The 72,089-nt window shown below is 37.5% G+C and overlaps 1 protein-coding gene across 1 annotated transcript; it reads right to left on the bottom strand.

The window, feature by feature from the left end:
• Positions 1 to 18,161: 18,161 nt before the first annotated feature.
• On the bottom strand, positions 18,162 to 70,533 carry DHX15 (DEAH-box helicase 15). The gene is made up of 14 exons (XM_082652732.1): positions 70,316 to 70,533; positions 64,080 to 64,515; positions 60,737 to 60,930; positions 45,648 to 45,807; positions 43,849 to 44,067; positions 39,571 to 39,738; positions 31,487 to 31,573; positions 30,332 to 30,481; positions 29,817 to 29,925; positions 29,113 to 29,304; positions 26,103 to 26,225; positions 21,656 to 21,846; positions 19,932 to 20,101; positions 18,162 to 18,728 (listed from the first exon to the last, which is right to left on the bottom strand). The coding sequence occupies exons 1-14, from the start codon at positions 70,384 to 70,386 to the stop codon at positions 18,611 to 18,613; spliced, it is 2,388 nt and encodes a 795-aa protein (XP_082508858.1). The 5' UTR covers positions 70,387 to 70,533; the 3' UTR covers positions 18,162 to 18,610.
• Between the last annotated feature and the right edge of the window lie 1,556 nt (positions 70,534 to 72,089).

Genomic DNA, 72,089 nt, shown 5'->3' with positions numbered 1-72,089 from the left:
TGTACAGCCAACGGTCATAATGCTGGGACCCCTGAAAAGGATGGCAAAATGTTAACTGTTGATGCAGGGAAATGGATACATGGGAGTTCATTACAAAACATCTATACTTTTGTACAAGTTTGAAAAATCCCATTAAAAAGTCTGAAATCTTTTGAGAAGGACCAGCTGAGGTTTAAGGGAAAACCTGGCTTTTGAATTAGAAAATTTAAGATCTATTTGCACATGAAGACATGTTCTAACTCATGAGTAATCAGAGAAACGCAACTTGAAATAATGAGATATGAAGATGGCGAAGATGAGAAAGTGGAATGCCACCAGCTGGCAGAGGTGTGGGGGGAGCGGAGCCTGTGCAGCCATGCTGAGAGCAGCACGGCCCTGCTCTGACCTGGCGCCCAGCACAGAGGTCCGCACACAGGTGCACAGGGCGAGTGCAAGGAAGTGCTCCGCGCAGCTTCGTTTACGGCAGTGCAGAGCTGGGGACAACTTGTGTGTCTGTCACTGGCAGCGTGGGTGGGTAAACCGTGGGGCTTGCAACCCACGGAGCACTATGGCGTAGTCAGAAGCAACAGGTTTGATGTACCCACGGCAATAATGGACCTTAAAGGCATCAAGTTGAAGGAGAAACAAAGTAAGAAACAAATTCTCTGTGAAAAGTCAATTCAAAATACTGTCCCACAAGACAAAAGTCCTCATTTGGAAAGACACATATAAACTAGGAAATGGGACTTCCCTGGTGGTGCAGTGGTTAAGAATCCGTCTGCCAGTGCAGGGGACATGGGTTCGAGCCCTGGTCTGAGAAGATCCCACTTGCCGCGGAGCAACTAAGCCCTTGCGCCACAACTACTGAGCCTGCGCTCTAGAGCCGGTGACCCACAACTACTGAGCCCGCGTGCCACAACTACGGAAGCCCACGTGCCTAGCGCCCGTGCTCCGCAACAAAAGAAGCCACCGCAATGAGAAGCCCGTGCACCGCAACAAATAGGAGCCCCCACTTGTCGCAACTAGAGAAAGCCCGCGCGCAGCAACGAAGACCCAGCGCAGACATAAATAAATCAGCAAACTATGGCTCTCAGGTCAAATCTGCCCTTTGTTTTTGTAAATAACGTTTTATTGGAACACAGTAACCCATTCGTTTAAGCATTGTCAGGGGAAGCTTATCTGTACAAATGACGGTAACATGCCATACACTAAGGGCCTGATTAACTTAACCCTCTGTGCCAGAGGTGAAAAAAACAAAGAAGGTGGTAAGAAGATCTAGGCTTGAGTCCTCACTAGCTAAGAGAGCCCTGGGAAGTCACTTTTCCTGTTTGCTCCTCAGTTTTGACTGTAAAAATGGGGCAATATTCATCTTAGAGACAATATACCTGCAAGTGCCTTGTGAATTATAAATGGCTCTTCAAATGTGAAGGCTTCTTAGTATCAGGGGTGGGAATGGTATCGCAAACATGTGTCCTCCTATAATCCAATGTTGCCTTCTTCCCAGACTTCCTACTAACAGTGTCTTATCCTTTCTCTTCCTTGCCCACTCTATGGAGACACTAACGATAAGGAAGTAGCCAGAAGGGAAGGCAAAGAGAAGGGAAACTGCAGATCAACAGGATCCACAAATGGGAAGCAAGCTGGGAAAAAAGTTAGAAAAGCTTATCAAGGGGAGATGGGTTGGACCTGACTGTGGCCACTGTCCAACAGGCCTCAGAAGAGAGCCGACTTAGGACGTAATATCGCCTCATGACATCCGACGTAGAGGGATGAGGGAAATTGGCAATTTCTGGTAACAAGGTCCAACAGCTACCATTGCTTAGATGCTGAGCACAGAGCAGGCGTATGCTGAACACCTCACGTACATAACCTTATTTATCCCAAGTACCTCGTACCATGATCCCATATGACAGATGAGAATATTGAGGGTATCAAAGGTTCAGTAATTATTCCAAGGCCACAGAACTAGGAAGTGGCAGAAGCAGTTCATTCAGCCCTCCCCACAACCCTACGAGGAATCATCACCGCCGCATAGATGTGAAGTAACACAGCTGAAAGTGTTTGCAGCAGGGCCTCAGAAGAGTGACGCCGAACGTCCCAACTTTCACCACCACTTCAAAACGTCTCCCTGAGACCCAGGGCCCAGACGACCATTTATTAGAAAAGCCCGTTCGCTTTCTCGTGCCCTGAGCCATGCCATCCAAGAGAACATTCTAAGAAGTAAAAGCAGACTTGAGCGCTGCTGGAGACCTACCTGCGAGGGGCTGAGCAGCCTGCTGTGCACATTCCCTTCCTAAAGGCGTCCAGCTCCTTGCTGTCAGTAATTGAAGGGAAGGCTACCTGGTGTAACTAAGAAGCTGAAATTTAAAGGGGAGATGGCATAAAGATAAGAAAATCAGCTTTGGAGGAGGGAACAGGACCCTAGGCCTAGTCGTGAGAACTTGGGCAAGTCGCTTCTCAAACTCTGTCAAGTTGGGTTTGCTTCTTTGCAAATGGAGACCTTCTTTCCTGCTTGAACCTGACCCACAGTTCCCAGTCATTTAAAAATTAATCACAGTAATAATCTACTGGGTACTTGATCCTGGGAAGGGACTATGCCCTTTTACATATACTATATAATTTTAGACTTAATACAAACGTGTGAAGTAAATACTAAACTATCCTCATTTTATAGATGGCAAAGCTTAAAGTAACTTCCTCTGTCAACTCAGGATCTGAATCCAAGACTGCCTGACCAAGAAGAGCCCATGATTTTAACCCAAGGTATCTAAACCCTAAATTCACATTAGAACCAAATGGGGAGTTTTGGGGAAAAAAAAAAAAACCTGATGTGTGAGCCCAATCTTAGAGATTTTGATTTCATTGGTCTAAGGTGGGGCTGGGTTGAGAACCACTGGCTTAACCGTATTACAAGGCAGCCCCCTATTAAAAACTGACCAGCTGCTCATGGTGCCCATTCCACGTCCATGCACAGAAATGCACCAAGGTGCCTTAATACAGCTATATAACAAACTAACATAAAAAAGCTTCATAATGTGTGGTACGTGGCAATATTCTCAAGCAATTAAACCTGGCTCTTAGTTATTCATACTACTTTATATAAATACAAATGAATATATTTGGCTTTGCAATTTTTTAAAAATCTGAATTTGAAAGGTATAGCATTCTGATAGCATCATTTTAGGTTGCTGGGTTTTGTTGTTGTTTTTCTTTTTTAAGGAAAGATATAGTAATATAAATGAGGAAAATGAATCAAGCAATAAGAGAGAGCTCTGGTAAAGAGAGTCCAGCCAACATTCCCACCCATACGGGAGTCCCAAATTGCAAGGGTGACCCTTAGGGTTCTGTTATGTAGAAGTTTACATCAGGGTGACTTTTTGCAAGGTCACAGTCAGTGAGGAAGGTCAAAGTGCAGTGAAGAGACTTACATTTTCCCTTTTAAATCCAGAATAAGAGTAATTAATCCTTAAGCTGTGCAACTAGACTTCAGCAAGTAGGTACTCCTCGCCAATTTCTAGGTTTAAGCTGAGATTGTCACTGTATATTAAAGTTGCATTCTGCGCTCTCAAAAACAATTTTCTCACCTGCTTATTAGCTAGCTGTGTGACCTGGGCCATTTAGTATCTCTCAGCCTTACTTTCTATATTGAGCAGTAGGAATAATACCCAGGGTTCTTCCCAGTGTTGCTGTTAGGACAGAATGTGTTCATCTGCGCAAATCAGTCTAGCACAGCGGCGGGAAGAGAGAGGGGCCTCACCAAATATCAGTTCTCCACCTTTCCCATGAATGCTCATGCTTGGTTACTGGACATAAGGCATGACTCAAACATATCCTTGGAGGATCTTGGAGCTAGCTTTTTCTGTTAAGAGTTCCGAAGTTTGTTTTAAATACAATCACAACTGTACCTTCACCATAAGCCTTGTTGATTGGATTAGGCTTATGCATCAAATAGCACAATCTCACATAAGACCTGTAAGTGTTGTATGTTACCTGAGTCAGGATGAGCTAAATATATTGTAGCAACAAAGAGTCCCCATACCCCAGTGGCTTCTACAAACGTGGGTTTATTTCTTGCTCATTTCCATCTGGGGTCAGCTGGGAACTTTGCTTTGTGTGGCCTCACTCTGGAACAGGGCCAGAGGGAGATCGGTCAATGGGAATCACACACTGACTGTGCTCTTAAAGCTTACAGTCTCACTTCTACACTGGCCTAAAGTGAGCGAGTCACGTGGCCATACCTAACTTCAAGGGAGATGAAAAAAACGACCACCTGCCTGGAACCAGAAATATTTGGAGAATCACACTGATGACCACCACAGGGATCTTACAGTTTACAAAGCATTTGTCACAATGATTGCCCAATTCTCAAAATATCCAAAGTAGCAATTAATTAATTATATGTGATAATTCAATTATGAGGAGTCAGCAAACACGAACAAAAACAGAGAAAACCCAATGTAAACAGTTTGGGCAACTCTGCCCACTATTCTGAGTGAAAGTGCCTCCGGCTTACGAAGCGTTGAACTTGCTCTTTCCTCAAGACGTGTCTGCCTCTTGAAGTATGTCTTCGGTAATGAGTGGGATTCTCATTTTGATTGATATTCTCTAGTAAATGGCCTCTGAATGAAGGCCAACTATATCAATTCTCAGCTTAAAAACTGTGATCTTTCAATACTGAAGGAAAAACTGGCCATTTTTTTTTTTTTCTTGAAATAGCTCAGCATGCATCTCTAATACAGCACCTTCTTGGGGAGATTTAATTTGGACTATATAATGATTTTTGCCTTAAGGTCTGACTTCAGTGTCTGGCCCCTGGGTGAAAGATGAGACTTCACTTTATCCCACTCCAAAAGAGGAGGGAATGAACAAAGGCTCAGCAGTCAAATAACAAGGACACTGAGGAAGGAAGCGGCTTAAATCCCCATCTCCTCAAGGCAAGTCCCCTGTGAAGGGATAGCTTAAATGCATCTCAAGCATTGTGTGGCCCTCTGGGTCTGGCCCCTGGCTCAGTATTTCACCCACCTCTTGCACCCTCAAGATCAAAGTGTGAGGCAGGAGGCTAAGAATAGCCTCCTCTTTTCTTAGTTAATCCTGGCAAGGAAGTGTTCTGGTTTCAAAGCCTGACCACTGGGTGTCAGGCTTCAGGGGGAAAGAAAATAGAGATGGTTTATCAACCCCACTTAATTATGCCAATAGAACCCAAGTGAGATTTGCTAAAGGATAGAAAATCAGCTGGCCCAAGTATGTCAATATGTCAGGGAATGCTCACTAAACTTTCACTCATCTGATTAAATCAATAAATATTTATCTTTTCTACATCTGTAGGAATAATTCATTAGATAGCACAGTGCTGTGCCCCTAATCCTCTCTTGATTTAAAGATTAAAGGGGGGTACTTCCCTGGTGGTCCAGTGGTAAAGAATCTGCCTTACCATGCAGGCGACGCAGGTTCAACCCCTGGTCAGGGAAGTAAAGTCCCACATGTCACAGGGCAACTAAGCCCGCCCACCACAACTAAGAGAGAGAAAACCTGCACGCCACAACTAGAGAGAAGCCAGTGCGCCGCAAAGAAAGATCCCACATGCCGCAACTAAGACCTGACACAGCCAGAAAGAAATTAAATAAATAATAAATCTTTAAAAAAAGATTAAAAGGGAGTGGCCAATTTCTATATCAAGCAATTCTAGAGACAGATCACCTGAAATCTTCCTGCAACAAAACACCTGAGAATGCAGAAGAAATATAACAAGATCTTTTAAAATGCGTAACTGAGCACAGCAGGAAATAGGGGAAATCCCCAAGATGGGGATGGAGGAAGCAACCGACAATTCAAGGAAGGATTAGGTGAGTGGGTACGCTTTGACATTTGCCAAACTTGGCAAGACAAGGACGGGAGGAATGGGACTAAGGGGTGGAGCACAACTGTGATTTCTTCATAAAGCCTTGGCCTTCAAAAAAGCAAGTCTCTAGTGGCACAGATATGACAAGGAAGTTCAGTTTTGCACTGGCTGGGGGTAGGGTAAGGTGTTAAGGGAAATAACAATGCTGTGGAGATAACTGAGCTCTCCCTGCTCAGTTATCTGCTCTCCCCACCCTTTACCTCCACCTTCAAGGTTTGAAACCCATCTCTCACTTAGGCTTGAAATCTTGGGCAGGTTACATAACCTCACAGCACCTCATAAATTTAGTTTATGTTAAGTGCTTAACACAGTACTTGGTACATAAAAGTACTGTTCAAAAATCATAGGGCAAATCAAAATGTGTTTGATATGTGTTTTTCTTCCAGAGTTCAAAATTTTTCCTTAAGAAAAAGTCCAAAAATGATTTATCTCCTTAAGTTAAAAAATAAAGAAGTCAAAATTTTCATTATTTGAAAACTGAATGAAAAAGAAGTACACTCCATCTTTAGTTGTAAAGGACCAAGATTTCACATGCTTATATGATGCTAATCAAATGATTAGAAAAAAACAGCCTGACATCAGCAAAGGTTCGAAACTCCCTCCACAATGAAATTACTAAAATAACACATACACAAAATGTTTTAGTAACTATTATCCAAGTTCCCTTAATGCCACTGGCATAGTTTAACAACAGTTTTTATTTGGGAAAAGAAAGAAATCAAAAGGGATTATAGGGCTTCCCTGGTGGCGCAGTGGTTGAGAGTCCGCCTGCCGATGCAGGGGACACAGGTTCGTGCCCTGGTCTGGGAAGATCCCACATGCCGCGGAGCGGCTGGGCCCGTGAGCCATGGCCGCTGAGCCTGCGCTCCACAACGGGAGAGGCCACAGCAGTGAGAGGCCCACATACCGCAAAAAAAAAAAAGGGGGATTATAAATATAAAAGCCACCATGTATGTAATTGCACAGGGGGGAAAGCCCTCACTTGGAATGAGGAAACAAAGTAACAAAATGAATGACCTTGAAGCAAACTTGGTTATTTCAGGGCTTTGATTTTCTTTGAAAATGAGAATCTGAAATCAATGGCTTGAGGTCCCTTCCAGCATTTCCTTTGATTTTGACGGCTGCTGCAATGGCACAGAAGTTATCCATTTGGCCCTCCCATTCCACAAAAACAAAGCACATTATCATTTTAAGAGTCAAAGAGTCAAATTGTTGTTTTGAATTTTAAAGCACTACATAACTGCTAAGGTTAAAACTCCCCTCTTTCAAAAATCCGAAAAGGTTGAATCATCAGAGGATAGAACCCATCACCACTGAAAACCAAAGTGGATTTTCAACCTAGTAGAAAATCTGAATTGACAAAGCATGCAAAAATTAGCTCATATAGCTGCAGCCTTCCTCCATGAGTATCCTGGTAAATGCTTAGTGGTTTAAGTGTTTATTGTTTATGCTGCAGAAAGCAATGAGGCTGGAAGCATGAATGTAATATGCCCAGAAACTAGAATCTTCATTCAACAGGGAAAGAGTTTTCTTCAAATAAAAATAACACAACTAAAAAATTCCAAACTCTTAAAAGGTTTAATTTTTTTCACAGGATTCTTTTTTTGGGGGGGAGGGGTAACACATGGGAGCAAACCACCAACTGTCAATCATGTATTTGCAAAATTCCTGATATTTTACAGTCACTGGATTTACATACATTTGTAAGTGATGTTTCTCCACATACACATACAGTGAAAGACACTGTCCAAATAACTTCTGATGTAAAGTAGAACTTCGAAAGAGAAATCACTTAAAAAATCAAATCTTATATAATAAAAATACTTTAAGCACAGCATTCACACATTTGACGGTAGATCCCAAATGCTTATCTAAACAGAGGGAATGCAATTAAGCTGCCTTCACTCAAAATGGTGCCAGAGGGCAACTACCCCATTTACTAGCCACTGATAAGTCATGACAACACTATTTCACAGCCCATCACCATACTTCTGAAGCCCCACACCCCACCCCAGGATTCAGGATTTCCTCAACACTAGGGACTTATCTCAAAAGCCTCAGTTCAGAACAGTAAAATAAATAAAGATCGCAATGCCACATTCAGAAACTAGGTAATGGCTTGGAAGTAAAAAGGGGGCAGGGGAGAAATGAACTGTCACTTATCTGTTTTTCTAAGTTTTCTATTTTTTAATAAATAGCAAAACTAAACTTAAAACACTAACTTAAAAAATAAATCTAGCAGACTTAGAAATTCTGTGGGAAACCCAATGGCCATGGAAAACTTTTAGACCACTTATTAGTAGGTCTTTGTTCAGATACATGGTTCAGACATAATTTAATAATACATATGAACATGGTTATAGTATTTATATTTACTAACGAGAAGAACTTGGCAAAAGACACAATATTCCTTTTCACAATAAAAGTTTTGAAAAGATTCTTTAGATATCATATGTATACAAAAGCTATTAGTATTCATTTTTAATACAAAATAAGCTAATTTCCTTACTTATACCATTTAAATATTATTTTTCTCTCTTCCCTTATGGAACTGGGGGGGGGGGAAATGCTACAGAAGAAAAACAACTGATGTTTCTGCTAAATAGTTCAAAAAGTCTTCCGTAAGTCTAAACACCTGCTCCTGCTTGCCTAGCTGTGTCTAAACCCTGTCAGGAGACTAAAAAAGGAAGGTCAAAACAAATAAGGCCTTTCCCTGGAACCTCTACTGGACCCTTTGAGAGTGCATGACATCCTGAGTTTCCCTTGTAGACAAATACTTCAGACGTTTATTTGTAATCAGATACTGACTTCAGTAGATTACAGCACAGGATCGATAAACAATCACAGTCACTACACTATCAATTCATAAATATAATGTGGATTATCCATGAAAAACTTGTGATTCCTTTCAATACATTCAATACATTCTTTTGGGGTACTTCCCGGCAAGCATCCCCTGGCATATAATAAGGAAAAGAAAGCACTCAGGTTACTTAAATCTTCTTGTCATATTCACAGCAGTATCAATTTTTATAACAGGGGAATCTCTTTCCAGGTGACTCTGGCTAAGAATCCTAAGAGTCAGGGACTAATAAACAAGATAGGCCTCTGGAAGGCGGTCACAATAAATATTTCAAAGTTCGTGTAAAGAATGGAGCTTTACTCAGGCCCCACGAAATACCCAATCATATTTGTAACAATGGAATAGGAAAAGTTGCTACTTACAGGCATCCACTGGACCAGGTGTTAGTTAATATACTATTTCATTTAGTCAACCCAACCCTTTGGCAAAGTATTATAACCAATTTCCCTTAACAAATGAGGACGCGGTTAGGTAAGTCACGTCCAGTATTTCAAACCCCATCAATCAGTTTCTAAAGCTCATTACACGATATTCCTACCCCATATTCCTCAGATAATCTGGTTTCTAGTCTGGTGGTTAAAAAAGGAGTAGGCAGTCTAAGAAGTACCCCCATCACCAGTGAGGAAGCAACAATGCAATAAGAAAAGCAAACGTAAGAAAGAAAGCCACGGTGGTGAGATTTTTTAAATATCTGCTGAAAAGTTACTGCATACCACACCTAATGTTAGGTACTAGGGACACAGTGACATGTGACACAGCCCCTGCCCTTAAGGAGCTCACAGCCTATCAGAGAAAAACAGCCTTAAATACTCAACACTCCAAGGACAGAAATGGGTAAGACAATCATCATAATGGCTCGAAATCACAGGGAAAAGCAGTTTAGCGTGAATTAAGTAGGAGGGAATATGATTCACTTCGGTTTGGAAATATTTCTCATCCCCAAACTAAACAAGTTAACTTTTGGATTATGTTCACTTCACGCTAGCATATTACTGATCCACTTTAAAAACAAGAAATAGTTGCAGTGAAAATCCATACTATAATAAAGCAAGTTACTGGTTAAAAAAACATCCCATGAGCCCCTGTAGTACCACTCGAGGAAGAGGAGCACCAGAATGCAGTAAAGTTCCTTCTCCTATTTCCTTGTGAACATTACACCAGAACGGAAAACTAGATCCACCTCGCTCACACATGTGCCTATGTGGATAATGTTCTAAACTTACGTGAGATCACAATCTGAGAACCATGCAATCAATCAGAGACTCCAACTAGGCTTTATATATCCAAGCTCCCTAGTACACAGCTCAGGGGAAATCCATCAAGCAGTGCAGGGAGCCCTTAGGCTGCGAGAGGAATGCCAGTTCCGCTGAGTGGCCACGTGACCTTGGACCTCAGTTCTTCTGGGGAGGAAAAAAAGGGGAGGGGGGGAATAATGCAGTCTACCCTAGAGGTAGGAGATTGAGTTCTGATCAAGGACTCTTCAGAGTTCCTATGAATTATTTTAAAAGTTGCTATTGATTGCTTTCTCTTTTCCTCCACCATGACCATCATTTCTACTGCCTTCAGTCTACCTGTTTCTTAGTGAGAACAGGACAATAACTGCCCAAGAGAGCTGTTCATGTGAAAGTCCTCTATACTAAAAGATATCCAATATTACCTTTCTCTATAGTAATTACACAAACTGTGGGAAATTTGGGCTTCAAAGACTTTTCTTAACCCGGATAAACAAAATACCTTGTACCAAAATTGACACGAGCGGATCTCGATCATCACATTACTTTGAGACATCTCTAAAGCAATCAGGACTTTCTGTACAAACTCCTGTTTCTCTGAGGTAATTAAGCGTCTCTAATAAAGGCAAGGAAAAAACAGAATCAGGCATTCAAAGTTTAAAAAACACCTTTACGTCATCGGTCCAGCCTCTCTTAAATGTAAAAAAGGTAAACAATGAGAAAATAAAATGTAAACTATATTTTAAATTACAAAAAATTTCATTAATATAATTAATCATGGGAAGTCATGATAGCACAAAGCAGCCAAATATAAAGCTTTTAAGAATTTCTAAGTAAATACTTTACAAAATAGTCTTCAGTACATGTTTTTGTACTAAGGAGAATTGAGGCTGTACAATAAAAAGCAAATATACTAAAGTAATACCATACGCTCACTATTGCAATTCAGAAATGAAATTCTAATCATTTTTTCTACAATTTACTGCACAAATTTATCTATCATTCCTTAAACATTAAAATGTTTCCCTTGTAAAGAAGAATGTTAGCACTGGTAAATTCTCCCTGCGAGTCAAATACTAGGTTCTTTGACAAGGTACTATAATATATAATAGAACTAGTGCCAAAGAGCTGAAGTATTCCCCAGCATCTGACCTTAACAATTCTACTTCTTTATGTGATCTAAAATAAACAACACTCACCTCTGTAAGCATTAAAATAAATTTCCACTAGCATGCCTCTAATTGTGCATCAGATTTGGCTAAGTCAAAATTTCTTTCAACTGCCAACAATTCTACATATGAATAACAAATTAAGCTGAAATTAAGACACCTCTCAGCAAAAACATGACATTTATTACCGAGTGTAGAATGTGTTCACCAATGCCATTAACCAAAAATCGCAAGAAAACAAGGCATAAGGAAAATTCACTGCTACTTGATGAGTTTACGGGTATAGTTGCCATCCAAATCTAAATACATGGAATGCATTAAACTTTAAGTATAAAGAACATCTGCTTTGCCTAAATTTTTTTTTTTTAATGGCAAGATCTTAAAAGACTTTACCACTTTTCTCCATGCCTACTATAACCATCCTCAACCTGGGGCAGCCTTCTCCCTGTTTTCAGTTCCCAGGCTACAACCACAGAAGAGGAACCTGAGCAGAGTGAATTTACTATCAGATTCCTAAGATCTAAACCCGCCCATGAGGAAGGCATCCCTTTGATGATCCTTTGCTTACTCACAATCAAACCACTTAACCAACTGTCACGCATTACTCCCTTCCCTCAAGCCTAAACTTGATTTCCAGTGCACACTAAGATCAATACATTCCCCCACCCCCATCAAAACAGAGGCATTTAGGGCTTCCCTGGTGGCGCAGTGGTTGAGAGTCTGCCTGCCGATGTAGGGGACCCAGATGTAGGGGACCCAGGTTCGTGCCCCAGTCCGGGAAGATCACGTGCCAAGGAGCGGCTGGGCCCGTGAGCCATGGCCGCTGAGCCTGCGCGTCCGGAGCACAGCGCAACGGGAGAGGCCACAACAGTCAGAGGCCCACGTACCGCCAAAACAAACAAACAAACAAACAAACAAAACAGAAGCACTTGAGTTAGGGTCCCTTAACCCTCCCTTCTATCTTCACCTTAGTCTTTCTAAGGAAGTTTTCTCATTTCCTAGGCTACCACCACCAAGCTTGGCCTCAACCCGTCTCTCTTAAAGACACAGGTCCAAGTTTTCCCTAAAAAGGTTCAGCTGGGTCCCCTTCTTTAAAAAAATATCCCTCCCATCTTGATCTCAATCCTAACCATGCAACTTCTTGTAAAAAGTAGCCTTGGCAAGCTTTTCCTAGTTCAAAACCCTCTCTCTCTCATTCAACAATGCCTAACAGAGGGCAGGTTGGCCATGCAAGGGACTCAGGCAAACTGAAGAAAATGTGCCTCCCCTCCAGGGGCCAGCCACAAACCCCACTGCGGATTACTGAGTGCCATGCTAAACATCAGGTAGGCCTGTCCTTGCCTGACCTATGAATATTTTGAAAAAACCTTATGTGATCATCTTTCCCTTTCTAAACAACGGCTCTACTTGGTTTGAAACACCCCACAGTCACATAAAACAGATGAGCTGGCTGAAATCTGGCTCTTTTGGCTACCCATTTGCAGCCTCTGCCTTAAACATAAACGAGCTAATCCAATGATTTTGTAGATTCACAATTCTCATCTACCCATAAAAGTGCACCATCTAAACTTTTATTTCTTGGTTTTTCACCTCTCCAATTCCCTTATTGTAGCTTCTATACTTGTAACCTCTGTCATTTCTCTCTCTACGTGGCAACTAGGATCACAATAAAATGATCTGAAGCCTAGATTCGCAGTTGGCACACCAAACCATTTCATTCACTTGTACCCTAAACCAGCTATCCTTAATGACTCCTTTGCTTTATGTCACTACTTACTCTTGCCCTTTCACTCTTATTCTTCTGTTTGGGTTCAATCTTCTTACCTGGATTATAATGTTCTAAGTGGCTTCAGTGTCCCTCACTACTTCCAATCTATCCTCTATAGTGAACTCAGATCCACTTTTTTTTTTTTTTCGGTACGCGGGCCTCTCAACTGTTGTGGCCTCTCCCGTCGTGGAGCACAGGCTCCGGACGCGCAGGCTCAGCGGCCATGGCTCACGGGCCCAGCCGCGCCGCGGCATGTGGGATCCTCCCGGACCGGGGCACGAACCCGTGTCCCCTGCATCAGCAGGCGGACTCTCAAACACTGCACCACCAGGGAAGACCCTAGGATCCACTTTTAATCTAGCCTTTAAAGCCCTCCACAACTCGATCCCTACCTAAATTCACAGCCTCATCTGACCTCACTCTATAGCGTATACTCCAGCCAAAATGGAATATTTGCTGCCCCCTTAACACACCATCAAAACTGGCCCCGAATGCCAAGAGCACAAACCATTAAAGGGGAAAAAAAAAAATAGATAAATGGGACTTCATCGGTATTTGAAAGTTCTGCTTTTTGAAAGACACCCTTAAGAAAATAAGTCAACAGGCTGGAAAAACATTTGCAAGACATGTATCTCATCAAGAACTTGGATCCAGAATACATGAAGAACTCAACAATAAAACTAATAATAAAAAGGGCTAAAGATGTGACCAGTCACTTCACCAAGAGATGTGAATGACAAATAGGCATGTGAAAAGATGTTCAACACCGCTAAAGATTGGTCGTGCAAATTTCGTCACAGTGAAATGCAAATGGAAACCAAAATGAGGGACTACACACCTACTTAAATGGCTGAAATTTTAAATAAAAATGGGGGACTCCCCTGGTGTTCCAGTGGTTAAGACTCCGAGCTTCCAGTGCAAGGGGCAAGGGTTTGATCCCTGGTTGGGGAACTAAGACCCCACGTGCCGCTCAGTGTGGCAAAAAAATAATAAAGGAGGGTGGTAATTACAAAACACTGGCAAAAATGAAGAGCAATGAAACATGCACTGACGGTGGGACAGCAAAATAGTACAGCACTTTGAAAACTGTTGGGCAACTTCTCATAAAACTAAACATGCGTTCCTAGGTATTTACACAAGAGAAATAAAAACCGATGTCCACGCAAACACCTGTATGCAAATAGCTTTACTCATAATAGCAAAGGCTGGAAATAACTCAACCTTCCAGCAACAGGTGAATGCATAAACAAATATGGTACATACATAATGGACTACTGAATATACCTATATATGCAACATGGATGACCCTTAAGAGCATTATGCCCAATGAAAGAAACCAGACACAAAAAAACTACAACCAGTCTGATTCCATTTATGACCTTCTGGAAAGGGCTAAACTAAAAGGACAGAAAGTCTGTGCACTTGCAAAGCTCTTGGGAGTCGAGCAAGGGGATTAGTGAACAGCGGGACAGGGGGAAACATTTTTGGGGTGATCAAAATGTTGTGTATCGTTTGTGGTGATGATTACACAACTGTATAGATTTGTCAAACTTCACCAAACTGTAGACCTAAATCAACATGGTAGTTTGCTGTATGTAAATTATACCTCAATTAAAGCAGAACAACTGTCTCTGGACCATGACTCTTGGCCTGATAATGCTGTTAATTGTCTAAGAAATACTTAGTGCCTATTGCAATCCTAATAATTGTTTGATGTGCAACTAAACCACAAAATTTCCTGATTACTTAACCCCAAATTTGCAAATGGCTGCCTAGAATCCAGCTTTAAGAGTTAAGAAAAAAAAAATCTAAAATTTATAATAGGGAGACTTAACATATAAATTCGAATTTCCAGCTTGGTTTAAAATACCATCAGGCAAAAAAAAAAAAAAAAACCATCAGGCATTGTCACATGAGAGCCAGGGATGTGAGCTTACCCCAGCCCTTAACCACTTCCAATGGACTCACACTTAACCATTTGACTTACTTGGCTGCTTATTTATCTCACTTTACTCAATACTTGACTAACTAATCCTTAACCTATCCTTCCTCTCTGATACCTATAGTTCTTTACCACATTCATCATACCTTGCTTTATATTATGGATCTTTGAACACATTTTAAAAATCCCAACCAGACCATAATTCCAGACGGTCTCTGAATTATCAATCTATTTTTATAGACTCACACAATGCCTTCCAGAGTTGGTACTTAATAAAATGAACAGTGATCGGTATTACTAAGCGATGTATACAAAAATTGTATGAAGGAATACCAATAACAATAAAACTTCTATCAGGGAGAAATGTTAAAAACAAGTTATAAATGTAGTTTTCCCATGAGTTCTCAATCAGGTTCCATTTACTACAGTCTATTATTAATTATAAATGAAGACTCTACAAAAAATAGCATCTTTTCAAACAGAATAAAACAGGCCCACATATTAAAAGAATGCAAGAAACTTGCCAAATACAAGTAACTCCCAGGTTTGGGTTAAACTTAGTGTATGACTGATAACAGAGGCTGCTTTTGCTAGGCTAAGTTCAAGCACTTTAGAAATGAGCAATTAACAGTCCAAGCTAGAGAATTCACAGTAAGCCAAACAGGAAAGTTCCCAAAATCTAGCCGGTGTATATCAACAGAAGTACTTAAAAGTCACTACAGCAGTAAGTTCTCAATAAACACATTTGCCTTGATGATGGCAAGATAACTATCTGACCACTTGTACGATGGTTATCTTTTACCTACGGATAAAACATCCACCTATTTTATCCATAAGTATGGTACGAGGGCACCTCTAAAAATGCCTGGAGCCAGACCACAATCCCCTCCTCTACTTTCAGTAATATAGGGTAATGTAATCTTAAGTTGCATTAACAGAAGCAATGGCATGTCTGGTCCCCTGGGAAATACAAGTTCCACGGCACTTTGCCCAGCTTAGACCACAGTATTGACTACAATCCAGAGAACACCCAGCAGAGGTTAAGCAGGAACATTCATGATATCTATAGAAACCGTATCAAAGAGGAAGGCTGAGGAGGAAAACAGGCTGTACAGCCTAAATAAGAATAAAGGAAGATGACAGTTAACTCAAATAACTAAATGGCATCATGCAGAAGAACAGCCAGGCTTATTTAACTTTACTCTAGAAGAATTAAAAACAATTAGTTACAGTGAAAGAGTATGCCCAGCATTTCTAAGAGAACTATTAAGATGTCTTCTAAAGTAATGGTTTTGCTCTGAAGTATCTGAGCAAAGGAGATGGCCATTAAAATTATTTAGAAAAGAATCCCAACTATTTGCAGGTACCTTACAAACCTAAAATTCTAGAACTAAGTCATATACTATATTAAAAATTCAGCATAGAATCCTTTTATTTTTGCAATTCTAGCTAAATGGACTGATTACAGGGTATGTATTTTATCCTGCCCTATACCCCCAAGTTGTGTTCATTTCCTCGGCCTTTACAGACAAGCGTTCTACTTGCTGATTGTCTTCCTTCCTTATGCTACCTATTCTGCACTCTGTATCTAGGGGTTCTGTATCCATGGTTGGTTGAATCCAGGGACCTGTGTTTACAGAGGGCCAATTGTACTATGCCATTTTATATAAGGGACCTGAGCATGCACGGATTTTGGTAACCACAAGGGGTCCTAGAACCAGTTCCCCACAGATACTGAGAATGACTATATTCACAACAAAAAGCAGTTCTACTTATTTTAAACTGAGAGATAAGGAGACCTCTCCAGAAAACCTTCAAAAAAGATTTTCTGAATTACTATGGAGGGAATTTTAATATTTTGGTAGGCACGATAATAGGGAATAAAAACTTGGTTTGCTCTGTTTCCAGGCAGCCACTCCCAATGCACACTCATCACTTGTAAGATACAAACAATACCAGCCATTCCCAGAAACTCTGCCAAATAACTACCTAACATTGTTCTACATATCGCTCTATAACTTGTTTCTCTATAAGAAAACCGAATGGTCGAACTCTAGATTTTAAAAAGCACAAGGTTAAAAAACACATACAACACACTGAGACCTATTTAAAATTGGATAGATGGTCAGATTATAACGATATGCAACTGATTTACCAACTGTATACTGTGGTATAATTTTAACAGATAATATATTACTTTGGCAAGACCTACCATTTTAGTAAACAGTCTTATCAAGTGCCTAGACTTTCTTAACCTAAAAAAAAAAATGCTAGCATATAATATTGCCAATAGTTAACGTAGGACAAATTTTTAAACAATTTAAATGAAACCTAAAATATTACTTCAGCATGTAAATTACTCCATGGGACCAAAATTAAGCACTTAATAGAAGCATATAACTCTTTCAAACCACTAGGCATCATTTAACAATTAACAGCTACCTACACTGAGAAGTATCCCAGTAACCTGAAATACTCTTAACTTGCCCAATTAACTCCCTTACACCACATACTAGATATATGCCTCAAAGTATATTGAAATCCCAACTATGTATACCTATAAATTTAACATTTAAATATTTTTAAAGAGGGGAAAGGGAGAAGAGGCAAGTCCAGACATTAATGAGTACAGTATTTACTCTTCAAGTAAAAGGAACTGATTTATTAAGAACCCTTTGATGGGTCACACCCTAAAGACGGGTCGCATCTAAAGACCCTTTGATGGGTCATTTGTGGTTAAAAAAAGGGTTTTTAACTTGTCTGTGGCCTGTTACAGGGAATGGAAAGTTCACATTTTAACACACTACACTAATTACTTTGTACATTGCATAAAACACCCAACACTGAGAATTCAGTAAAACTGACCAAGATCTACAATATATCATTTCCTATTGTCTATTTAATACAAACATTTGTTTCAGTGACTAGAGTGCTTAGAATGGTATAAGTAAAACAAAAACATCTGCTAAAAATGTGGTAACAAAATAAATAATCAGTCTTATGGAACGAACTTTAAGATGAAGAGAAAACTATCCTTTAATTATTCTGTCTTTGGGGATCAAATTCTGAGTAAAAACTACATACTTTATCTCATTAGATCACATCCTGACCTAACAAAGTGCTAAGCTATGTTCTTTAAAACACTGCTGTAACGACTACTTTAAAGAGCAACCCTGTGGAAAGATGCTGAATATGTAATCATAGTACACTTACAATTCAAGGAGAGAAAAAAAAAGTCCCACACTGGGGAAGAGAAGAAGCCATACTTAAAGAGACTAGAACAAAAATATCAAAGTGCTGTGGCCAAAATTAGTATAAATAGACTTTATTGAAGTCAGTGCCTCTGTACTGAGACAGAAGATTGTGTCTACATAAGCACAAGTTGTAACATTTCACAACTTCTAAAAGGAATGTCAACAATTACAACGATCATGCATACCATGGTCGATAATCACATTTTAGAAGCATTTTCAACCATTTCTAAAGAAATGCTTATAACATTGTTATATATAGAACTACTTTCAATAAACTGCAAAACATTGATCGACTTTTCCAGTATGAGCTACAGTGTCAACACAAAAGGGAGGCATAAATGTTTAATTTATGAAATCAGAATGGAATATTTACTGTAAAGAAAAATTAAAAAGCTTTCAAATAAAGGCCATTATTGAACCAACGTGAAGAGCACAACTTGAACTTTTGAGTTCATTCATCTTTTAAAGCTGTCCTCTGAATAACTTCAGTTCTAAGCATTGAATTCAGTACTGTGAATATTCCTTGGATTGCAGTTTGGCAATGATGCGGTCCAACTGTCTCTTTGCTTCACACTGTGGGAAATTGCTCATGTCATAATATTGAGGGGCAATTTTCACCAACCTGTCCAGAAGGGGGGGAAAAATTACCAAATTAACAATTAAAGTACTGGAATTGCTAACGGGATAGGCATTACTCATTAATATACTGATGACGAAAGGCAAACCTACAAATCCAAATCAATGTTAAAATTACAAATGCCTAATCCTTATAAACACCACTTTTGATATGTATGCTTCTAATAAGCTGTAAATTTTCTGATGGTGGACTTCCCATAAACTTAAAAAAAAGATAAATTCTTACAAAAAATCCTTTCTTTACAAAGATATTAACATAAGGTCATTCATTTCTTCACTCTAGAACACTATTTTGACCAACCTCTCTAAGGTTAGAGTACTGAAGGTTCTATACAAGAAACATCCTGGTATTCAAATGACTGGATCTTCTCATTTTCAAAGTTCTAATAACCATAAATATAACTCTATACCCCAAACAATACACTTGACTGAATCTTTTTTAACGTTTAGCCATACAATTTTTTCTCAGCAAAGCATTTAAGATAAAATGATAATGTCCTACACAATTTCAGTGTCAAAAGTCATAAATCAGTGTAGGAAATATTGCAAGTGACATCAACTAAAATAAGCGCTTCAGTCCCACCATTCTTGGCTGACGTTTCCTATCTTAAGTTATAGAATAGATTCTGGCAAAAAAGGAAAAAAAAAAGGACACAAGAGGGAGTGAGGTAGTGAGCTAGTGAAGTGGGTGGGTAATTTTGCTTAAAATAAGTCAGTTCTGATTACATTTTGTGAATCAAATATGCAATGATACAAAAAGAGGTATAGTTTTTAATGCCTGCTTAGCTCCTAAAGCACCAACATATAAATAACAGTTGAGAGCTAATTATAGTGGGACAGATAAAATATAAAGACTGACTGACTTCTGGAACCAGAAGACTTGAGTTAATCACAACAGCAAGAGAAGGGCTCTAAAGACACTCTTGATATCAGTTAACTGTAGCTTTATATTTGGCTCCAAATCCTGCCCATGTCCGTACCAACGATCTCACTGTCCTCTTATCAAACCAAAGATGTTAAGAGGTAACCATACCATCAGGTCAAAGCCCCATAACTATACACTGGACTATATACCTTAGTGATGAAAACACCAAATTCCCCAGAGTGAAACGAAAAACAAGTCTCCTTTCAGATTCCATTCTGAGCAAATGGTAACGAAAACTTTTAGAACGAAAGGCGCTGAGCTTACCATTCGGGCTTGATATCTGTACACGTCCGGATGTAATTCTTTGTTGTAAGAACAAACTCATTATAAAGCACCCATTCAGGCTTGTGGTCAAGAACAGTAGAGGGATGCAACTGAACCACCTGGTTATCTTTCACAGTTAAGTAATGCCCTGTTCGTTCTAAATGTGCCACCTGAAACCAAAACCCAGTAAATTAATACGATACTTCTGATGTGCTGGTTACAAAACAAAAGTGGTGTAAAGCTACCTATATAATTAGGGACAAGCAAGCCTCACCTTTTGCTTTTTATCTGATGGCTATATTTATCTACCACTGCCTAATAAAAGCAGGCATCAGCCAACTACAGCAGGCCAAATCCAACTCACTGCCTATGTTTGTAAGGCCTGTCAGCTAAGAATACTTTATACATCTTTAAATGATTAGGGGAAAAAATTCGAAAGAGAAACATTTGGTGACACTGGAGTGGAAATCACGTGAAATTTACATTTCAGTGAAGTTTTACTGGAACACAGGCATTCCCATTTGTCCAAGGCTGCTTTTGTGCTACAAGGGCAGGCAGAGTTGAATAGTTTTAATAGGGACCTAATGGGCCCACAAAGCCTACTATATACTATTTGGCCTTCCTGCCTTAGACCATCTAGAGTAGGTTCTTAATGCCAGGTGACAATTTTGTGGTAGCTGAACAACTACTAAAAGATTAATTATCTACAATCAAACACATCAATTGGTGGCACTCATCTAATATTTAACAAATACCAAAGCAGATGAAGATAGCCCTTTCCAATTCTAGAACTCTAGTAACATAAAGAATATGTGTGAATAATAGAAATGAATAATACATAATAGAAAATAAACTCAATTTTATTCAATAAATATTTACTAAGCACCTACTAGGTGCCAGGTACTACACTGCATGCCCTATTTCTAATAAATTTTAATCTTAAGAGAATTAGAAATCCATAATGCTTGAATAACAGAGCAAGGCATGAAAATTCTAACTCTAGTAAGATCTTATAAGATGCCACAATAAACATTCTGTTGCTTTGATTTCAAATACCGACAATGCGCCAATCTACTTTCATTCTGACTCAGTGCATTTAAGTCCATTCTATTTATTGAGCTCATTTGGCCTTAAGGCAGGCCACATCTTGCTTAAAAGACAGAGCCAAAGGAGACAACGAAAAAAACAAGTGGGATATATAAGAGATAACTAAAACCAATCCCATCCCAAGTAAGGGACTGACTTGTTTTCATCAGAAAAACTTTGCATTTTTAAAAACATAATCTGTTGTAAGTCCCTTAAAATAAATACTCACTAGATTTACCTGACAATATACCTGACAAAATACCTGACAATTCAGCCTCCAATATAAAACACAAAGCTAAATGAAATGTTTTAAATTATTTTTCTTTATTACTTAAATCAAAAGACACGCCTGGCTTTCCTAGCACCAAGTGTCTTAAAGACTCCATTAATAAAAAAGTAATTCTATAATTGATGTCTATATAACTGGATCACTAACTATGCCATTTAGTGAATTAATTTAGACACGTAAAAACTTCTCAGTGTATCAGTTCATTCAAGAATTTGGACATAAAATTTAAGATCAATATTTATAGGCATTCTTTAACTGAATTTTTGTGTTTATGTGGATTCCAAGGGCTGCTATAGAAAACAAACATTATGTAAACATTTAATTATGCACTTCTGTATTATCCACATACCTGCATAAAATACCCAGTAACCAAAGCTTTTCTTATATTAATATAATAGTCCCTGCTTGTAAAGTCAGTACTTCGACGAGGCAAATTAAATCTGTCCATAATTCTCGATAGCTGCTGGCGTACATTGTCTGCTGACATCAGGGACCTGTAGTTAATGAAGTTGTCATAACACCACTGAACCGATTCATGATCTACAAAGTTGGAGGGAGGGAAAATAAGAGGGACATGAATCATCCAAACAGGTATATTATCTAATTAAAAAAGGAAATCACTATAAACAGTAAGCTAAGTAATCCAAAAGGGAATAACCCACATCATTTTTATAAATTAATCACAATGTTATCAACTTTCCTAAAAATCTGGAGTGAAGTTCAAAATTAGAAATAGCACTAAGGTTTCTGGCTATTGAATGACAAAACAATGGTTTTTGGATAAACTATTTTAATTGTTCTGAGTTATTTACCCATAAACATACACCTGGTTGTTTTCGATAGTCTGACAGGGGTGGGTTGAGAGAATTTGGAAAAATGCCATGTCTTTCTCATTTTCAAAGAAAAAACAAGCTTAGATTAAGACTATCAAATACAATTTAAAAGTTATAAAAATGAACTTCAAGTGACTATTGTGTGCTTTGCTTTACTCCTGAGCTAGAGCACCCCAAACTTAGTGTTTAGAAGTTTTACTGTGACCCATGTACCTCTTAGTGGTTTAAAATACAAGTGACATAGGTTACAAGGATGTCTGGAACACTCACTCTTATGTTTAATAAACAAAGCTTATATCAAAGCACTTCAAGTAATTTCACTACATATATTTTATTATCAAAGGGATCTTTCTCCATTGATGAATCCTTCCAACTAACCTAGAGATGCTCATATAAGAGCTCAAACTGTAGCATCATGTAAAACATTACACAGTGCCATCTTTATGTCTCAAAGTCACAATGGAAAACTGCGTTATTTACTTCAGAGGCCCTTCGATAAATAAATCTAAGAGGGTTATTTGTGAAATTGGGGGGGTCCTTAAAATATTACAACTATGATGATACTTTTCCAGCTATGTGATATACAGTAATCTTTGGCATAGTCCTTTCTCCTTGGTTCTAGGATTCTACGAATTATAATACACATATTCTTAATAGTTTGTCAGAGGAACAACAGGTATATTAATAAATGTTTATCCATTACAAAATGCAGCCACATTTCAGAAACAGGGTAGGTGGATAGATGGTGTAGTAAATGACCTTTAAATTGAAGACCTGACATGTTAAAATGTCCATTAATTAACCCATCTGGAATGAGAAATAAAAGGTATCCAACTGAACATACTGACATTTAAAGCAAAGCACTGAGTATCTTCAGAGATGAAACAAAGAAAGTATGTGCTTAATGAAAGGTAACGTCGAAACAGACAATAAAAAGGGGGACTTCTTAAAAGGGTTGTTCATTTGCAGACTCTGATCTGGAGTGTAGTGTTTCTGACATGCTAAACTTTTCACAGAATTCATACACTAAAGAGTAACAGAACAGGAATTTTAAGTTGTCAAGATAAACAAATAGTATCTGATGGTTTTACTATGTCTCTAAATTTTTGAGAAATAGTTTGATAAATGGGAGGAATAAAATCTAAACACGGGAACATTTTATTAAAATAATTCTAGCTATATATTTCTCACAGTGAAACTACTCTTAAGATCTAAAGCCAAACCATTAGCACAGACACACACAAACACACAGAGAAATTAAGGCACTGCAAAATAACTTAAATCTAGTTCTGTTTCCCAAGTGTTAAAACAAATAGTATAAAGACTAATTTATCTTTACTATGTAATCAATCATTGTTTTTAATGAAATAGATCGTCTTGACTAATATCTGAAATATTTGTTAATATCTGCTAGTTTGCAAATACACAATGTTTCAAATACAACACAGCATCACTTAAAAAATAGTTAAAACACCCCAAATTCAATAAATGGATCTGAAATGTCCAAATATTATGTGGAGATCAAAGTTTGATGTTATTTTTAGACTAGCTCTCCTTATTTGAAAAGGTGGCAGTGATTAAAGGCTAAATGTCCAGTCATTCTGTTTCCTTTGACCTTATTAAGAAAAGCGTATCGAGGAAAAGGTCTAAAACTAACCAACAGCTTACCATCCCTATGGCAGTGAAAAGCATTTAGTAGAAAAGGATCATCTATCTAGTGAGCAGATGTTCCCATTCTACTTCATGACACTCCCTCTGCTCAGAATGGGTAGGAGAAAGCTTTTATAGGTACCTACTGTTCAATAGTTTCCTAGAAAGTTCCCAACTACCAAATATGTGTATAAAGCACAAGCATTCTTTAGCAATTTTATCATTTAAATCTTAAAACTCCTCTAAGATACTGTAATGTTACATTTATATGTAAAAATGAAAACACACAGTTCCACTACAAATCTTAAATTTCATTTTCAAACCAAACTATGAAATACAATGCTGTGCTAGTTATCATCAAAAGCTTAAATGACAAAATAATACAACCTAATTTTAAAAGAATTAAAATGTCCTGTGAGAGAAATAGGGTTAAAAAACCATGCTGCTCCTACAGAAATCTTTTCATTTCCACTTAAAACAGTACCTTAATAACGTCAAGGGATTCTGAGAACCAAGATGGATGTGAATCTGCTCCTTCTCAAGGCAGTTATCACAATCTGTTAACAAGTTACGTGTCTGGTGGTCACACAGTTATCAACTAGCATGCAATACAGTTCGCACCACAACAGGAATATAGTGTATTTCTTGAATTGATCTATCCCATCAGGAATAAAGGCTTTAACATTATGCATTACCAATACTTTGGACACAAGAAGGATAAAATAAATTTTCTGACGTAAACTATGTATTGGCCTTCATCTGTTTCTCAATTACTTTTCATTTACCTCCCTTATGTGCCCCAAATTTCTCAGATCCAGGAAGAGAAGGACTCTCTACCTTTTCCTTATCTGATATTCATCAATTCTATCAACTCATATCAGAGTTCGTGTGTAAGACACAGATGTGCAATTTGGCTGCTAAGGTCCTTGTTCCTCATACTGGCCCTCTAGCACTTCTGGACCCTGAATGAATAAATTCACCCCTATCCCCAAAGAGATGTGCCAAAGTCAACAGACTATTTTAAGAGTGTAAATAGGATTTTTTGAGAAATAAAAATGAGATTCAAATAAAACAAGGAGTGCAAAATTTGAATGTCTATATAATAAATTAGGAAACTAAATTCTTATCAGCAGAAACCACAAACTTTCAGAGTGATTGAAGACACCACATTCCTGGAAAAGGGTGATGTAGGGCTATCAGTCTCTGATAACGTATCACCCAACAGGTTAACCTACTGATATGTAGAAATCAAATACTTTCAGAATCTATTGCAATTATTTCCACATTTTTTCCCCTTTACATTTTCCTCTCATTTAATTTTTATAAATAGTGCATTCCAACAAAAGCATCTAGCAATAACTGTATTATTACCACTATGTTTCCTTGTTTTCAAATAACTGGAAAATGTTTTTCATGTTGCTAAATATTCTCTGAAAACAATATAAAGCTAGAACAATATTTCATCATGTTGCTATAGCATAAATCACTGAACCATCTTTCTACTGGTGGGCATTTAGGTAGTTTCCATTTTCCCTTACTATGATAGATAACTGTGGGATAAAAAACTTGAAACATATCTCTGTCCACAGAATACTAAAAGAAAATCTCACAGATTATCTCTGGGTCAAAGGGTTTGAGTTTGTTAAGGTTCTTGGTAACATAAAATCTACTGCTTTTCATAAACATAACATAAATTTACATTCCCAGCTCTGGTGTTAAGACTGCTCCACTAAACCCACTCCCACACAACTAAAGACTATTTTTCTTTAACCTCTGCCAATTTTATAGGTGAGAAAATGGCACCTCTCAATAACAATGCATTTATTGAACTACAAGTAGAGGTGAATTTCCTCCTCATGTTTATGGACCACTTATAGCCTGAGAATGGTCATTCACATTTATAGCCTGTATTTCTATTTTGTTAGTTTACTCTTTTGTAAGAGCTATTTATTAGTAAAAATATTAGACAGTAATAATTCTATAATACAAAACCATTCACAAAAAATGCAAAATTAAAACAAAAGTATATCAAAATCTGTATGTTCATGGTAAATTTTATACAAGTATTTTATCTTTATTTCTCTGTATTTTCCAGGTTTCCAGTGCTTTTTCCCTGATTATAAAAGTAAACAACTCTGGAAAAGATGGGCAATTTCTATTTTAAATGATAGTCATGAGTTTTTTTCTAAAGGATCTCTGGGTTTCTAATGTAAAGTTGTCACGGATAATAAATGAAAGTGCGATGAAGAAACATCTTATATGCTGCAAGTGACATTTAGACAAAAGAGTGCCTTCAATCTAATTTACACTTACTTTGTTTAAAAGCGTGGTAGACATTCAGCAGTGTCAGATGATCTCCATCTATGTGGGCAAATCTCATCTTGGCCTCATCTGCGGCTTTCTTGGCCTCCGTGGGGCGAACAAAACACTGTGGGACTAAACAAGGTTGGTATGGGCCCAACACAAACGCCCATATCGATGAGTCACGCATTCACAGATAGAGGAACAAGGCCTAGCTAGGTCAGTTCACAGAGCATAGGGCAGGGCAGGATGGCCTCCAACTGCATCTTGGACTGTTTACTACCTTGATTTGGTACATCAACACCTAACCACATCTGTAAGACAAGAGGGTTTCAAAGCTACAGAGTACCTGATTATTTTTAACTAGATCTAAAAGTAGGCATCAAAACAGCTATTCTGAAGGCCATCAAGATACTAGGAAGCTCAACTCATTTCAAAAACCAGTGCCGATAGCTCTACCAATAGCCAGAATTACGGTGTTAATAGCCTTTTAGCTAAATATAATTTTTTAAAAGGCCATCCATTGAATCCACTGAATGGTTATGAAAGTGATGAAGCTATACTTGCCCACTGCAGGGCTAAAAACAACTTTCCAACCAGTGTACTGCCACATTTCTATTGTAATTCTTCCCTAGTGCTGTGGCTATTACCAACTGGTGGGTATCACTATTAGCACTGGTGAGCAGAAGCATATGTAAACATAAAAAATATCATGAAATCTTGGGTTTTGATGATAGCAGTAGTGGTGGAAGGTTAAACCGCCTCTGAATTAAGAAAATTCAAAAAGGCTGGGAATATTCGGCCTAGTTTTCCAGCATTTTAAGAAAGATTAGAAAATAAAGTCCCAAGTTCTTTTTTTAAACTGTATTTGAAGACTTCAATATAAAAGCAGAATCCAATATTTTAAAAGTTGACAATTAGTCTGAAACGGTCATTATTTCAAGGGTCATCAAAATATATAACTACAGTATTTGTTTAGAGCCTCAATATTAATTCACATAAAACTTTAAGTTGTTACATACAAAGCGTGCACTATATTTTTTGAAATACAACTTTCCTTAATTCACTTTAGCAATTCCATAGTCGTAATAGCAGTATGAAAATAAAAAGACTTAACAACTTGGGACTTTGTGAACACATTTTTAAAGCTCTTAAAACTTTGTCAATAAAAAAAAATTATAAATTATCAGTTCAGATAGAAGATAATGGGAATAATCGACAGTGAGATCAAATACAGTATCAATTACTCTTTGCCATACAGTTTCCCCTTTAAAATGATTCCAAAGAAGCCAAATAGAGACAATGACACATAATCACAGTAAATACTAAGTCTTGCTTAATGTAACTGAAGCAAGGTACTAAATAAAAGTACAGAAACCTCTCATAGCTGTGAAAGTTAATGTGAACTAGCTACCAGAGTTAAATATTGGGTATAAGAAGCACTCCATAAGGCCCCTGATTTGTACTATTTATATCAGGACCCAAAAACTTCAGAAACTATTTAAATGGAAAACAAAGCATTACAAGCTCAGCAAACTGTTTCAGTTCCGTGACTTCTTCCTCACACTTTAATAACGTTTTCCCCCACAAATGCCATGCTTAATAACCGCTGCACATAAGTGTTCACTCTCTTGATGTGCTAAAGATGACCAGTAAACCCTACGTTTTGTAGAACTAGTACAAATAAGAGATGTAGTTGGAAGATCTCAACTGCATCATAATGACCAATTTTTTTTAAGGGCTAATTTTCTGAACTCAGACAATGGTAATTGTATAGTATGCCTGATCAGAGAACCTAGAAAAATAAAAACTGGGCAGATAACAAATACACAATCTGTTAAAACTCTTGCCCCACACTTTCTCTAAAAACTAAAATGTTGGGTTAACTACAACTGGGAGAATCTAGCAAAAACAACATATAAGAAAAGGCAGACAACAACCTACCACCACCTCCGCAAGAGACTACAATTTCATTAAAATGATTCGATACTGCCCTGCCCATCTGCTCTGAGTCTGATCAATCATAACTCTGCAAAAAAAACATTTTAGCTAGTTCTTAAATTAAAAATTCACACCATAAAAAATACATCTAAACTAAGCCAAAATTTTTATATTTAGAAATTTTAAAAATTTCCTCCTTTAACTACATGTAAGATTTTGAATTATTTGAGGCATTTAATTATAAATAATACCAATAAACCACTCTATGACTGGAAGTCAACTTTCCCCAGTACTGAAACTAGTATTATAGAGTACTTTGATAGTAAAAACTTAATACGTTTTCTATTTTACGCTGCAAGAACCAGTGTATGTTTTTATATTAACAGTATTTCTTTTTTTTTGGAAAATCTAATTTCCAAGTTACTATTTATTTATGAATTAAGTGTTACTATTAAAAACAATAGTATTTGTTCAGCTTAATGTTCTAATTTTTAAGATAAGCCATTTTATCTATTAGACATATTTATTTTATCAAGTGTTTTCCTGTCATTGTAAAAGAATTACCATCAGGTTAGATTTTAAACCCAGAATTATATATTACTACTTCTATTTATTTGATACTAAGTTTGAAGTAAATGTTTGATTGCCACTGCAGTACGATTTATACATGTAAAAAAAGCTCACTCTTTAAATGACAGTTTGCTTTGTCTCAGGCTCACTTAATAGTGCCAGCTACTAGAACAAAGTTCTTCTGGTACTTTTAGCAATAAACTGCAAAACTAATGGACCTACCAAAGAACTCAGTTATGATGTCTTCAGACTTACTCTCTTATTGAGATTTTTATCTGCACTCAAGAGAGCCCATGTTTTTACTATACTGTGTGCACAATGACTTAATTTACTTTTGTAAATACTATGTCATTATGAAGCTACTTTACAAGATATTTAGGAAGCAAAATGAGTCCCTTAAAACCACCTATAAAATCCACTATCATACTAAATATTAGAAAACAAAACCAAAAGTGAAGTCCACCCAAACTTTGAAGAGCTGGGCTTTTTTTAGTTCCTTTCCCTCTATTACCTGACAACATAGCAGTAATAGATAGGACCTCATTAGAACAGTTGTAGTCACAACTTGCAATAACCATTTTAGCGAGCTGTGGATCTAGAGGAAACTCAGCCATCATGGATCCCAATTCAGTCAGATCTCCATCATCATTTAAAGCAGCCAGATAATTCAAAAGTTCTAGGGCTCTCATCAGAGTTTCAGGAGCTAGGAGGAAAAGGCAATATAACAGACAAGCAAAAACGTGACAAAGTACAAATTATTATAAGCATTCTCATTTTTCATTCTACAGTGGACAAAACTCGAAACTCAAACTGTCATCAAATTCAATTACAGCGATCTAGCAAACTATGAATCATATAAAATTGCAAAACTTTCCTGTATAATAGTAAAACTGTCATCTTCCTAAGTACATTAAATAACTGTTAACTCAACAATGTGTTTATCAAACTATTTTTCTTCCAAAAAAAAATTGGGAAAATTTTCATTTTCATGCCCTGTCAATAACTCCCAGAATAATTTAGCTATTCTGAAGGGGAAAAAAAAAAAAGAATTTGCTCTTTTGTCACTCTTTTAGTTTTAATGCTAACACACAAAATTTATCTTGACACAGTGTAAGAAACAGGTAAAATGTATTTAATATACATACTGAATAGGATGCAGAGAAAGAGTCAATTTTGGTTAAAAGGTTTGATAAAATATGCTTTGAGAATTCATACCTGGTGGATCCATAAAATCAAAATGCACCAAATCATCAATACCAAGTTTCTTCAATTGTAACACAACTGATCCTAAATTAGAACGCAAAATCTCAGGATAGGTGTTATCCTAGAAAAATACAAAAACATTTGTTCTGTTAAACATTCCTTAATCCTCTTGCTCCAAAAAGCAAAACGTATCTGTTCTCTGCCCCCTCAGCTATTAACTTTTGGCATTTCTTCTAAACTGCTGACTAAAGAGAGGAGAAAAACACTTATGGACTAAAAAGACTAAAAGGGAATCAGACACTTTCTATGAACTATCTTTATAGGGTTCGAAGCGTTACTGCTGCTGCCCACCTAGACTTAGAACTGTAACAAAGATTTGTATTGGTAGACTACACCATAAATCTCAGAAAAACTAAAGAGATTATAGTGCCAAAAGGCAAGATAAAGTAAATGAAGTAATTTTCTCCTGGTAACAAATTCAACTTAACCTTCCAAACACACTAGGAAGGACACAGTAAAACCCTTACCTGCATTTCTGTTTTGTAAGCTTTCTCTGTATAAAGTCTGAAGCACTTCCCAGGTCTGGTTCGTCCAGCTCGACCAGCCCTTTGCTGAGCTGAAGCTTTACTAATGGCTGTCACTAAAAGGGACTCGACTCTGATTCGAGGATTATATACCTATTGGAATGGAAATGACATTAAGAATGATTCTTCCTTCAGTTAAACACAAAACTGTGATCTAACAGAAGTATCCAAAGCCCACAGCTAACCCCAAAATAAACAAAGTAGTACTGATGACCACGATAAACCATGCTGGGACAGAAACAAAATTCATCGTCTTTACTCCTTAACTTTCTTTCAGGTATTCTGTCTCCAACATTTTGAGAGACCCAAACTAACGTGAAAAGTCTCTTATCTAACACACAGATAGCTTATATCATCTTTACTCTTCCTAATTTAAAATAATTTCAGCTTTACCTTACTCTTATATAGTGGATTGTGCTAAAGGTTTTTGCCTGAAAAGAACCTGTCAATTTCAACACCTTGGACATTAAGAAAACTATTTTGAACTTAGTCCAGAAGAAGTCAGTTATATGCTGCCAGTTTAAAGGACAGTTTTCTATCAAAAACATGAATACTATGTACAATGAATTCTCCCAATTATACTTATAAAATGTAATCAAATGCAATCAAAGATCTTTAAATTATAAAACATAGTTTTATTTATTTACTGAGCAGTCACTTCATTTGGTAAAAGTGCTTGGTATTCAGTACTGTTAAACTAGAGGTTAACATAGTACTTTTTATTCAAGTACTGTGCCTGGCACATAGAAACTCTAATTTAGTTGGGGAGTGACTGATATGCAGGTTATGATAATCAATCCTGTATTTATTACTACCACCATACTCCTTACATGAACATACACTCACATACAGAACACTCACCATCACTACAAAGAAACAAAGAAAACCGAAAAGAAGCCTAGGGTTAAACATTAAACATGGGCTTAGTATGTGAAAGCCAGCTAGAACACAAAGAGTTCATATCTCAGAAGTCTGAAAATGAAACACAAACTGGAAAATAATTCTAAAAAGTAAATTTAAGCCATTAAATGACTAAGCAGTAAGTACTGTTAAACTAATACTAATTTATAAAGTACTAAAGTAGTACAAAATACGTACCTTTTGTTTCGCAAATCCAGGATCAATCACAAATACCACACCATCTATTGTCAAAGATGTCTCTGCAATGTTAGTTGACACAACAACCTGTTAAGAAATAAAGAGTATTTAACTTATACTACCGGCCAAGTACAATTCAAATAGTAAGATTAGCATTAACTTTCACTAAACAATCAGTTACAACCCACTAAATAAACCAGAAATAAGGTTTGATCTTTAATGACCAATGCTATATAAAGACGAATATTTAAGAATTCAGGGCTTCCCTGGTGGTGCAGTGGTTGAGAGTCCGCCTGCCGATGCAAGGGACACGGGTTCGTGCCCCGGTCTGGGAAGATCCCACATGCCGCGGAGCGGCTGGGCCCATGAGCCATGGCTGCTGAGCCTGTGCGTCCGGAGCCTGTGCTCCGCAACGGGAGAGGCCACAACAGTGAGAGGCCCGCATACCGCAAAAAAAAAAAAAAAGAATTCAAAGTTTCATTAAGCTCATCATAGTACCTTCCTTTTTCAACAAAAAATCTTCAGGTTATTACTCAATCACATCATGTTTTGATTATTCAAATAGCAGAAGAACATCAAAAGAAAATTATCAATAAATCAATACAAGCTTACCTCACAGAATGTCTCCCTGAGAGAACACTCCTTTGTTAATATCCAAACTCCACACAACATGTAAATCTTTCAATATTTTCAGGCAACATTGACAAAGGAAAACTTTATATCACCAAAACTCAACTCAGTATTTTAAACAAAATGGCACATAGGGATGAAAACCTCAAGTTAGAATCCAAGAATTTGCAGATCATCAGAACAGAACGTGGATGTTTTGTAAAGTGTATAGTCTCAAAGGGGGTGTCACTGCATACAAGGAAACTGTTAATCATTTTAACTTTTTATTGACAGGGAATAATGTTTAAAGCATTTACATACTAACATGATAGCTTGCTTTTTCATGTGGGTGTTTTACTGTATTTTAAACAGGTTTTAGAAGATTAGGGGCTTGAGAATGACATGTTACATAATTTTTCTTTTTAAACAATGGGAAAATGGGATCCTCATTATTATTTTCCCCAAAACATCTCATTTTGGGAACAGATTGCTGCCATTAAGTAGCAGATACGTGTATATGCAAGCAGTTTACACAGAAGATAGATCAGAGTCTGCTCTTAAAGCTTTTACAGTTTGTAAAGAAACATTAGAGGTGGAGAGGAAGTGTAATGACATCAAAAATGGGCTGTAAGGTTTCCCTGGTGGTGCAGTGGTTGAGAGTCTGCCTGCCAATGCAGGGGACACGGGTTCGTGCCCTGGTCCGGGAAGATCCCACATGCCGCTAGGCTAGGTCCGTGAGCCATGTCCACTGAGCCTGCGCGTCTGGAGCCTGTGCTCCGCAACGGGAGAGGCCACAACAGTGAGAGGCCCGCGTACAGCAAAAAAAAAAAAAAAAAAAAAAAAAAAAAGCGCTCTAAGATTTTTAAAGTGTTTATTTCCAAAGTGAAGACAATGAAAACTTACCGAGAAAATGGCGTTTAGGAGAGTTGTTGAAGGTAAGGTGGGATCTACCCACAAGAGGGAAGGGAAGAGCACTAGAAATAGAAGGTTCGGCTTAAACAAGAGAGCATGTGGACAAGAATGCCCATAGGCACATGTAAGAAAGGACTCACACTGCCAGGAAATCTTGGAGGTTTAAAAGATTACTAGAATGCCGCGGAGCAACTAAGCCTGTGTGCCACAGCTACTGAGCCTGCACTCTAGAGCCTGCGAGCCAAAACTACTGAAGCCCATGTGCCTAGAGCCTGTGCTCTTCAACAAGAGAAGCCACCGCAATGAGAAGCCCAAGCACCATAACTAAGAGTAGCCCCCGCTCGCCGCAACCAGAGAAAGCCCACGCACAGCAACGAAGACCCAACGCAGCCAAAAATAAATAAATAAAATAAATTTTTATATATTAAAAAAAGATTACTAGAACATCACTAACAGGATAATATTTTAGAATCACTTGCATGTCTAAGACAAAAACACTCCCTTTGTGCATTGGTCAGCTGAAAAGACTACTAACTAGCAAATGGACAATAAACCATAAGTGGTTTGATGCTTAATGAAATATATTTTCCAGAACATTTTGAAGACACGCACATTCAATAATTAGAGCTGAAGCAAGCATAAACAAGGTTAACAGGTGAACTTAAATAAATACAACCAGAGTTTATTTAATATTCTTCTACAAAGTCAGTGTGTTGTAGTGGAAGGAGCAGGGGTAGGTGGCAAAGCCAGGAATCAAACCTAAATAGCTAAGTAAGAGTGGAGAGGTTTTAACACCCCCAAGCTTTAATTTCCTTTTATAACTCTTGTATACTAGTCTAGCTGAGACAGAGTTTTAAGATATAAACTTAGATAATGTGGAAAGCCCTTAAAACTATACAGAATCACAAACTACATGCCTGTGATTACATAAGAGGTCTTGTAATTTTCTGTTATTCTGGGGTGAAAATGGTTGCCATTATGGATAGATGTTGTACTTCTAGATAGATGTTTAAAACACATTTTGGGGGAAAAAAAATTTCACATATTTCTAATAGAACAAAATATACTCAATGTAATAAAAATGTATTGATGTGATTAACCCTTTGAGTTATTTAAAAACAATTTTTGTCCACCAAATAATTTCACTTGGTGTTCATGTGTCTTCTCTGGGTGTGTGTGTGACAAATCATACAACACCTTATAAAGTGGTGTGGATGTGTGATTTCACAAGTGTTTAAGAATCAGGTGATTACACCAACTTTGACAAGCTCCGTGTCATTACTGATGATAAAGTCAACTGCCATCCCAAAGTCACACTCTGAAATACAAGCATAAAAACACCTAGAGAAGCATGGTCTTTAGACTTTTTCCAAAGATTAAAAAAGTAAATTGGTTAAAAAGATTTAAGGTGATAAAAACTTTTTTTTGAGTAGGACCTACCTACCCTATGAGAGGTGGGTTTTGGGACAAAAAAGGGGAACAATCATATAACAAATTGTACAACTCTGAGGGAGGTATTTCTACTGACTCTACCACTAGAGCTGGATAAACAATACTAACTAAGGCTAAATAAAACATACACACCCACAGATTACAAAAGAATAGAGAAATAAATGAGATGATAAAAGTTATCTAGCTGTCTTGGAACCTTAGCAGTGGGGTGAGTGAGGCAAGCCCTAAGTATGTTCTAAATGTGTTAAGTGGCACATGATCTAATTAGGAAGTGGTCATAACACAGTGATACTGAATTTGTCAAGGGACTTACATATTACTGACAGGAATATATACGTTATAAGCTTTCTAGACTGTAGCTTGCAAATAAGTGTTCAACGTGTCTTAAAGAGTGTTCAAACCTCACTTGCAAAGGAATTATTTCAGGTAAATAACCCCATATATAGAATAAACATTATGACAAAAAGTCTGGCGATGCCAATTCTAATCTTTTTATATTGTATGTGTTAAGAATAAACTCTCAGCTAGATTTATCCCTTTCCTCCTCAGTAATCTGCCTTCTAATGGAATCCACGTTGATTTATTTCAGTAATTCCATTTCAAAGTACTTGAGTTGCTCTACTTGAATTCTATTTGGACTCAGTAATGCAGTTAGGTTAAACAAATTTGGATTTTTAGTCCCTAGGGAACTCGGTGGGGGTCTCCAATTCAGTGAGGACATTAGCTTGTTTGTAAATGTCCCAGCAGCACCACACTAAGTTATCTTCAGAGAGTGTATTATTAAGCCTCTCTTTAAAACTATAGAGCCATCACCATAAGGGCCATTTCTCTTTTATATTGAGCAATGTATGCTCTGAGCATACACTGTTAATTAGTAAACTCTAAGATAAGCTACAGAAAAATCAGCTATTTGTATGGACAAAATTAATGAAAACTAAATAAAAACAAAAATAGTTGCTGGATTTTAATAACACCAAATCTACATAAAACAGCAGCTATAAGTCTTAGTCAAAAAATGCATACAAGTGACTTACTGATGAGTAAACTTTCATGCATGTACAAAACTACTGTAGCTTTAGCTTAAAGTCAAATATTTGAACAAATGTCAAGCATGATCAAAACAGGTAACAGTCTCCACCCTCACATAAATTTATGAATTGCATTCTCAACCTTTCTTTTAAAACAATTTATTTATTTATTTATTTTTGGCTGTGTTGGGTCTTCATTGCTGCACGTGGGCTTTCTCTAGTTGCAGCAAACGGGGGCTACTCTCATTGCGTTGCGCAGGCTTCTCATTGTGGTGGCTTCTCTTGTTGCGGAGCATGGGCTCTAGGCACGCGGGCTTCAGTAGTTGTGGCTCTGGGGCTCTAGAGCGCAGGCTCAGTAGTTGTGGCTCGCGGGCTCTAGAGCGCAGACTCAGTAATTGTGGCGCACGGGCTTAGTTGCTCTGCAGCATGTGGGATCTTCCCGGAACAGGGCTCGAACCTGTGTCCCCTGCATTGGCAGGCGGATTCTTAACCACTGCGCCACCAGGGAAGCCGTCAACCTTTCCTGATTAAAAACTTGAAAGTTTACCATTGGTGCTATGTTGCAAGTCCACATAAAAAGAACTCAGTAACTATCTGTAAAAGGAATACTGGTTAAGTACCCAGTGCCCATAAAAGATTACGTTTAATATAGCCTACATTTAAAAACTTGAGTACTAAAAAGCTGTTTTGTTATTAGTTTTACCACAATCCTATTAGGAACCCTATTTTGCATAAATTAATACAATGAGTAAGATAATAAGGTACTACCTTACAAAACGTGCTCGAATATAAAGTAATTTAACAAAAACATGAATCAAATAGTATTTTGTTTCACACTGGAAGCAGACTGTAAACCCCTAAATGTTCCTATGTAATTTTATTTATCTACTTACTTATTTTTGTGCTTTGTCACACTCTTTATATTTTTTTAAATTGGAGTATGGTTGATTTACAACACTGAGTTACTTTCTGCTGTACAGTTTACATATATATATATATATCCACTCTTTTTTAGATTCTTTTCCCATATAGGTCATTACAGAGTATTGAGCTCCCTGTGCTATACAGTAGGTCCTTATTAGTTATCTATTTTATATATAATAGTGTGTATATGTCAATCCCAATGCCCAATTTATCCCTCCCTGTAATTTTAAATGAATTGTATCAGTCAGTGACAGCACTCTTGAATGAAAGTCCCATTCTAGTAACTGGCAGTTATGTTTAATTAATGAATTCATGACAAAAGAATCAAGCCTTGGCCTCTAGTTCTTTGTTTTATAATATAAATAGGATATTACCAAAGTTGTAGCATTTAAAAAAGAGAACAGGAAAATAGCAACTGAATACCAGTTCTTACTGTTCTGGTATCCACCCACATTCCCTCATGTAACCTGTGTGCATCTTAATTCTTACCCTTCTTCTTTTCCCACAATCCCACCAATCCTTTCTTCTATTCTAACTGAACCTGCCAAGCCCTGGGTCTGATGGTCACTTGCTCATCTCGCCTGCCAGTCACTGCTTGGCCTTAGTGCATTTCAACAGTCTCAGGTTTTCAGCTGGCACTCCTACCTTCCCTGACCAGCTTCAAAATACATGATTTGCTGGGTGAATCCTCCTCTATAAACTTCTATAAAAATTGTTCACTTTCCCTTAAACATGCTGGGGTCCAATGTGTCTTTCCTCATAAAGAATAATGCACCAATTGCCAAGGGAAGTCCTCCCTCCCCTGGGATCATCCAGGGAGGCCATGACAGCCCTCTTCTCAACCTCTAAGATGAAGCTGACTCACGCCAGGAGATAACATGATTTCCCAACAAGAGATCCTATAGCTTTAGCTGAATGAAACATCATTAGTGGATGATGAAATAGCACTGTGGCCCTTAGTTTTGATTCTGAATTAAAAGCCTGAGATGGGATCCCAAGGTGAGTCCAAGCCCTGGGAACTCCAATGGCCTCCCCTCAACATCTGTGGCCATCACACATATATCCAACTGCTGCTGAATCACTCTTTTCAGAAAGACAAAATTCTCCTAAATATCCTAGGATTTACAAGAACATGAAAAGCAATAGTTTTAAAAACCAAACAACTCATTCTATTCCATGGGCTTTGGCTGTAGAGTCTACAAAATGTACCATGTACTGGACTGACACCAGACTGAACCTAAATTTCCAATATACTAGTATTAACAGAGCGAAGAGCTCAGATATGAAGTAAGTTTTAATGTGTGGGCCCAATAGTTCTCAAAGTAACTCAAAATGGAATGAAGAGAACTACATGAAAAGACAAACATGGCAAATCTTGCTGTAAGCCAATTTTACTCAAAGATAAATAAAAACACCATTTTAAAATTAAAACGAATGCAGATAACACAAAGTGTACATGATTTCAAGAGAAAATTAAATCACCTGCCTGGAGGATGTACTAACTCTAACTCCTCTTTACTACAGAAAATGTTTACGAAACAGCTATTTTTATATACATCCATTGACAAAGAGTGAAGTTAAAAACTCCACAGAGAATGAGTACTTTTCAGTCAACAAATCAACTTCAAAATTATATACTAAAGTTATCACTTAAAACTGTCCCCCAAAGTTCTGAATGCACATAAACAGAAAATATTTTAAAACATATTCTAGAGACAGCACTGACAAAAACAATTGCAATAATTGAACGTAATGAAGCTATGATCAGACTATTTTTTTTAAATAATTGCAATGTTGAACATAATGAAGCTATGATCAGATTATTTTTTTAAAAGTCATATTCACTACTCTTGTTGATCTATGAAAAACTCAAAACCTAATATTTTTCCTTATCAACCTCCTGTTAATTTATATACCACTACGCTGGGGGTGCCTAACTTTTCAGTAAGTTCTTTCCATTTGAAAAATGTATCTGGTTCATTTAACTTTTACACAGCCATGTAAAGAGATAATTAACCATGATACATTTAAATATCTTTATAATTTGTAATTTTCCAACAATCATCAAAAATGTTGGGAAAAAAGATCGAAAAAATACAGCAAAAAAAATTGTGAATCTGTTAAGCTAGAATACAGACATAAGAAAGCAATAAATTCCAAATCTGACTGACAAGCAAGTCATAAGTGAGTAATATTTCCTAAGACTTTTCTACATGAATAAACTCAAGAAATGTGTAACAGTTGCCACGAGGGCCTAGACTGTTCTAGATATGTTAGTACCCTGTATACAATAAGCTTAATCCCCGACAATCATCTCCCCAAGGTGATGAAGGTAATCAACTATACCCAGTTTAAAATATGCAAACTTTAAAACCAGATCAAGAATCGTACCAAAATTCACATGCAGCTTATTATATAGCCTAATAAGTGGCTGGGCTTTTTAGAAGCCAAATTGACTCTAGTGGCTTTCCAACCTTTTCAAACAATGCAATCTTATTTTCAAAGGATCTAAGAGAATCTCCATCTCTTAAAAAATAAAGGCATAGCTACCTGTATCAAACTCAGATCTCCTTCCTATACACGCCCCCCACACACACAAAGCACCCAGAAACAAGGCTGGAATTCCCCTGGCTCCCTTCCCGTGCCAGGCAGATATCCACACCAAAAGGATCCACAGTTCCTGCCCACAAGAAATCCAAATATTTACGCAGTGTGATTAGTGTTGCTGTTATTAGAGATCTGTGCAGTCACCATTTCATACCTACAGACATGACATTTGGTTAGGTCTTGACAAAAATTCTAGGCAGAAGCCAAGGCACTGAAGAAAAAAGTACTTAGTTTTTGCCAAGTGATTTAATGGGGAGGAAGACATCTGGCTGTCTTCCTCACCCCAATCAACCTTCCATTTGCTAAGGAGGAACTTCTGGGGAGAGAGGGAAGCAGTATCTGCTCTTACTCTAAGGTCAAAAGATATGCAAAACTCTACTCAAATACATTTCTTTCTATTTACTTTGGAAATACAGGTAACGCTGTAGCACACAATTCAGATGACAATCACCCATAACTTACTCCTTTATAATTAATTCAATATAGTTTGATATCTCACAGACAAATCTTTCGGCATTAATGCAATGTTTATAGAGAACATTTCAATGCTACCTTTCTTCCAATTGCTCCGTTCTGCTTTTTTGGAGGCGGAGGCTCAAAAATGCGTTGCTGCTGCTGAGGTGGGAGTGTAGAGTACAGTGGAATGATTTTAATGTCACCAACTTCAGGGCCCAAATCATCAACCTCACGCTTTATTCTCTTACAGGCTTCATCAATTTCCTACAAAAGTTTGAGTTTGAAAATAAAATGAATACACACTGAAACATTTTAAGTATTTATCATAATCCTAGTTCTATGCACCTTATTTTCATTTTAGTAATCAAAATTAATTTAGCAAATTTCACTGGGATTTCCAAAAATAATCCAAGAAACTGACTTCTGTAGTCAAATAAACACAAAATTGCCTTATTGGCATTCCACACCCTTTTTCTTAGACTCGATATCCTAATTAATTCTCAACAAACTGTACTAAAATTGAAATTTCTCACCCAGGAATATTTAACTGCACTCATAACCTTTTCAATTTTCACAATCTAAAAGAAATTGATGTGCTAGATATTTTAAACAAGCCAATTAGGCTTTAATGTCACGTATCACTAATGCAATTATATGGAAGATTTGCTTCATTGTGCTTAATGAGAACACACACCTCTACAGTATCAACATAGATATTTAAGAACTAGGTTAACCCAAATATCTTAGAGCCTCTTCAAAAATTTCCCTACTACAGAAAACGATTCCAATACATTTGCATTCAAACCCAGTTTTAAAGAGAGGACACACAATGAATACTGAGTGTATGAGTGACAGGTGGATGGGAGGCTCTAGGGGATGGCAAAGGGACTTGAAAATGGGAAGGGAGCCAATTTTAAATTTTACAGAAGCTTTGATTTAGTTAAACTCAGAAGTATGCTAAATGATTTGGCAGTCTGTCCAATAATCTCTACCAGAAGTTACCCTTATTGACAAATTATCTTTTATTCAAAAGACAGAATGATTTTTAAACATTTATCAGGTTAATTTATTGTATATTATAATCAAGCTAGAATAATTTTCCTTGAAATGATTGTAAATCAAAGTGCAACTCTGTTTCCATGTTAAAGAATACAAAGATTTTGGATACTTAAGAACAACAAAAAAAAGGTTTTTTCCATCAATTTCAAACATACCAGTTTTCTTGAATAACAGATAAAGTCTTGAAAATTGTGACACAGAAAATTACTACTAAGTATTTGATGTAATAGTTTCCTTTGAGATCTAAAGTTTCCAAACGAAAATGAAAGTTTGCTATTCACTGAAAAAAATATAACAAATGAAACAAATATTTTTACCAAAAAAACTGCTTTCAAATGCTGTACCTAGATTAGAATGCCCCCTGCTGGTATACAAATACAAAATTAGACCTCTTCCCCACCCCCGCAAAAAAAACTGAATATAAATCCAAAACTAGATTTTATATATTACATATCCTATAGGAAAACTGACACCAGTATTTTCAATTTTGTTAATTCTATAATATATTCGACTGGAAAATAAATGGTCAGAAGTCACCAAATCCCAGATTTTATATGGAAAATTAAAAGTGCCCCAAATCATGCATTTGCAGACTCCAGAAATTTTAACAAGATTATTGTACTTGGAAGTACTAGAAGTATTTGCTAAGCATGTATGGAGCTAAAACAAAACCACTATTGCACGGGATATAAAGACTACTCTAAAGAGCAGAGGGGAAAAAAATGCCACACCATTTATGTTTTTATACAAAGTTCTAAACACTATGCTTTTAAACTCAGCAACAAAATTTTCCCTAAATTTAACCAAACTTCCAGAGTCAACACTGTCAGTTCTGAAGACCACAAAGCTTATTAACATTCATCAGCACAATGCAACCTTCTGCTTAGTCATGAATTGAGAACTGAGACAAAAGTTTAAGAGTTTCTGAATTCAGGAAAGACTTTCAGCTCCAAAAGCATCAATATGTATGTTAGTAAATTAATTCAGACCCTACTAATTTAAAGAATCTCAACTCCTGCATGTGGAAAAGATTCAGTGAAATTAAAGATAAAAGAATATACTGCTTAAAGAATGAAGGTTTCAACATCTTTAAGCATCTACAATTGATATTTCAATTATAATCATTCTTATCTAATTCAGTAGCACAGCTCCTCTAAGGAGTTCTTCTAGGAACACTTGATTTAATGGATTAACAAAAAATAATACACATTCTAGAATTCACATGTTTTCCAACCTTTCACCAATTAAAAACTGGTCTCTCCCCTCCCAAATTAACTCAAGGGACTACAGAAAACACAACTGTTTACGTGGTCAACTGTTACGTGGTAACATGGTCATCATTTTTAAATGTCAAGATAGCTAAATTTTATGGATGCTATTCAAATTTATGGAGACAGGAGTACTGAATTCCCAGAATCTACCATTTAACTGACCAAGTAAAAATAACAGGTTCACAGACATGAGGAATAGTAGTATTGCTACCTTATCCTTAAAGGTCTTTACATTCTTCAAGACTTTATTAGTCTTCTAAAGGAAACTTAAAAATGCAACAGGACACATGTAAACCTAGTTCAATTACAGTAATACTTTACTGAAAGATACACACATTTGAAAACCTTGGGGCTTATTCCCTTCCTTTCCCCAGCTGTGGGGTAGCTGCCAAAATATCAACCACAGAAATTTAACTCATAGAAAAGCATCTCAGGTCGTCTCCATAAGGCCATCTGATATTTTTGATAGAATTCTAATATGCTTGTCTATCTGAACATAATGACTATTTTGAATAGCCGTTAAAAAAACATGCTATGCACTTTGGAGGAAGTGAGAAACTATAGAGACCATACACAAAAGAACAAAATGAATACAACAGCCTCAACATTGCATTATAGGATAAACACTGTTTACATGCATCTAAAAAGCATTTGGTACTCTTGCTTACAAAATATATATATAAATTCTTCCATTCAAAATGCATACAAAGGGAGACTAATACATACAGAGATCTATCTGTAAAACTGAATTTGCAACCCACCTTTTTCCCCAAAAGAACAAATATGATTCTCTACTGTGAATGATTTTGCACCCCCAGGGGACATTTGGCAACGTCTACAGACTGGGGGAGTGTAACTGCATCTAATGCGTAAAGGCCAGAGACACTAAGAAACATCCTACAATGCATGGGGTACCCACAGCAAAGAATTAATCAGCCTACAACATAAATAGAGCTATGGTCGAAAAACCCTGCTCTACAGAAAAGAAACTATGGTCAATGAGACAGAAATAATAAATCATATGGACAATACTGAAAAAATGCAAGGGTAAAAAAGTCACTCAACATTTATAGCTCTTAATGCAACAGCATTTGATCAAATATTATATATCAAGCATCCCTGCAGACTGAACGCAAATAAGAGAGTTCACATTCTAGTGGAGGTGAATGAACAGCACAGATACAGAACATTTCCAGCTATGAAGAAAGTTGTAATGGAAAAGCACTCCTCTAGAACCTTGCTAGGAATAGAATCTCAGGCCCTACATGACCTATTGAATCAGAATCTTCAAGCTTTCTAAGTGATCAGCACATATATTAGTTTGAGAAGCAAGTTCTAGAAAATTCACAAAGCCTACTACAGCAAATGACAAGCTTTAAGAAAACCTCTAGAAAAGGCTTTCTAAAACTATTTTATCCAGATAGCTTTCATTGAGCTTATTTAGCCATCAAGTTTTTCAGCACACCTGTAAACATCCTGTTGGATATGAGTTTAGAAAATGCTGCATCTGAGAATAAAATTCCTATCTTAAAATTGATGTAAATTCTAACTAAGGAATTTCAGTGATTCCTTCCAATCCTCAGTAAACACATGCAAGAAGACAAAAACAAAACACACACATTTGTTTTGACGGTAGATGGGCACCTGAATTACCTGAGTTCACTTACAAACTAAATTACTGACTATAATAACCAGATTTCACATCACCTGTGATTCAAATTCATACCTCAGCAAAACTGCAAATTAACACAACACTACTCACCACCCAGGTCTCTCCAAAGTTGAGACTACAATTTCTAAATCTTGAAATTCTAAAAGCATTTAATATTCTTAGGGTAATTAACTAGAACACAAAGACTAATAGTATAAAAGGGTATTCCTAGAGTACACAGATAAAAGGTGTTAAATATTTCATATATATATACAATCAGGTTGAAGAAAAACTTTAAATACTGGGATAAGAAATATATGGTTAATATATGCCAAGTTCTTAAAGTTGTTGCCTAATAGAAACTATAAATAATGAAGCAAATAATGACAATACCTCTTGACCAGTTAAGAAAAGTAGAAGATCTCCCTCCTCTTCTTCACACATATGAATCTGGATCACGGTTCGAATTGCTGCTTCAAGATAATCTCTCTCTGGTTCGGGAGTATAAAAGATCTCAACAGGATGTGTACGCCCAGGAATAGTTAAGAGAGGACAGTTATCAAAGTAAATCTGGAATTTTCCTGCATCTAGAGTAGCGCTCATAACTATAACCTGAAAAGAAAACAGTAAATTAAGTGAAGCTGTCTTCAAAGATCCTTATGTGGTTTTAAAGTAAAAAACAGAAGAGTAATGTTTACTGCTCCAAATATGTCAATATGCCTAAATAAACTGTGATTAAAAAATTCAAATACAGAAAAGCTGTGCTATAGTAAGCTATTTACATTTTTAAAAAGTAGGAATAAACCTGGCATCCAATAAATAAACTAGAATACATGTTCATGAAGCAACACCTTAAAAACCAAAGTTTATATAATTACATGATATGTAAAAGGGCTTGGTAAAAGACAACATAAATATGTAGTATGATTGCAACTATGTTATTAAAACAAAACATGACAACCTTGCACATAGGGGAAAACAGGAAGAAAGCGCAAAAACAAAACAAAACAAAATATTTCTCTATTCTTCCAAACCATCTTTATTAAGCATATGTTCTTCAGAAAATTTTCTAAAACAGAGGCTTTCTATACTGCTGTAAAAGCCACAGTGAAAAAAGGTTGTTCAGGTGCAGGGCTGCATGACCGTGTAGTCACCCTCCTTTTATTTAAATTATGACGTTATATGACCCATTAAAAACGTACTTAAATAGAAGGCTCCCCCCTTAAACATTCCACTACAGAGTTCTTAATTTCTACTTTGAGTTCCTAACTAAAAATTTCAGTAGCTCATAAGGTTTAATCAATAATGACAGTACTCATATAGTTATTCAAATATATTCTTTAAAAGCATAAATTTAATATTTATAAGCCAAATCATACTCAATATCAATTTTTCTTAAGACCAAGAATCTTTCTGCCTAGTATACAAACCCTCTGTAACACATACACTAACACACGATACTAAGTTCCAATGAATGGTACACACATACACACAGACACAATGCAAAAGGGGAACTTCATAAACTTTGGGAGACAAAAACGTCAGCATATTCAGTCAGTTTTAAGCCCTTATCAACACAGTAACACTGGCCAGGGTCTAAGTGGTGTAATGGACAGAAAAACAAACAAACAAACACAAGACCCTAGGTTAAGGGAAGGCATTTCTAAGGAGTGGTTTATTCTGGGTGTAGATATTCCACTCTCCAGCATTACGAGTTATAATGAGCATGTTTGTGTTGGGACAAGGACAAAGATTTGATCCTTAATGAAGGCGTTCCCTGTACTTAATAAAGTCAGGGTGAACAGAAGGCTTAAAAACACCATTAGATCATTTAAAACAAAACAAAACAAGAAACAAAAAACTGGGTGGGTTAGAAACTGAAAAGATTTGGCTTAAAAATACATTACTAAAATATATTACTAAAAATACATTACTAAAAAATACATTACTAAAAATACATTACCAAAAAAATTTGGCTTAAAAAGGCATTACCAAAAATACATACTTAAAGTCTAAAAGACACAGCAAGGTAAATTAGAAAGAAAGGATAACCACTATAGGTACTCTTATTGGTTGCTTCTTTTACAGGTGATTATTTTTTGTAGTCGATTAGAGTGAGCATCATGTGCTCCCTGTTTTTTATATATACATACATATATAGGTATTTTTTAAGAACAAATAAATTAATTCACCTTTAAATCTGATCTCTGTCTAACAACCTCCTTCAGAACACCCATGAGAATATCTGTAGCCAATGTCCTTTCATGAGCCTCATCAAGAATTATTACACCATAACGCTCCAAGAGAGGATCATTCATAGCTTCACGAAGTAACATCCCATCAGTCATATACCTATATTGACAAAGAACATGTTAGTTAAGGTTCATTTAGGGCATTTTAAAACTAACCTTCATGACATAAATATGAAATGCAAAGACATCAGGTAAGTCAAAATTAAACTCTTATTCAAACCAAGTGTGCTATTGTTTCATAATCAATTGCAAAATTAAGCTTCCAGAAAAACTTTTCAGTGAATATATCAAAGTTATACATTATCAAATCCTGTCAAGTGAGCCTGTAATACTGCAATGCATTGAGAAAACAAGGTAAATCTGATGATGGAATATAACAAACATATGGTTTCACACAAATGCCAAAGCAAAATTAGTCACTTAAAAAATTTCTTAAAAACAAAATAAAATTTTAAACAAATATTCAACCTGCGAATAAAACTAAGAAACCATTTTAAGTTGCTTTATCACATTACAGCACTAAAATGTTGTACTTCTTTAAAATCCTAATAATTCCTCACTTAAGCTAACAGACTCCTGGTTCAAAAGGACTAAGAGAGCACAAGTCTACCATCTTTCTTTCCCCAGCCCCATCCAATTCAATAAAATGATGGTAAAGAATCATAAAAAGGAATATATTCATGGAATGAGTAGCAGCATTAGCACTATGGAAATGCTGATAAATACATATGGAAGAGAAAAGGCAAATGGCATTAGCTGTATCAGTGAAGCAAAGAGGAAAACTAGGCTTAGGGATGGCTCAAGAGAAGACAGCTAATGTGTGATACAGGCACTCAGAAGAAGGGTGGTTTGCAGAATGGCTGTATGGGTCAGCCATCTCCTGTCCATTCCATTCTGGCTGCTACTGTCACTAACACGAAACGCTATCCTACATTTGGCACCTGGACAAATTGCAAATGCTGAAGTCACAGGTCATTCAGTTAAAATACAAATCCATGGTTTTATTTACAGAGTTAAAAGCAGTATAAAAATCTGATGTCATTATTTATGACTTCACTATTCTGGCTCTATTTTTTGTTTTGTTTTGTTTTGTTTTGTTTTGTTTTGCGGTACGCGGGCCTCTCACTGTGTGGTCTCTCCCGTTGCGGAGCACAGGCTCCGGACGCACAGGCCCAGCGGCCATGGCCCACGGGCCCAGGCACTCCGCGGCACGTGGGATCCTCCCGGACCGGGGCGCGAAACCATGTCCCCTGCATCGGCAGGAGGACTCCCAACCACTGCGCCACCAGGGAAGCCCCCTGGCTCTATTTTTGACAAATTAGTCTAATCTAATCTTTCACGGACCAACCTGATATTTTTAGCTAAGGCCATCTGCTGGAGCACCAAGTTCAGCAAAATGACAGTATACAACCCACAGGAAGCCCTCTCTTTATTTTACCTGAACTTAATTGTAAATTAAGACTTTTGGCAAAGAAATCCATCTTTACTCTTTATATGTTATGTTTCCTTCTTCTTTGGTCCTATTTTAAAAAGGAAGCTACCACATTCCTGGCATCGACACAGCATTACCTGCAAGATTATTTTATATTAAGACCATGAAGCAAAAACAGAGCCAATTAAACTATGACTCAATGCCTTAACCACAGTGCACCACGGTGCATGAATCAGCTACACTATCCTCTAGATGCTCTGAAATATCTTTTATCTCTTTGAGGACATGTGGTGCTTTCTCCTGCCTTCAGATGTTATTACTGACATGAGCTGGGCAGTCCTTTTGCACATTATCTCAGTAGCAAAACATTAATACAGTTTCATCTACTTGTGGATAATTTCCTTAGATTCAACAAAGCTCTTGTCTGTTGCTTTGCAAGGCAAAAAACCCGAACTGGTCACTCTTTGAACAGCAAATATCTGCTTAAATACTATCAAATTTACACTCTACTGCTCAGTTTGCAAGCCAACTCATTTCAACATGGAATCTTAGTGTATTATTTTGAAGATACTTTAATTAACAAATGAACTCAACATATGTAGTTACGGCAATACATATTACTTATTTGAAGTGACAACTTGTACAGCTAGATCAAGTTCAAGCACTGACAACCACCTAACTTCTACCTGCTTAGAAGACCCACATAGACTGTAAAATGCATTCTAATTTCACATATTAAAATTGTGATTAAAAAGCCACTAAAGTATCAAACTTTCACTTGAAAAGTCCTTAAAAAAAAACAAAACACCCTTTTATTTTGATCTTTTCTCATATTCCTCAAACTTCAGACCACCAAAACACTATGGAGGCATCCAAAAGGAGAGCTAACCCAAATGCTCATTCTTTCATATTTTTCTGAGAAGAGGGGAAAGGTTACAAATGGCAGTTTATATATTAAATTAATGGAACTATTATTTGCCTTCTTTTATTAACAAATTGTATTACCTATTACCAAGTTAAATGGTCAACTAAACCTGAACCCTCTAACTTCCAGATTCTACAGACTAATAGTTCAATATTGATTAGATCATCACCCAGTGATCCAATTCTATGACATGTTACAGTTAATTATCTCCTGCATCACCAGCTAATATGGGAAGCTTGCTGTTTGTACAACAGAGAGCTTCAGGAAAAAAGACATTTGTGAAGTTGGAAAATCTCTCAAAGATACAATCAAATTTGCTGCTTTCCCAGTGAAGAAAACTGAGTACTAGCAGTTAACTTTTCCAGGGTCTCAAAACCAGTTAAACAGCTTACTAAGACTAGGTATCAGTGTACTGATTCCCAATCCCAGGCCCCTCCTACACTAACACACTCTCCTAAAAGTCCCAGATAAATAAATGAAAAAGATACCTGGTGATTTGCTGTACTGCTAGATGTATGAAACCCTTTGCTAAAAAAAACAAAGTAACCTGAAACAGAGCACAAAAAAGGGAGAACCAGGTAGGTACTGGTGGTCCTATTAAAACCCTAACCATTTTCTTTTAGTTAGGTCAAGTTTTACTACCTTTCATAGTAGTGATAAAATACTTAACCCAGACTAAGGGGTGAGCCATAAAAATAGGGGGTCACAATAATAAATTGTAATTACATTATTCTGAAGTTTCAGTAATGGACTAGTAAACAAAAATTGCACAGGACAGCCGAACTCTACATTTTACTGGATACCCTATTCTCCAGTGTTTTTTTAACTGTCTTAGGACAAAGACTAGCTTAAAAAGTCATCAGCATCACCTGGGAACTGGTTAGAAATACAGAACTGGCCTCACCTCAGACCTACTTAATCAAAAATTCTGAAGGTGAGGCATAGCAATCTGTGTTCTAACAAGCTTTCCTATGATTCTGATGCTTGCTAACTTGTGGAAAGCACTAGTCTAAATTAATCAAGTTAAACAAGAGGCAGGGTATTCCCTGGCGGTCCAGTGGTTAGGACTCCAAGCTTCCAATGCAGGGGGGCCAGGTTCAATCCCCGGTTGGGAACTAAGATACCGCGAGCCGTGTGGCATGGCCAAAAAAAAAAAAGTCTTTGGCGCTATTAAAATAAAACTTAAAAAAAAAAAAGAGGCAGATTAAGCAAAGTAGATGGTTAAGGTGGCAAAAACATCCTTGGAGCAAGTCAGCAACAGTCCCTATTTCCAAACAGGACTGTCTATATAATAAAACAAAGCAAAAAAACCCGGTGTGCTAAGTACTATCAATTTAGCTTAAGTATTTTTTGCAGTCAATGCGCACAGGCAGACGGCATGGTACAAGCCAACCACAAACTCTGATCCCAACCAATGTCACAAATTCTGGTATAAACAAAGCACTTTAAAACATTATGTACTGCAAACGTGTTATTTGTTTATAGTTTTCTTTACATATATTTATAATTTTTGAAACATCTCAAGTAGTCAGATTCAAAGAAAAGTCATAAAGGGAAAAAAGATCCACAGAAAGGTGACAAATGCTTTGCAAAATGAACACCAGAAATTTTAAAAAAATTTTTTTTTTTTTGTGGTACGCGGGCCTCTCACCGTTGTGGCCTCTCCCGCTGCGGAGCAGAGGCTCCAGACGCGCAGGCTCAGCAGCCATGGCTCACGGGCCCAGCCGCTCCGCGGCATGTGGGATCCTCCCGGACCAGGGTATGAACCCATGTCCCCTGCATCTGCAGGCAGACTCTCAACCACTGTGCCACCAAGGAAGCCCTAAAAAGTTTTTAATAATAAACTATGTATTATTTATAACTTTAATGAATGTCAACAAGTAATGCTCAAGTTATGAGTGATGAAAAACTGACTAGGGCTTCCCTGGTGGCGCAGTGGTTGAGAGTCTGCCTGCCAATGAGGGTTCAAGCCCCAGTCCGGGAGGATCCCACATGCCGTGGAGCAACTAAGCCCATGCAACACAACTACTGAAGCCCACATGCCCTAGAGCCCGGCTCCACAACAAGCCACCGCAATGAGAAGCCCACGCGCCACAACAAAGAGTAGCCCCAACTCGCCGCAACCAGAGAAAGCCCGCGTGCAGGAATGAAGAAAAAAACCTGACTGTATGGGTAAGCAATCCTCAGTAACAGTGTTCTCGGGGGGGGGGGGGGGCAATAATAAAAGACTCCCTGCCTCAGCGCCACCCCCCCAATTCCAGACTGATCAAAGATGTTTAAGACAAAAACATACTAGAGTACAGAATACATGGGGGCTTATTTAAAACAACCTTGGCCAGGGTGTGATGTAAAATCCACATTAAAAAGTGGTTAAACGCTTGTATAAAATTCGTGTTTCTGCAAGGCATGAAATGTCATAAACAAGGCAAGGAAACAAATGGCAAACTAGGCAAAAACTGCAGCTCATATCCAGAATGCCAAACTGCTAAAAGTTCATACAAATCAGTAAGAAAAAGGCTGACCAACCATAGAACAACCATAGGACAAAGAATAGAAAGTTACCAAATTTCATCAATCCTATAATACTGTATATTTTTAAAATTTTCCTTCTCTGTGATTGGCATGCATTTTATTTTTATTTTTCCACTCATGATTTTTTAAATTGAAGTATAGTTAATTTACAATGTTGTGTTAGTTTCTGCTGTACAGCAAGGTGATTCAGTTATACATATACATACTTTTTAAATATATATTCTTTTCCATTATGGTTTATCATAGAACACTGAATATAGTTCTCTGTGTTATACAGTAGGACCTTGTTGTTTAAAGCATACATTTTGAAATAGCACCTGTCAACCAGGTAGCAATACTCCTGGAAAGATGAAAAAAGCATCTCAGATTCCAAAAAAAAATACAAATGGCCCATAAATACATGTAAAGATGCTCAATTTCATACAAAAGAAATGCAAATTAAAACCATAATGAGATTCTATTTTTCACTTACAATACTGACAAAGATAAAAAAAAAAGTTCCACGACAAAGTGTTGGCAAGAGCATGGAAACTGACGCTCATTTTCTCATCCCTTACTGGTCTGAGTAGATAAAATCTCTGTGAAGGGAAATCTGGCCACAGCTAATAAATTCAAACACACCCTTTGATCCAACCAGTTTCATTTTTAAGAAACTCATTTCACAGATATACTCACCTGTACACATGTGTGAAAAAATGTGTGTACAAGATTGTAAGGGAGTACCTAGGGCAGCAACTGATTTTAATAACAAAAACTGTAAATTTGAGTGTCCATCAGAAGAATTAAACTATGCAGCCATTAAAAAGAATGAGGCGGGCTTCCCTGGTGGCGCAGTGGTTCAGAGTCTGCCTGCCGATGCAGGGGACACGGGTTCGTGCCCCGGTCCGGGAAGATCCCACATGCCACGGAGTGGCTGGGCCCGTAAGCCATGGCTGCTGAGCCTGCGTGTCTGGAGCCTGTGCTCCGCGACGGGAGAGGCCACAACAGTGAGAGGCCCATGTATCGCAAAAAAAAAAAAAAAGAGGCAACTTTGTTTATTGATCTACAACAACCTCCAAGATAAATATAAATGAAATCAGCAGCCATACGTCTTGAACCAGCCCTACTATAAACTCTGAATTAATCTGTTCTGAAAATCCTAGTTACACGGTGCTTTTCCAATACTGTTAGGGTTTTGGTTACCTTTCGAAGTATAGGCTTTATCCTGGCATGATTAAATATGCATGTAAATCAAAACTATGTTCTTAGAGGATCCAAAATTTGTCTCAGTATGACCCAAAGAAATTCTTGGTATCTGCTTCAAAGAGTATTTAGTATAAATGACAGGCACTGTTCATTCTGAGTAATTAGACTTACTGCTTCACAAATACTTACACATAACTATATGGAGAGATGAAGAATGAGGATGGAGAGGAATAACAACACATACAGTAGTTAAGAACACATCCTTGTTGCAAGACAAACCTTGATCAGGTCTCTGCTTTCTTACTGGTGTTCAACCTTGAACAAGTTCAACTTCTCTAATACTCCATTTGAAAAATGAGAATATGGTAGCTATTGTTTAAATTAAATAAAACAATGTATATAAAACACCTAACTGCACCAACTGCCTGGCACTTGGTAAGTATTCAATACAGTAGAACTCTACACTACACTCTTAACTAACCTCCACCTAATGAATGAATCCTTGGGAAAACCACCCTTACTCTACAAACATACTGTAGTATAACTACACTTTTGTCCCTGCCAGTTGGGACAACATAATCATATGTGACATGATGATCAACTTTTAGAACAGAAAAGAGAGTTGTACGTATGTATCCTAAGTTGTATGCTCCAGAAAAGCTTGAAAAAGATAAATCACACACACAAAAACTATCAAATGTGTGAGATAACTACAGAAGAGTGAAAAGTGTCTGGAATTCCAGAATTCCAAAAGACTGAACTCTCTTAAATTCCAGAAAACAACACCTGTGTACTTTGCAAGTGTTTGAGGTTTAGATCCCACCTTTAGAACTAGACATTTTACTAAGTAATGGAACTCCAAAGGGCCCATATTCAAGGAAATGGGTTGGTCCTACATTAACAGATTGACGAATGAATGTATGGGTTTTAAGCTAAAATAAAATGTTTAACATTTTCATAAATTTTCTATTTACCACTGTTTTTATTTTATTTTAAATTTTGACTGCGTTGGGTCTTTGTTGGTGCACATAGGCTTTCTCTAGTTGCGGCGAGCAGGGGCTACTCTTCATTGCGGTGCACAGGCTCCTCATTGCAGTGGCTTCTCTTGTTGCATAGCATGGGCTCTAGGCACGCGGGCTTCAGTAGTTGTGGCTCACGGGCTCTAGAGCGCAGGTTCAGTAGTTGTGGCGCACAGGCTTAGTTGCTCCACAGCATGTGGTATCTTTCTGGACCAGGGCTTGAACCCGTGTTCCCTGCATTGGCAGGCGGATTCCTAAGCACTGCACCACCAGGGAAGCCCTACCACTGTTTTTAGATTAACCCACTACAATCCAGTCAAGTGACATATGTGTCTCTATTAAAGAAAAGCTACCCATATTAAAATGCCTACACAAACAGGTTTGTGTCTGGTAATTTCTTCAAAGTTATAATGGATCAAGACTTCTGAAAGAGACAATGACTAAAAGAAGTACTTACACACTTTCCTACCACAAAACCTATTTTTGTTTAACGCCCCTATCCGTAGAATAATTTTTTAATGACAATAGTAAGGAACAGAAAAATAACAAAGCTAAAATAGTTTGCATTTATAATAATATTCAGAAGACAGAACTACATAGAGTACAGTGATTTTATAAAATATTGTTCTTTTCACCAGCAAATATGGTGAGTCTAAACACCCTACCCTTCCTTCACAATGCCAACACTATGAAATGGTTGATTACCCAAAAAAAGCAAACAATTTTTAAACATGCTTACAGTGAATGCTATTATACTTATTAAAGAGCTACTGATAGTTATCAAATACCTTCATCCATCAAAACAATTTTTTTCCAATATCAGTTAGTACTTCTGTATGCCATGTGCACAAAAAAAGTTGATCATACATTTTAAGTATATAGAAGTCAGTTTAAAAAATGAAGTTTTTTACCTCTTTTAAGTGACCTGGCTATTTCTGGACTCATCACTAACTTAAGAAAGTCTTCTTGTGCATGTCCAAAATAGCTAGCACTGTATGCCTCAGTTCTATGAATTTATTTTAGACAACTTCACAAACCTGATCCACAAGAACACAGCCATTTAAAAAAGCAAGACATTTTGTTGTTCAATATTAAGATCTCCTAAAGGACAGCTCACATACAATCCACTAAAGCACAATCTAATTTTACTGTGTAGAAAAATAAAGGTGGGAGCATCCAATCTGATTCCGCAGACATCACATTAGCAAATAATGGTGGTTAAGAATGAAATAATGACTGAGTTTTTTCTTTCAATGTCCAATATTTGTTTAATAATCTATTAAGTTGTTAGAACATAAATACTTATTAGGTTCTTAGAACCAAACTACTAAATAAACAAGAATTCTGAGTTATTTCTTTAGGCCTAGGGTGTCATGAAAAAACTCCTGACATTAAGCATGCTGCAAATCAAAGCAGCATGGGAACTTCTACTCTACTTAAAATCTAGCTTATCTACCTAGTTAATTTGCCCATTTAAGTCTCTCCATCCTTCTCAGCTCAGATGAAATACCACCTCTTCTGTGAAATCATCTACACAATTCATGTGACATTCAAACTACCTTCTTAATTGCTTCATAGCTTACCTCCCCAACCAAGTCAGAAAAGAGCCAGCAACACTAGCTCGGTTCCTTTATATACATAATGATCCTTTCACTGGTAAAGGGATAAAGATTTATATAGGCTCACGTTCAGTCTGACATATTCTTAGCAAAAGCATTACCCAGTATGAGCAACACTAATCTTACTATAACCACCACACTATATTTAGCATGATATCAGTTACAATGAGAACAAATCACTATTAAATGTAAACAGTCACATGGAAAGGTACTATACAGTACTTGGAATAATTTGCAATCTACAATGTTTTAATGCAATTCTAATATCAAAAAAATGGACAGGGACTCCCCTGGTGGTCCAGTGGTTAAGAATCCACCTTCCAATGCAGGAGACATGGGTTCAATCCCTGGTCGGGGAACTAAGATCCCACATGCCGCCGCAGGGCAACTAAGCCCGCCCGCCACAACTTCTGAGCCCTCTCGCACTAGAGCCCACACACGAGAGCCCCCACGTGCCAAAACTGAGCCCTCGCACGGCAATCAGAGAGAAGCTTGCGCGATGCAACAAAAGATCCCACGTGCCCCAAACTAAGACCCGACGCAGCCAAATTAATTAATTACTTATTTTAAAAACGGACCAAAAAAGCCAAACAGAAAACATCAAATCACACTTATCAAGTATATATAGCCTCATAGTTATTAACTGAAATGCTGAAGATCAGCAGCCAAAGAATACAGCTTTATTTTGGCAAACAGCCAAAATACATTTGGTATGTGTTTCAGAGTTAAGGATCTCATCAAGCAAAAGAAATTAATAGAAAAATAAGGAAACTAAATCATTTTTTTCAAAATATACTGCATGCAAACTTTCATAACTTTTGAAGGAAATGTTCTCCCATCTTCACAACAGAATTTACAAAGCTAGGATCAATGTGTAGGTTCTACTTAGTGTTTTCTTTTAATTTATTTGGCCGCGCCAGGTCTTAGTTGCAGTATGCAGGATCTTCAGTTGCAACATGCGGATCTAGTTCCCTGACCAGGGATTGAACCCGTGCCCCCTACACTGGGAGTACGAAGTCTTAACCACTGGGCCATCAGGGAAACCCCCACTTGGTGTTTTTAAAGATGTTGGCACTGTAAACAAAAGAGACTTCTATAATCCCTTGTGAGTGCCTAAGTATAAACACAAGCATCAAATGTAATACTATATGCAGACGTTTAGGAAATCAAGTTAGCTTTCTATGAATTAACAAAAGCCAACAGAATTTCAATTCTAAGGTGACAACAGTGATTTTTTTAGTCTCTATGACAGGAACTGCTTAAGTGGTAAATAGCCACATTTACTCTTTATTCCCACCCCTTTCTAAAGATCCACTAAAACCGCCTTTCCCTAACTTCAGTGCTACACTTGAATTAGAACAAAGCCTACCATATAACAGATGTTCAATAAAGTAGTTTATAATTGATGTTTGTATAATTAATGACCTCTAATGACCAGATATCTGTTTCCACATCTTACCTTCAGTCCTAAAAGAATATTTGGATTCATTGATTAATTTCATATTGACAAGTAACGTTTAATTCAAGCTAAAACTCCCAAATTGTAATTCAATTGTTGTATTAAAAGGAACTTTATTAAATTGGTTTTATAAGTCCATTTTAAATTAACCAGGTTAACTGGTTAATAAGATCCAATAATTTCTCAAACTGGAAATCTTCCACCACTATCAGCAGCAGCAAGAGTAGAAATGTTGACTTAGCACTTGCTGGGTAACAGGAATTACTCCATGGGCTACACACAAATTACACATGTGATCTGAGAACAACCCTAAGATGTAGTTGTTATTATCAGCTCCATCTTCTGAAAAAAGCAATAAGCTCAGGGGAGATTAATTACGTGGCCAATATCACACCTAATAAGTGGCAGAGCTAGGACACAACTCAGGCACTGCAATCCTAGAGTCTGTGCTCTACAATCTCTTTCCTTTTGACTCTCTTCTCAAGTCAACTTTTCAGAACAAGACTGTCTTGCTGGAAACCCACTCTGGAATCTCTAAGTAGTCCTTATAAAGCTGGTGCTTCGAACTGTTGTTTCCAGGGGTCCCAAAGAATTTGCTATGGCAATGTCTGATAAATCCTCCCCAAGGGTCAACCTTAGATACTCTATTTTACTGGGTTCTTATATTTGTTAAATATTTTTGGATTCTCTTTCATCTTCTTGCCTAGACTGTCTTTTGGAGATTAAAAAATTCTGCAAGTTTCCGATCCATGTTCCATGGAAAAGCACTTCCTTGGCTGGTTTGCTCAAAACTTCTCTCCCTCAAGTTTTACGAAGGGCTTACCACACCTTAAAACCCAAGGCTTTATTTCTCCCTGTCACTTAATTAAATTTCAGCTATGTCCTGTCTTTTAACTTTCCTTGATTTTCTAGCATCTTGTCCTGAAGTTATATAAAAGATAAACATCTCAGGATAGTGCACAGTCATACAGAGCTAAAAGCATGTGTCCTCCAATAAAGAGCTGCAACACCTTCTGCTTCATCAACATTATCCTGGGTTGAGTTCTTAGTCTTGTGACATCCCAAAATTGAAATGAATCTGATACCCAAAAGCAAAAGATTCAGAATAAAAGGCAAATTATGTACATAAAATCACTATACCTTCTCCACCAAGACAAGTTTAAACAAATCAGGGAAAATGTCTTTCCATGAAAATTCTACCCTTTCCATGATTATATTTAAGATTCACCCTTAGTCTACATTGTAGTGACAAATTTTTACACTCCTCTGCTGCCCCTTCCGTGTCCTCAGAATTTTTTTTTTTTAAAGGATTCATGCACAAGACATGTCTACAGATACAGACACAAACTCTCTTCCCAAAGGGTTTATGTTCCAATTAGGTAAGGAAAAAAACAAAAAAAACCCAATCTCTGATCATCCATACTGTCTACAAACCAGTCCTGAAATATCTCAAAAGCCATCTGCCATGGAAATGCTGATTCACACAAATGAGTTGGATACTTTAAATAATATGCAGACTACAGTGCCTTCAAGCAAAAAGTACGATTTTTTCCCCCTTCAGAAAATAAGTTTTTAAAAATGATGTTCCATGTGCCTAGAAAGATCTGCTTCTCTGTACCCCAATCCCTACTCCTGGCAAACCATTACTTTTAGTTCAGTCCTTGACTTAAAATTCTGCCTTCTCTTTTCTAGTCTCAACTGAATTCTCAAATGATGCTTTCCTATACACTCCAAAATTCTCTTTCAGAGCCTAATCATAATTTTAGATTTTATATTTACTTTTTTATTTGCTTTACGTAGACAGGAACCAGATTTACTACTATACCTAGCACTGCCCAACACACAGAAGGTACTCAATTATTAACTGACTGAATTAATAAGCATTACTGGATTCCCTCAATATCACAATCTCTCAGTAATTTGGCAGTTTGAGGAAAAAAAAACAGAAAGGAAGCATACCACCTAAAATAACAGCGAAATTAGCTACTAAATTAATAACTTAAATATTATGATGTCTTCCCGAAAGTTCAAGACTACTAAACTGCTCTATTCCCTTAAAAGTTAACAGCTCCTTCACAAAGAATGAACAATGGACTTCTTAAAATTTGTTACAAGTCCAACTACGAAGTGTTTAAAATCCTGTGCAAAACTGTTATCAACCTCTTCCTAATATTAAAATGAATTAAGATATTTTTCACTGACTCATCACAAATTTGGCAACTTAATCTTTCTGACTATTCTGGTCTTCTTATTGCTACCTCATGAGGTACCTCTCCCACTAATGTGCATTCCAAGATGGCCAAAGGAACATAAATATACTGCAAAAGAAATACTTTAGGGAGGGGAAAAAAAAAAAAAGATGGGAGCAGGCAAACACACAACAAACAAAATATAAAAACATTTAGCAGTGGTGGTTTTGAAAAGTAACTTGTCTACTGGGACTGGATAGCTATTTAAGGCTAGTCTAACATACTGTGCACTAATTTACACTAGATCCAATCCTCTAAAATAGCATAATATTAGACCTAGAACCTAGACATATATGTGTCCCAAACACTGAAGAAACTATCTTTGGACCATTAATCTGTATAAAGATGATTTAAAGATATAATTAGGCTAAAGTACTCTCAAACTTATTTAATTAGTAAACACGTATTTGTTCAGTATACACAACGAATGAGGAAGGGCATGGTTAAATTCTCAGCTCCTAAGACAGAATCTTTGTAAGTTAGTCCTCTTTACCATCCTTCTATGGGTGAAAATTAAAGGCTTCTTCTGGCTACACAGTAGATACATAAGCATTTTATATCTATATATGAAAATAGTTTATGGAGGGTACTGATAGTTGTCTGATGTATTCACTCTTCCTACCCAATTAACTATGTAACCGATCCTCGTTAAGTTAAAGCTTTAAATGTTTTGAACACTGGGTTCTCAAGAAATGAGTTGATAGATGACTATACAAAATACATACAGGGATTCGTAAGACACTGCACTTAATGAAGCACTTCCATTAGTTAAAACTACCACTAACCCTGTACTACTAGGATTTGATATCACTTAAAGATAATACCAAGTCAGCTTCTAGCTCTTCAGAAGATTCTAGAAGAAATTCCAATAAGCTTACCCTGTCAAGAATTAAAGTTTTTTAAATTTTATTATAGCCTCCAGAAACCATTCCATTAAAAAAATATCACAATGCCAAAGATACTTTCATTTTGAGCTATCATATGTTACTTGTCACTCCCTATTAACTGAACCAAAATCTTTCACAAGCATACACCTTTTAAAAGCCTACCACTTCCTACTACAAACATACACAACACACCTTCTGTCCCAACACTGCATGTAACTTTCTCATCTCCGAATTTCCAAATTCTGTTCCCCTGCTCAACTGTGGCTTTAAAAAAAAAAAATCAATGCATACTGAATCAAATTTTAGAATATTATTCCTCCTAAAGGTGAGTAAAATCTGCCTTTTATTATCCTCAATTGCTTGACATTATCTAATCTTAAATAAAAAAATCGTAAGTTAAGATTTTGCTTATGTAGTGTTTTTGTCAATTATATTGTAATTACAACCAACCAATAATGTGATTACACTAAAAAGATTTATTCAATGAAGATTAAGGTTTAAGCCAAAAACATGTCTCATAAAGTCATAAAGACAAGCTGAAGTAAACACCTAAGTTCAATTGCTATTAAAAATGAAACAATCTGAAGTTCTAATAAAACAGTATATCAAAGAAACTAAGAAATTGAAATGAAATTTGAGGGTAACAATGTTCTGATTATGGAAAAATTTTAAGTTGTGATATCACAGTTACATTTCAAGAAATCTTATCTTCGAGAGATGCATTGAAATATTTAGATGAAAGTGTATGATGCCTAGGATTTACTTCAAATTATATGGGACATATAAAAGGTTGAGATATGGATGAAATAAGATTGGCCAAGTTTGAAGATGCAAGACAAATAAACATGAGTTCATTACAGTATTATTCTACTTTTACATACATTTGAAGTTTTCTGTAAAATATATAGTTTCCCCCATAACACAGTATGTACCTCTGCCATCAAAGACTCATGTCACTGTCCATGTAACATTTTATTCCCAATTGTCTTTTAAAAACAACCTGAGGGAGAAGATTGTATCATGACAAGGAAACTGTTTTTAACAAATGATTGAAATGTCATACATACACAGAATAAACAAATTTTAAAAAGGGGAAGATTTTCAAAAGCATTACCATCAGGCAACAAACATCACTACTTACGCAGAATGGAAGTGTTAAGATGAAGATAAAAAACTAGGGAAATTAAAGAAAATGTTAGAAAAAAGATCAGTATGGTTGTCAATCATGTGCACCATGGTATAATGAAGAGGAACGAGGTCTTTGAGGAGACTCCAAGAGTATATCACAAGACAAAAGATTCCTCCTTTTAGCTCATAACATATGCATGGTAATAGCTGTACAGTTAACATTAAAAGCTCTCTCACCCAAATAAATCATACCCCTTCCCACACATCATTTGTTCTAAAAGTAACTGTCCTTTACTAAATATATCATTTTACTTTTCTATCATATTTAAATGATACAACATTTCACCTAAGATATTGCACCAAGTAACTAAAAAATCTGACCTTTGAACTTCAATGACCACTGAATAGCTATACATATATTACTACCAAGAAAAAGAATCCATATTAAAAAGTCATCTAGTAAGCATAAGAAGGTCTAATCTGGATTATTCTAAAGTCAGATGGCTTGAGACTCCACTAGCAAAGTCCCCTATCTAGTGGCAGAAAATAAAAACAGAGGGGAAAAAAGTGTTCATTTTTAAAGATAATACTTACTTAAGAATGGTTTTTGCACTACTGCAGTCTTCAAATCGAATGGAGTAACCAACTTCCTGGCCCAACATCACATCCATTTCATCAGCAACTCTCTGGGCCACACTCATTGCAGCCACTCTCCTGGGTTGGGTACAGGCAACTCCTCTTTTGGGTCCTGGTAATGATCGCATGTACTCCACACACCACTGTGGAATCTATCAAATAATTTCACATTTAAATTAATTCTACTCTGCCTGTGCATCAGGTATATTTAACATGAAGTGTTTTATCTCATTCTAATAATTTAAAACAAAATTCAATTTAGGCACACCACAAATTATTACTTATGACTTATAATAGCATGAGCTCTCCAAGCCAAGGAAGGGTCATGTATAACACTGATATGTCATAACTGTACTCCTCAGTGAGCTAGGTCCACTGAGGCTTTGCTGAACATGCTCTATGGTGTCAGTGTTCCACCACCAAGCATTTCTCTCTGCACTGGAAAAATTCCAACTTATGAAAATTCTACTTCATAACAAATGTTAGTTCCCAAAAATATTCTAAGAAACTGTAACTTAAATTCCTATACAATTTAAGTTACAAATTCAGCTCATACTTGGTAAGCCAGCAGAATCTAACTCCTATCCTTCTCCCCTCAGAAGTATGCACAATGGAAACACCTTAGGTACATCTTAAAAGTTAATTTTAGTTAACTATCAAACTCAAATTCAATAGGACCTATAGAAGCAGCAACAGCACTTCCCTGAAGGAGGGAAATGAAGGGTAAACAAGGAAAAAAAAGACCAACAAGCATAAGTAGTTGGTTGTTGCCATGATGACACTGCATTTCCTAGCTGTTCCATTATCAATAGAAACTAAGATATTTGATAATTTAATGGTTCTTCTCTACTCACTTACCTGTGAAAGAACCATGGGAAAAATCTAAGTGCTTACTACATTAAATTGGAATCCACTCCTACAAGAAGGACATGATGGATCTCCATCAAAGCCTCCAAAAGCCTAACAGATTTTAATGCTACAGGAAACGTGGCATTTTTTTGGTATAGGATTTGTACAGTGATATTTGAAGAATACTAGTTGTACTATTACTACTTTTTTTTTTTTTTTTTTGTGGTACACGGGCCTCTCACTGTTGTGGCCTCTCCCGTTGAGAAGCACAGGCTCCGGACGCGCAGGCTCAGCAGCCATGGCTCACGGGCCCAGCTGCTCCGCGGCATGTGGGATCTTCCCGGACCGGGGCACGAACCCGTGTCCCCCGCGTTGGCAGGCGGACTCTCAACCACTGCGCCACCAGGAAAGCCCTATTACTACATTTTAGTTAGATTCCTTCTGCAATTTTGTTTGGAGAATTTCACTTTCTGATAGGCACAAAAAGATAACCAAAAATGGCTAATTATTCTTAATGGTTTTGAGTCAAAGTTTAATAGGAGTATGTGGAAAAAGCATTTGCATGAAATTCACTATTTACAGTTGTTTCCCTTTGAATACCCCAAATCCCTGCAATCCTAGGTATCCATGTACCTTAAGTATTAAAAAAAAAAAAAATACTAATCCAAAAAATCACAAATCTTGTTTTGCGTTCACCTGCCCTTCTTCTCCACTAACTGCTACTAAATAAACTCATCTCTGAAATAAGGTTAATCATATAAGACCACAGAAGAGCAGTATGAAATAAATATAACTTTGGCTATGAGACAAAGGGACAGAGTTTTAAATACTGAACCCACCTATATCTACAGTGTAACCTAGGGCAACCCACTAAACCTCTCATAAATCAAAGCCTCATTTTGCTCATCTGTAAAATGGTGATTAACAACTTCCTTGCATGGCTGTTGAAAAACTTAAATGAGATAATACAAACTACATAGTGCCTGGCTTTACCCAACTGCTGACTAAATGGGTGCTATTAATACTACACAAACTAGATAAACCAGTTGAAATAATTATTAAAAATATAATATTAATAAGCTTAGAGTTATATCTTTTCATGTATTCTTTAAATTTCCATAAGGTGATAAAAATAAACCAACAGTTTTAGCTTCTAACATCAGCATTACATTTCCTCCGTTTAAAAAGAAAAACCATACTTAGGCTCAGTCTTATATTATATAACAAAAGCCTCCAATCTGGGTTGCTATTGTAGCCTTCAAAATGTCTCCATGAAATACTCAAATTGACAGACTTGTGGCATTGTGTAACTTAAATTATACACATACAGGATAACCCGTACATGTAGTATGCTCAAATCTAAACATGTTCACAGGTACATAAACATGGAAAATCAGGCCCGTAGGAAACACAGCAATTATTTCTGCGTGATAAGTAATTATTAAATTCATTTCAACACTTTCCTGAATTTTCCAAATTTTCTACAATAGCCAGGGGCTGCTATTTTTGTAAAATCTAAGAAATTTTCTGATGGATCAGGCTCAAGCATCTGAAAATGAAAATATGGTTACCTCGCTCATAGCAAGAAAATGCAAATTAAAAATTACACTGAAATACCATTTTTCTCCTGTCAGATTTGCAAAAGTTCAAGTTCAGTAGTACACTCTAGTGGTTTCCCACATATGCTCTCATACATACTCACGGAACGGTAAACTGATACGTTCCCTATAGAAGGCTATTTGGCTGTACGTTCCACAACTATAATCCATCTTCTGACCCAATAATTTCTACTTCTGAGAATTTATCCTAAAGATATACTTGCCCATGAAAAACAACCATGAGAAGCAGCCTAAATGTCTATAACATGGGCCTAGTAAATAATGGTTCATCCATGTTTGAAAAATATCCTAAATATATTTCTAATACAACACTAACATGTGTGTTTAGTTCAGGGGTGGGGAGGACAGGGACATTATTGGATGGAGGTCACAAGTAAAAAGACTTTACTTAGCTCTTCTATTTTTTTTTTTTTAAAGAATAGATAATATTCACATAGTTCAAAACAATTATAAAAACAAAGAAATGAAAATGACAAAAACAAAACCACTCCAATGGTTCAGCTCTCTCCACCCAAGCACTGGAAAACAAACCTTGTGCCTCCAAATATGTACCACCCCAGATTCAAAGTGGGTGGGAGAGTATCACTGCCATAATTTACATAATAAAACTGGAAAAAAACAGCACCGCTGTTTTTCCAAAGAGACTCAGGAAAACAGGTACTCCCTACAGGATTCCAACTCCATAAGTCACTAAAAGTTGCTAAACATAAAAGCAGCTATGCTTCAAAAAGTTCTGACAGACAGCCAATGAGAATAACCACCAGAACCAAATACGCAACATTTAGTAAACATAAACATTAATGAAGTACGTACTGTGGTATTCAATAACTCACCTGTGTTGTTTTACCAGACCCAGTCTCACCAACAAGTACAAAGGATTGATGTCTAACCAGAATATCTGTAAACCTATCCTTGTACTCCCAAACAGGGAGCTGAAGCCGTTTCTTCAGAATATCATAGTATCGAGGCGTATGGGGTAAGTTGGTAAATGGATTAATGCACTGTGGAAGTGATGTGTGTCCTGCATGTCCGGTGTGTGTAGAATGAGCAGAATGTGTTGAATGTGCTGAATGTGCCGAGTGGGTTGAGTGAGCTGAATGGGAAGCTTTTAAAGGTGGTAATCCAGCACTGATAAGCATAGCATTCGTGGAAGCTCGCAATTCTTTCTCCTTTTCTTTCTCCCTCTCCCGCTCTCTATCTCCTCTATCTCGTTCTCGTTCCCGATCTTTAGACCGATCTTCACGATCACGGTCACGATCTCGATCCTTCCTAAAAAAAAAAAAATTTATAACTCAGATTCCAAATTTTATGCAAAATCTTCATAGCGGCGTTATAGTCACAAGAAAGTAAAATGTCCAACAACCAAATAAACTGATATAAAACTCGAAGTATCAGAAACAATGAAAAAGAACTTGTAATCAAGGATCCTCCATGCCTTATCCATAAACATCTTTCCCTTCCTTAATGATGCTTCAAATTCTATTAAGGAACAGTCTCTTTCCACCTTTAGCCATTCTGCATGTAAAATCCTTTCCTTCTTAGAAATTAAAAACTGAGGGCAGTGTGGGAAAAAGGTAGGGACAAATTAGGCAAAAAGAGAATGGCATCAGAGTCTTTCCCAGATTCTCCTTCAGGTTACATGAAAAGGTATTTTCACACTGAAAGTATGTTCAAAATTTAGCAAGAACTAAGTCTTTTATTGCTTCTGGCCTCAAAGACAATTCCACCTCACATTACAGTAATACAAACAAAATTCAGCACAAAATTCCGAGTTAAAGAATTAGCAAGTTTATTTTCCTAAGTTAACGCTTTCCAAATTTTGTTCAAAATGCATATATTGCTCTATAAGGAAAACTAAAACTTTTTATTCTTGTTTTCATTGTTTACTCTTGCATGTATCCTTAACAGCAATAGTAAAAAACACTGGAAGTACTTTGTAAAACCTATGTATACTTTGATCATCCATAAAGGAAAAGTAGCTCATTTAAAAACAAGCTTCACTGAACACTATTAAGTTGTTTAAAATGTTTAAATTATGCAGATGACCACCATATCAACCTTAGGTCATTTAGCCAATTCCAGCATCTACTTCTAGATACTAGAGATGATCCCTAACCAGTAAGAATTTTAAAATTATCTGTACTTATTCATTTTACTAATCTAGTTTATTTCAGACTAAATCCTATAGCAGACAAATGTGCCACAAGGTGTTTGGACTCATTTGAAATAGTGAGGCAACTTGGAACCATGACACAAGCTGCTAAACATGTCATTGTTCCTTATCCATAACACACACAAGACATACAAATTTCCCATGCCCCAATTATCAGTAGCAGACTAGGGAAGACCATTCATTCTGATGTAATGGCAAATCAGCTGGGCAACAGTTACTCCCCTTCGTAGAATACAGCTAAAATGCTGAGCCCAGCATGAGTTAGGATGGTTCCCCAATTACAAAAATGGTAAGCTGACCAATTATATTTGATATTGTCCCTTCTAAAATAAATAATTCTATTCCACAGGAACTTGCCTAAATAGAGAAAAGCCTTATTATATGTTCACAAATATTCATACACACATATATTTTTTACATATATATAATCTTTTCATGTATATATATATAAAAAGCGAGTCTCCCTTCCCCCAACCCAATGTTCACCTTCTACAGAATTACAGGACATACAAGCTAGGATCGGAGCTTCTCATCCCATGTGGCATAAAGAGAAAGAAATCAAAGGAACCTAAAGGATAACCTACTCAGCATACAAACTGAAGTCCCACAACTCAGAACTTAAGCTTCCTGGCCTATCTTCGCAATATACCATCAACCATCCTTTCTTTGCTTCTCTCATTCTGCTCCAGTTTAACGTGCTTGTAATTAAATAAGTATTTGCACAGCTCCAAAATGTAAATGAGAAAAAGTTTACAACAGGATAGATAGATACGTGTCCAGCAAAGTGAGAAGCACTGTAGTCAGGAATGGATTCAAAGACTAGACATTTTATAGTTCATAGAACATAAAGAATCCTTAAAGAACATCTGGTCTAAATAATACATGTTTTTCAAGGGCCTACTTCACCAGACACTTTATTACCAAAAATAACTGCAACAGAGGAAGCATAAAATACATTCTGAAGACACAAAGATTAACTGCTGACCATGAATTGGGGTTTAACTCTAATATAAGAGTAAAAGGAGCACGAGCACCTAGATCACAGTTGCATAACCACTGGAAAGGTATAAGCCTCAATTTACTAATCTGCAAAGCGAGAAGTATTAATAAAATAGTCTCTTAGATTAAAATAAGAAAGCAAATTCAATCACCTAGAAATGTTGCCTGTGATTCCAACTACCCACCTTCAACAGGAAAGGGAAGATAAAAATTAGGGTCAGTGGGGGGGGGGGGGCTCAAACCCACTGCTTCATAAATATATGCAGAATATTGTGTATATGCATGTTTTCTTTTTTAAACAGGCACCTTTATTATAAAGGAGTTTGTTACTTAGAAGATTTACTAATCGAGGTATAATGCTTAAAAAACTAATTATCAAAGCAGTGATCACTTAGCCACAATAATGGCAGGGAGAGACACAACAGGACACATTTGTTTAGCACGTGGTTCAGTATTTTATCTCAGCTTAATCCTGGCTCAACACTTAAGCTATATGACCACATTTATTTCTTTCCTCATCTTTAAAAAGCTCTTGTGGGGTACTGCAAGGGTTAAATGAGTTAATATATGTAATGTGCTTAAAGTAGTGCCTGGAACATAATAAATGCCCAATAAACATTGGTTATCATTTATTTTTTAAATTTAAAACACCACGTTAAAATTCTACATGGAGTAACAGAAACTAAAGAAATGCTAATGAAGATGTAAACTGGTTATCAAAATCAGAGTATTTTAAACAAGCATTGATTTTAATCTGGTAATCTCACTTTCAGAGACTTCTAGGGATATAAGTACACATAAGGATGTTCATCACACTTTTCACTTGTAAGACTAGGAAACTACCAAAACGTCAGTGAACAGGAAATTGGTTAAATAAGTTATGATACCCCTTTACAAGTGGAATACTATGCAGCCAATGAAAAGAATAATGGATATCCATTCCACAGTTTATAAAGTATTTCTGGGTGAATTTAAAGAAATCAAAGCACAAATAATACATATTAAAAGATCCTACTGGTATCAAATAGGATACCTGTGAATAAATATGCAGAGATCTAAAAAAATTTTCATCAAGGGATTAAATAAAGATGGGGATGAAGATTTCTGATAATTTTTTTCCCTTTTCTTTATATCTTTACGAATGGACGTTTCTTGTGTTCCCTGGGGCAAGTTACTTAACCTCATCACAGAACTGCAGTGAAAACCTGTTTATAAAGCACCTGAAAGTTTTGGGATTTTTAACCGAAAAAATTCTTATCAGGCAGTAATATCAGAAACTAACATCAAAGTGAAAAATGTCCCTGTTTTCAAAATTTTTTTCCATACTTCAACATTAAGTTGTCTTTTGGTTAATAATTTTACACAGAAAATGTTGTGGGAAAAATGGAAAAAGGAATAAGGTCAATATGTAACAGAAACCTTCAACTTCTCTACCTGTTTCCAAACTTAAAATATAGCAAGAGTAAATAAAGCCATATATAGTTTGGGAGCATGAATTTGAGTAAAATCTCTCACTTAATTACCTTCCCTTCTGAGTAGCGGGGAAAATGGGACATCCATGTTTGGCAGTGGAGTTCACAAGACTGACAGGCCTACCCTCTCATGTAAAACCACCTGCTACTTAGCAGGGCTTTAAAAAAAGAAAAGAAAAATCTGCAAGATTGCATGACAGTCAACAAATTATTTTGTTGACTTTTTAAATTATTAAATATGGAAAAAAAAACCCCTAAGCACTAATAAACACTCCAAGCCCACTGCTAAAGAAAGTCCTATCAGAAATGACATTCAGGTGACACAGAAATGAGTATACAAATGTCCCTCCAAAATATCTCAGAACTTGAGCTTTATTCCAAAGATGAACTCTCGTTCATTTACAGGTAGATGTCATATATAATATCCAAGAGAATCAAAAGGTCACCACCAAAGACTTAAAAAGTCCACATTTTTACTAAGGATGTCGGATTTGCAAGGAAAGGGGAACAAACCCATGTACATATCATGGGCCCACTAATCCCCCCAAAAGCATTTAAATGGTGCACATACACACAAATATTAGTAAGTGAATTCATTCCTTCCCCGTATATTTTTTTCCAATCTGAATTCTGTGAGAGGCATTAGTTGCATCTTAGCCAGATGACAAGCAATTTATTTTTGCTTCACAGGAACAAAGAACCAAGTGTTCCCTACTTTACCAACCCATTGTAAATGTCATTAAAATAGGCTGTAATGACTCTTAACTACAGTCACAGTCTGTGTGCTGTACTGGAAAAAGCAAGAGGCTAAGATTGAAAATTAAAAGATCAAGGTTCTAGATCCACCTGTAAACTGTAAGGTTGCACAAGCCACCTTAACAACTCTGGGTCTCCATTTCTCATCCCTCGAGTGGAGCCGAGTATACGCTCTTTAAAGTCACTTCCAGCTCTAAGGAGCCTGTGACTTGTAGCTCAAATGTGCTCAAGTTCTGCTGTGTGTGTTGGGGTCAGGGAGAGAAAGCTGACACAGAACACTGTAAACTAAAAAATGTACACGATTAAACTGTTATATATTTATGCTTTCCATATTCAATATACGGAAAGCCACCAAAAAGTATACCCTATCCTGGCTTATACTCCTCAGACACAGACACCTCAATCAACCGAAAGGAAGGACTCTGAGTGAACAAAAGTTATACAGACTTGACACAGTGATTCTGCACACGTACACACACACTAAAATGCAAAATTATGCAAAGTATTGAAGATATTCAGACTTTCATGTCTCTGCCTGAATTATCCAAATAAACCTCTGTACTTCAGGAACGAAAAGTACACACTGGACAAGAAATGATTTTGATGCAATTGCTAAGGTTAACTGTTAAATTCCTCTGCACCTTTAAGAAAAGGTAAGTAGAAAGGAATCTGAAACACCACGGGCGTGGTCTACTTCAACTCCCAAGCAACCTCCCGACAGGCGATACTTTGCCGTTAACACTAAAAACTTTTGAAAAGGGTCTTCTCGTTTCAAAAGCTACCTAGGAACGAGGGCCGGGGAGGGACACAGAAAACAAGAATTTATTGGAAAAAAAGAATGCCTTCTAATTGCTATCCCGGGGATGCCCAATAACTACTGTTTTGGCCAAAGCAGGAAATAAAGGAGATGGCGGGAGCGTGGGCAGAGAGCGGAAGTTTGCCTAGTATCTACTTTGAAGTGTTTGAATGGACCGAGGCACGCACTCTCCCGCCAAAGTATAAACTCCGCGTCTCCAAACCACCAGCCCTCCAGCCCATCAGGTATACTCCACATTTTCCTTTCTCCCGGCTGGCCCTCTACTCTCCCCTCCCCCGAGAACTCCTCGTCCGCACGCCTCACTCTACTCCCAGCACCTCCACCCCAGCCTACACAAGAATCCACGCGCTTCGCTCACTTTCCGGCCTCCGCTTCTCCCCTTGCTGGGCGCCCAGCCGCCCCCCAAGGTCCTCTCCCCGACCCCGCTGGCTGAGAAGTACCTGGTGCCCTTGGAAACGATTACTCCCGCCGCGCCCTCCCCCACCCTCTCCCCAGGCTCCAGGCCTTACCAGGAGCCCAGGCCACGAGGTCCGCGGTTCCCTCCCGTCCGCTCCCCTCGAAGTGACTCTTGCTCGACTCCGCCCGGGGAGGAGGCACCCTACTGGCCACGACAGGCCTCTCCGCTCTCCCGACTGGGCCGGGCGGCCACCGCGCCACTCAGCTCCCCGCGCCCTTGCTGGGCCGAACGCCTGGGGGTCCGCTCTCCCGCGCCCCGCCGCCAGTGACCCGAGCCCAGAAGAAAACAAAAGAGTCAGGGCCCGTGGCCCGCTCGGCCTAGCCCTCCCTGGCCCGCTCCCGGCCGGGACCCCAACAAAGCCTGAGCCCCTGCCTCGCGCCCCCGGCCTGGCTTACCCATCGGTCCCCGCACGCTTCTTGCCGGAGGGGTAATCCTCCCCCAGGTCCAACCGGTGTCGCTTAGACATCTTCGGACTCTTCGAGCGGGTGGTTACGAAGGAAGAAAAAAAGAGAACCTAGCGGCTCTATCGGTGCGGTCGAAGGCAGCTACAAAACTCTGGAGGACCCCCACCCCTCCCGCTACAACAGCCTACACCGTGCGGCCGGAACCAGGAGCTAAAATGGCGGCGGCGATGAGGGCTGGGCCTGCGCGCGCGCTTCCGCGGTATGCTATGCGTGCGTGCGTACGTGCGTGCGTGCGTGCGTACGTGGTGCGCGCGCACGCATAGGAGGCGGGAACTCAAGCCCCGCCCACCGCCTCGTTGACCCGCCCTTATTCCGCCCTCCGCCTGGCAGGCACTTCCCGCCCTCTGGGCGGGTGCTAGGCGGGTTGGGTCCTTGGCCCCTTCACGGCCCTCCGATTTAGGAAATTGAGAGAAGAGGAAGTCTAATGCTAGTTAGGAAATCCTATCCATCTGTATTACCCTGGCATTAGGGGAATCTGAGACCCACAGAGGTTGAAAAACTAATCGAGATTATACAGCTGATAAGGGACAGAGCCAGGACTGGTACCCAACTAAAACTCCTGATCTAGCACTTGAAGCCACTGACCAGACATTCTCAACTGCAGTGGGAAAACTGAGGTGAGAAAATGTCAAGACTTACCAAAATGCATTTTGCCTTTTTTTTTATGTTTATTTTATACTATAGTTGATTTAACATTTTGCCTCTTTTTACCAAGCACGGACAGATTGCACTCAACCTATTGATGTTTTTACTGGAATAGGGAAAATTGGCAGTAAGGGCATAACTTTTTCCTGTGTGCATATTATGTGCTTCCACGCTGTTAACCCTACTTCTATTCTCATTCTTACAGTAACCCTGCAAAGTAGGTGTTATTTAATAGATGTGAACACCAAGACTGAGAGAGGTTATGTCACACAGCCATTAGGGCTGTCCCTAAAGCCATAGCAAATTGTTGGGATAGAATGACTTTATGACTTTTGTGACTCTCTCCCCCCAGAACCTATCTGCTTGCTCAGTTGCATTCATTCCCAGAAAAGCACACAAGAAAAAGATCTGTGAACCAGCCCAAGCCGGGTGATCTATGTAGTTTGCGCAGTGGTCATTTGGATGCCCTGGAAGACCATATTAGGGTTCTTATCCAGTCCTCAGAATTGCAATCTCTAAGGTTAAATACAACTCTACAATTGCAGCTTATAAAGAGAATTCTTTTATTTTTTTGTACAAAATCCACATTCCAAAGTCAGCCCAAAGAAAAGTGAGTATCTTCACATACAAAATACCCAGTATAACTTTCTACCCTAAAAGTACATTAACAGCATATTGACTTTTGTTGGAGATCATGATGTATAATCACTGAATTGTAAACCTGGAAGGGTTTCCAGCTGATCTTCTCTTTCTGCTTCATTTTCCAAATGAGGAAATCTAAGCCCTGTGATGACCAGGTTCACCAGTTAGTGTCAATGTCAGAATTAAAATCCAGATTTCACTCTCACATTTCCAGGCTCAGGTCTCCAGGTTCCCAGTTTGAGGGATACTATAAAGTGCTCTAAAATTTTGGAGAAACAATGAAGGAAAAGCTTAGAATTCTACCTGCAGAAATGCTCCACCCTAAGAGGCATCAGCCTGTCATAAATGTGCAAGGAAACTTGGTAAAGGAGGAACTGAAATCAAAGTGATAAGACTTCTTCCTTGGGTCTAGCGTATA

Source organism: Grampus griseus, assembly GCF_964374135.1.
Source record: "Grampus griseus genome assembly, chromosome: 4".
In the NCBI taxonomy this organism is placed as follows: domain Eukaryota; kingdom Metazoa; phylum Chordata; class Mammalia; order Artiodactyla; family Delphinidae; genus Grampus; species Grampus griseus.
This window is presented reverse-complemented; position numbering and strand designations above follow the sequence as displayed.

What these genes read in the sequence shown, in the direction of transcription:
- DHX15 (XM_082652732.1), bottom strand. Translation starts at nt 70,386, where the DNA reads ATGTCTAAGCGACACCGGTTGGACCTGGGGGAGGATTACCCCTCCGGC. An exon ending in AAGCGTGCGGGGACCGATGG is followed by an intron (nt 64,516 to 70,315) that starts GTAAGCCAGGCC and finishes TTTTTTTTTTAG; the next exon opens with GAAGGATCGAGATCGTGACC. An exon ending in AGTGCAAAAACCATTCTTAA is followed by an intron (nt 45,808 to 60,736) that starts GTAAGTATTATC and finishes TTGTCAATATAG; the next exon opens with GTATATGACTGATGGGATGT.